This window comes from Saimiri boliviensis, chromosome 12 (assembly GCF_048565385.1).
Source record: "Saimiri boliviensis isolate mSaiBol1 chromosome 12, mSaiBol1.pri, whole genome shotgun sequence".
Lineage (NCBI taxonomy): Eukaryota > Metazoa > Chordata > Mammalia > Primates > Cebidae > Saimiri > Saimiri boliviensis.
In genome coordinates, this window is record NC_133460.1 from 17,436,497 (window position 1) to 17,508,585 (window position 72,089).

Consider the following 72,089-nt stretch of genomic DNA (forward strand, 5'->3'; position numbering starts at 1 on the left):
TGATCATGGCTTAGCTGGGTCCCTTACTTCAGAGTTTCACAAGGCTGCAATCAAGATGCCAGCCAGCTCTGTGAGCTCATTTGATGGCTTGACTGGGGAAGAAGCTGCTTCCAATTCATATGGTTGTGGCCAAGATTCAGGTCCTTGTGGGCTGTTGGACTGAGAGGCTCAGTTTCTTGCTGGCTGTTATTGTTGTTCCCTCTCAGTCCAGCTGTTTGTTGGCCAGGAGCTTCTCTCAGATCCTTGCTCATGGGACTCTGCAACATACTCACTAGCTTTATCAAAGCCAAAAAGACAAGACAGTCTGCTAGCAAGACAGGCACTATGATTTTCTGTCATACAATCATGAGAGTGTCATCCTGTCACCATTGTCATTATATGGCTTAGAAGGAAGTCACAGGTCCTGCCTATCCTGCAAGGGGAAGATTCTACAAAGACACCAGAAGGCAGAAATCATTTGAAACAATCCTAGAGTCTGTTTGTGACAGGGTAAAGGAGAGAAGCATTAGTTCACTGAAGCTGAGTCATTGGGGAAGCCAAATCAAAGGTGTGGGTTGGAATGGAGAATTCTCCAAACTGAGTTCAGTAGCATTTTCTTGGCCTCAATATTCACAAAATCATCCCCAGATCTGCAAAATGGTCCATCCCATAAGTTCTCCTAAGCATGAGTATGGTTTATCTGGGGTGGGAAGCTCAGACTCAAATATCCACAAGGGATGTGCAGGTGATGTAATCCATACAGCTTTCCTCTTAAAGGAAAGGCGAAGACTGTGGCAAACTGGACCACACATGGCCCATCATAAAGGGACTGCTGCCGGGCAGCTCAAGGAGATTGTTGTCCACACAGGAATGCAGTCCTATTCCTACCAGAATTTCTTACTTTGCAAAGAAGCCCCTTAAACCACATTTGTCCATGAAATTTTCCAAAATTTTAAATTATTTGTGGGCTAAACAAAACATATCTGCAAGCCAGATCCAGCTCTCAGGACCTCAATTTCAGACCCCAACCTAGCAACCTATCATGAATTTGCAAGGATACCGAGCAAGGCCATTTGCTGAATTTCAAGCTAGTATTTTCCATTCTGCTAGCTCATGGCTGTTACTAACATGTTCTCTTCTCTTTCGAGTTTCTAATTGTGTGAACTCCTCACATTCAAAGCAGACTGGTCTGCTGATTAGTTTTAAATTTCAGGGGCTTTAAAGTCTCCAAATTTGGAGGTAAGCGGACTCTCATTAAGAAGTCATTTGATAAAAATTAATCCCTCCAGGAATATCTTGGACTCAGAAGAAAGCCCCAGCTCTCTCATTAGCTGGTTTTAAATATCCAGTCCACCTTGGAGGCCCCAATCCTCCCTGGGTTTGACTCTGAGGCTCCAAACAGCTGCCACTGTGTCTGGGGACCAGATGCCAGTGATTCTGAAATCACAGGAAAGGATGCAGCAGAACTTCGAACTCAAAGGCTCCAGCAAGCCCCCTGCCCTTGAGCCCGACTCCTCGGATTTAATTACTTCCACTTGAGCCTGAGAATGAAGGGACAGATTTTCGTCTTACTGAGTAGATTTCAGAGCTTACTCCACCTAATCCTTGCAGATTTGTCACTAACCTAGCAAACAGAATAACTAAATGAGTGTTTGGGTGTCACCGCAGGGGGGCTCCTAGGAGAAGAAATATCCCTCTAGGCTCATCCTGGACAATGCCTGGAGCCCAAGCCCTAGAGGGCTGTCAGCAGCATGGGTGGTGGTGACGTGCTTCCAGCAGCCTGTGGACCTGTCCAGAACTGACCTCAACTTTAATCTCTAACTAACCCAGTTATTAAAGCTTTTATGTAAGTCAGGGGTTGTTTGGGAAGCAAGAAAGCTTTCTTCTTTTCTTCCTAAATGTTTCTATTTTTATTTTTTGAAAAGATAACACATGCACACGTTTAAAAAAATTTTTTTTAAAACAACAAAAAAGAAGACCAGGAAAAGTAAATCCCCCCATCCCTATTTTTGTATCCCAATTCCCCACCCTAGGGCAATTGCTGTTATAAGTTTCTCTACGAAGAAAGATGGATGTTTTTAAATTTTCTAATCTGGCCTCAAAAATAGCCAAAGGCTGAACAGAGCCCACAATAATGTAATTAAAATGAGTGATGGAGCTATACACATGACATGTCACAGGAAGAGAAAAATCACAAACACAAACTCACATTTACAGAGCACACAGAATCAGTAGGTGTGTGTGCAATGTCTCTGTGTGTAAAGAGTGGGTGGGTGTGAAGGATTTGTAGGTATAGTGTATGTGTGCACTTGTACATGTACTTTGTGTGTGCCAGCGTGTGTGTGTGTGTGTGTGTGTGCGCGTGTGTGTGTGTGTCCCTCATCTCTCTGAAAACTTCAGTCAATTCCATAAACATTTATTGTGTGCTGTGCGCCAGGCCCTGTTCCCAGTGCTGTGGGTTATACCAAGATAAATCATACAAGGTCCCTGGCTTTGGGGAGCTTACAATAAGAATAACTCACATTGGATTGGCCCCTTTCCCTTGACAGAGGAATTTTCAGGCAAGTTATATCATAACTCAGGCTGGCTACAGCCCGAGGCATGCTGGGGCTTAAGCAGCCAGGGCTGACGCTGGCAGGAGGGAGAAGCCCCAATGGGGGATGGGTACGTGGAACCAGCAGCACAGACTGGGTCTCTGCAGACTTTGCTAAGCACCAGGGACGTGGCCCACAGGCGCCAACCCCTCGAGAAGGTTCAGAGAGGCACCTATGTCAAAGAAGCCAGATGCATGCTGCCTTGGCCTGGCGATTCTGTTCCTACAGCAACGCCGCTTCTAAGCCCAACTCTGCCACTAATTACAAGTGTGATCCTGGGCAAATCGCTTAACCTCTGTTCATCTTTTCAACAGAGACAGATGATAGTTTCCTCCTCCGAGAGCTGATATGAGGATTAGTGAGGTAAGGCAAGCAAATACATAGTATGGCGTTACTCAGTAAATGCTCAGTACAGGGCAGCGTGGCTGCTGTTATTATATTGCTATTATTTAACAACACAAAACTGTGAATTTCCACAATTTAATACAAGAAGGGGGATCCCCTGGTTTAGAAAGATGCCTGATCAAGAGCCCTTGAATTTTTCCTCCTAAATGTCAGTTTCCATTTGAGGACCCTCACTCTGATTCTGGCTGTTGCTGCCTCTGCTGGTCAGCACAAGCCCCCAAAAAAGCATATTGAAAATGGCAGAATTTTCAAAAAGTTTTGCTAATTTTAAGGGAAATCAGCATACTACATACAAAGAATCTAGGCTTGGCGTGGTGGCTCACGCCTGTAATTCCAACACTTTGGAAAGCTGAGGCGGGCAGATCACCTGAGGCTAGGAGTTTGAGACTAGGATGATCAACATGGAGAAACCCTGCCTCTACTAAAAATACAAAATTAGCCAGGCTAATGTTGGCACATGCCTGTAGTCACAGCTACTTGGGAGGCTGAGGCAGGAGAATCACTTGAACCGAGGTGGCAGAGTTTGTGGTGAGCGGAGGTCATGCCACTGCACTCCAGCCTGGGCAATGAGACTGAAACTCCATCTGGATAAAGAAAATGTGGCATATGGATAAAAAACTAAAACCCATCAGTATGCTGCATCCAGACCCATCTCACATTCAAGGATACACAAAAACTCAAAACAAGGGATGGAAAAAGATTTACCTACCAGAGAGCTAAAATAAATAAATAAAAAGCAGAAGTTACAATTTTTGCCTCTGATAAAATAGTCGTTAAAGCAAGAAAGATCAAAAGAAGCAAAGAAGGACATTATATAATGATAAAAGGATCAATGAAACAAGAAGAGCTAAAGGTCCTAAATATATATGCACCCAATACAGGAATACCCAGACATACAAGACTAATAAAGAGACTTAGACTCCCACACAATAATAGTGGGAGACTTCAACATTAATATTAGACAGATCAATGCGACAGAAAATGAACAACGGTATCCAGGACTTGAACTCAGATCTGGAACTAGTAAATGTAATTAACATTTATAGAACTCTCCACTTTACACAAAATATACACTCTTATCAGTACCACATCATATCAACTTAGAAGTTTAAACGAAATGTTGGTTGGCTCCTTGTTTGTTATTCTCTTCCCTAATTTTCTTTTATGTCTCCATTATTAAGGACAATTATAGGCATACCCATATTTAGACTGCATTCTAGCCGGGGCAATAAAGCAATCCCCCCATTCTCTCTCCCTCTTCCACTTTCTCTTTCTTTCTCTCTTTGTTCTTTTTTTCTTCCTCAAAAAAAAAAAAAAAAAAAAGTAGGGACTCTTGATTCTTGCTCCCAGAGAGATTTGGTGCTTTAGAAATATTTTGTTTAAATTATTATCAGCACTTATGTCTTTGAGAGGAAATGAGACTCATGAAAGAGATGTGAACAATAAGACCTGAATCATCCATTTAAAAAAAAAAAGAAGAAGAAAATGTGGCATATATATACCATGGAATACTATGCAGCCATAAAAAGGATGAGTTCATGTCCTTTGCAGGGACATGGATGAAGCTGGAAACCATCATTTTCAGCAAACTAACACAAGAACAGAAAACCAAACACCGCATATTCTCATTCATAAGTAGGAGTTGAGCAATGAGAACACATGGACACAGGGAGGCAAATATCACACACCGGGTCCTGTCAGGGGATGGGGGGCTAGGGGAGGGACAGCATTAGGAGAAATACCTCATGTAGATGACGGTGTCATGGATGCAGCAAACCACCATGGCACATGTGTAACTATGTAACAAACCTGCACATACTGCACATGTGCCTCAAAACTTAAAGTATCATAAAAAATATAAAAAGAATCTAACTCTACCCCGCCTTGCCAGCTCTCCATGGCTTTCAGGCCCATCTCTCTCCACATGGAACTCCAAGGAAAGAGGCAGCTTTGCATGAGTCCCTCAATTCCCAGCTCAAGTCCGGTAGGTTCCTAAGCTTCCCAAGTATATACCAGGCATCCTACCCAGGTGGAGGGTCGGGTAAGTTCCTCAGAGAAAGCAACCCTGGAGCAGACAGCTGCAAAGGGATTTTGCATATCTGCATGAGAAGTGAGGAGGGCAGAAATGCAGAGGCCATTCCAAGCAGGAAGGGAGCACATGCAAAGGTCCTGGAGCAGAAAGGCACATGGTGAATTTGAGAGATAGAAGGAAAAACAACGTGCCTGAAGAGGAGAAAATAAGGGGGAAAATAGCAACACATGAAACTAGAGAGGTAGGCAACTTCCAGATTGCAAAGAACGTTGTGGCCGTCTGTGGTGAACTGTGCTACGACTCAGACCCCGTTCCAAGGAAGAACTTGCTGCTCCAGATGCTAGGCACGTTATGGTGGCCAGCTGTCTGTGGTCAGGACTTTCAGGGATTGTCGTGACTGCAGACGGCTGCCTCATCCATTGTCACACCCTTTATGGGGCAACTCATATCACGTGGGGCTGTAAAGGTATAACCATCTTGACTCAACTCAAGACAACAGTGATGGACCAATCCAACTCCAGAGCTCCCCATGGGACCAGCTGAGGCTGTCACTGGGTCCATATCATGGCTTGACTCTTTCTGCCCATTTGGGTTTCTACCTCCTGCATCCACGAGTGTTGATCCCAAGGCATTAAGAATGAGCTTGCTTCATGCCCAAATCCATCTGTTTTCTGGGAAACCCAGTGTATACCACCATGTCCAGAATTTTAGATTTTATTCTAAGAGCCATTGGGGAAACTATTGAAGGGCTTATGCAAGGGAGTGGCATGATTGGAGTTGTGTTGTAGAACTTTTAATTGGCTCCTCTGGAGATAATGGGTTGGAAGTTGATGCTTTTAAATGAGTTGGGTATGGAGGCAGTTCTTCTGGCCATCTAAGTGTCCCCACCCCATTCTAAGACATGTGACCCTCCCCAGATAATCATGGCAAGGTCTTACCCTTTAGGGAACACCTTGTCACTCACCCTATATACAGTGTAATGCAACACCACAAGCACAGAGGTCATGCATCGGGGGTTACACACTCACAATAATGAGGACAACATTGGAACTGCAGGGGGATGTGTAAGAAGTTAGCTCAATAAAGTCAGACTGAAGACACAGCCCTAGGGGTTTAATAAGATGCTTTAGTAGTGACTCACAGCAGTGATAGGTGCACAGAGAGTTTTGAATACCCCTTGCTGTCACTTCTCAGGGGTCTTCAGATCACAACTTGGAGAGAGAGCATGCTGAAGGTCTATGCTAGGGAATAATCCCTCCAAGACAGGAATTTTTAATTTTTATGAATGCCATAAAAATTTATGTCTAAAATTGTTATGAATGCCATAGCTCAGTGTTTCTCAAAGTATGGTCCTTGGGGCACATCAAGGAACCTGCTAAATGCAAACTCTCAGGCGCATATCAACTAACTCAGAAACTCTGGAGCTGAGGCCCAGCAAGTTCTCCAGGTGGCTCTGATGCTTAAGTCTGAGAACCACTTCTATTAAAACACGACGATACACTTATATCAGTAAAGATCAATTCTATCTGCATGTATTTAAACAGGTGAGCTCTCACCTGAAAAGTAGGATTGGTCATTAAAAAAGAATAGTTGCCTGGAGAATGGCTGTTTAGTCTTGCTCTGCATCAGAATTGACTACGAAATTTGACTTATTTTTCTTTCTTTCTTTTTTTTTTTTTTTTTTTTTTTCAGAGTCAAGGTCTCACAGGTCTCACTCTGTGGCCCAGACTGGAGTGCAGTGGCTCAATTAATAGCTCACTGCAGCCTCAACCTCCTGGGCTCAAGCCATCCTCCCACCTCAGCCTCCTGAGTAGCTGGAACCATGCCACCATGCCCAACAAATTTTTTAACTTTTTGTAGGGATGGGGTCTCGCTATGTTGCCCAGTCTGGTCTGAAACTCCTGGCCTAAAGCTATCCTCCCACCTCAGCTTCCCAAAGTGCCAGGATTACAAGTGTCAGCCACCACACCCAGCTGTATATATTTTTAATGCTGATGGTCAATATTTAATGTATACATTCAGCTCAGTCTGTTTTTTAAGAACCACAGACAGTTCTGAGATCCCTACTGATTCACAGGTAGAGTTCTTTCTGTGCAGTAGAGTGAAGATTTAGTCGTCAGGACTGAGAAGGAGTTTCTAAACCAGTGATTACCAGCCCTGACTGCACATTTGAATCACTGAGGAAGCTTTCAAAAAACCCCAAAGTGTGAGCTAAATCCTCAAGACCAATTGCATGAGAGCACCCCAGCTGGCCCCGAGAGGGCGAGAGAGCGTCTTGCACTTGGAAACAGGGTAGAAGTGGGAGAAGAGGGGAATTCTGACACAGGACTCTGAAATTATAATAATCTTCTGAAGCCAAAGCTGTGGGTTTGTTTTTTGTGTGTGGTTTTGTTTTGGTTTTTTTGTTTGTTTGTTTGTTTTTTTGCCTTCTTATTTATTTAACTTTTATTTTAAGTCGAGGGTACATGTGCAGGATAAACTTGTGTCATGGGTTTGTGGTACAGAGTATTTCATCACCCAGGCATTAAGCCTAATACTCATTAGTTTTTTTTCCCGATCGTCTTCCTCTTCCTACCCATCACCCTTAAATAGGCCCCAGAGTGTGTTGTTCCCCTCTAGGTGTCCATGCGTGCTCATATGGGAGCTGTGCTTCTTAAGCTAGGGGCCTCCCCATCAACTAGGGAGTCCTTTATATATAATGCATATATTATGTATATAGGCATGTGTTATTTATTTTTGAAAGATGCCCAGCCCCCACACCAGGCCCAATGATTCAGCTGGTCATGGTGGTGAGCGCCTGTAATCCCGGCCACTCAAGAGGCTGAGGCAGGAGAATCGCTTGAACCCGGGAGGCAGAGGTTGCAGTGAGCCAAAACCATGCCATTGCACTCCAGCCTGGGTAACAGAACAAGACTCTGTCTCAAAAAAAAAAAAAAAAAAGGCCAGGCATAGTGGCTCACGCCTGTAATCCAAGCACTTTGGAGGCCAAGGGGGGCGGATCACCTGAGGTACCAACATGGTGAAACTCCGTCTTTATAAAAATAATAATTAAAAAAAAGCACATAGGATGTGAAAATGCAATTAATAATAGAAAAATTATAAGCCGGCTGGTACAGATTAAGTGCATATGTCACATTACTAGAAATCAAAGAAATACAAAATAAAGTAATAATAAAATATCATCTTCCTCAAATGAAATTGTTTTTTAAAAAAAGTAAATTAGAATGATCCAGTGTTGGCTAGAATACGGGCAGGGGAGCTATCATTTATGGCAGGCAGGAGTACAAATCCACCCACTGATCCAGCAGTTCCAGCCATTCTCAAGACTTTATCCTGAAGGAGTGGTGGATGTACACAAAGGTTGCACGCCTTTGTATTGTGTAAGGGTGCAATAATTATATTCTTCAGAGTGCCTTTACATGGAGAAAAATAAATAAAGACTCGCTGGTAGGAGACTTTAGCTACCTATGTAACATTTTTCCTTTGAAAAATGACTGAAAGTGAATATAATAAAATATTAACAGCTTTTAACTGTCCAGCGTGGGAATATAGATGTCTATTATGTTGCTCTCTGCATTTCCTAGAACTTTAAATTCCTTCTGGACTGTGGTCAAATATGTTGTTATGGGAGAGCAATTGCTGGCATGGAAAATAGTAAAAGTATATTTTCAGTGAATATAAATACCAATTTAAATACAGATTTATTGAGTATGTTCTAAATTTTATTTTAAAAACATGGATGCAAAGAAAAAACTTGGTGTGCCAAGTTATTTAGGGGGTGGTTGGATACATAATTTTTATTTTCTTCTTTGTGCTTTTCTGTATTCTGTATTGATCATGTACTACTTTTGAAATATACTGAAATCATACCTAAACATACTTAGAAGGCATGTCTAATTCCTATGCATCATGATTCTGAACATAAATGAAACTTCTTATTAAAGGTACCTGTGAAGCGCTAGTTGATATCATATTAGGGGTCACATTGAACTTCTTAATGTGAGAAATAGGAACAAAGTGAACAGAGTTCCAGTTTCTTAAAATTCCTTCCAGCAATGTTCTGATGTTATCCATTCAATAAGTGTTCATGGAACACCATGTTCATCAGAATTCTTGGGACACTTTTCAAAAGAAGACATACATGCAGCCAACAATCATTTGAATAAGAGCCCAACATCCCTGATCATTAGAGAAATCCAAATCAAAACCGCAATGAGACACCATCTAATACAGGTCAGAATGACTAGTAATAAAGAGTCAAAAAATAAGATGCTGGTGAGGTGGTGGAGAGAAAGGACACTTACACACTGTTGGTGAGAGTATAAGTTAGTTCAGCCACTGTAGGAGACAAGACAGAAATACCATTTGGCCCAGCAATCCCATTGCTAGGTATATACCCAAAGGAATACAAAACATTCTGTTAAAAAGACATATGCATACATATGTTCATTGCAGCACTATTCACAATAGCAAAGACATGAAATCAACCTAAATACCCATCAATGATAAACTGGATAAAGAAAATATGGTACATATACACTATGGAAAACTATGCAGCCATAAAAAAGAACAAGATCACGTCCTTTGCAGGGAGATGGGTCAAGCTGGAGGCTATTACCCTTAGCAAACTAACACAAGAATGGAAAACCAAATACTGCATATTTTCACTTACAAGTGGGAACTAAATGATGAGAACATATGGACACATAGAAGGGAATGACATGCACTGGGGTTTTTGGAAGGTGGAGAGTGGGAGGAGGGAGAGGATCAGGAAAAATAACAAATGGGTACTAGGCTTAATAGCCGGTTAATGAAATCATCTGTACCACAATCCCCATGACACAAGTTTACCTATGTTAATAAACCTGCACTTATACCCCCGAACTTAAAAGTTAAAAACAAAAATGACTTAAGTTTATGGAAAAAAATGATCAGCTCACAAAGCTGATGGTCTAGGGATAGGTAGACCAGTCTCAGATAGATCCAGGATTTAATCTCTTTCCATCTCCCAGGTCACCTTTGTGGTGGCTTCATTCTCAGGTAGCCTCTTCCCTAGGTGCAAAGTTGGCCACTGGCAATTGCAGATGTTTAAATTACATCTCATTTCATTATAACATCTTTATAACCATCAAAAAAGAGAGATCCTTCTCTTCACTGGTTCCAACCAAAATCCAGGGGAATTCTCATTAGATGTACGTGGTCAGGTAATGCCTGAAACCATCCACGTGATCAGGATAAATAAACCTACTGATAGGCCAATCCTGGGTCACAGGTTCACTAAAGTTTGGGAGGGAGATCAGCCCCCTCTAAACCAAGGGCCATGAGAAAAGGAGCGGATTGGCTCCCCAAAAGAAAAACCAGGGTGCAGTTACAGGAATTAGGATTGTTCCTAGACAGACAAAAATTTCAGATGTCCTCTTCAAGTATGCGTGCACAAGCTAAACGACTCAGTGCATGGGCAATCACCTGCTGTTGAGCTGCCTCCATTTCCATAATGTAATAAGCCTTAGGAGGTTACTAAGTTAATACCACATGTTCTTAAAAGTCTCTTGATAGGGAAGAACTGCTAGAATCTGTGGCCATGGTTTTTTCCTCCCAATTTTTTTGTTTTTCGAGACGGAATCTTGCTCTGTCACCAGGCTGGAGTGCAGTGGCTCCATCTTGGTTCGCTGCAACCTCCATCTCCAGGGTTTAAATGATTCTCCTGCCTCAGCCTCCTGAGTAGCTGGGACTACAGGTGTGTGCCACCATACCTGGCTAATTTTTATATTTTTAGCAGAGATGGGGTTTCACCATGTTGGCCAAGACGGTCTCGATCTCTTGACTTCATTAGCCGCTCACCATGGTCTCCCAAAGTGCTGGGATTACAGACGTGAGCCACCACACCGAGCCCCAAATTCCTTCTCTAATTGCTCACCACTCGCACTCCCTATTTTCCCTCTGTAGTTTATAGTTTCCAAAGCACTTGTCACCACCTGGTATACTACATATTGCGTTTGTTTGTCATTTATCTTTTACCGCTAGGAAGTATGCCCCTTGAGAGCAAGTCTCTGTCTTGTTCACTAGGCACTGTATTTCCAATGCCTAGAACAGTGCCTGGGCCACAGCGGGTGGCTAAAATGTATGGGTAGATAAAAGAATGAACAAATGAATGGATGAATGCAATAATTGAATGAATGAATGAATAGGTTATCAAATGGGTAAACGAACAGGGATAGATGGATGGGATAAATGAAATGGGATAGATGGATGGATGAAAGGAAGAATTAAAGAATTTCATCTCTAATTTCTTTTTTAAAATTTATTATACTTTAAGTTCTGGGGGTACATGTGCAGATCTGCAGGTTTGTTACACAGGTATATACGTGCCATGGTGGTGGTTTGCTGCATCCATCACCCTGTCATCTACATCAGGTATTTCTCCTAATGCTATCCCTCCCCAATCCCCCCACCCCCTGCTATCCCTCCCCTAGCCCCTGACCCCTCAGGCCCCAGTGTGTGATGTTCCCCTCTCTGTGTCCGTGTGCTCTCATTGTTCAACACTTTCACTTCTAATTTCAAAAAATATCATGCTGCCTTTTAAAGCTTTGCTCCAACATGGATGTAACCCACCCCAGCTCTGTAGCAGAGCTAAACTAGCTGGGATATTCAAATGGCCAAATGCTAAGAGAGAACAAAAGAGAAGCAAACACAGAGAAACCCCCACCCCCAATCCCTCCCCCAAAAAACTGGAAAAACATTCTGGCTAACCAAGTAAATTGTATCATCCTGCCACAGAAAGCTTGCTCCCAGAAATCTTACACCTTATGTAGCATTTCACACACTGTCTAAACACAAGATAGTCTCTGGACCACAGAGGTTGGTGCAACGCAGCCTCTCCTTCCCTCACCAAGGACCTTCTTGCTAGACACCCTCACTGTACATAACAAGAGAAACTGAGCCCAGCCCTGAATGATCCTTTGGGTTCTTTCCCAGTTTCTTCTTCTTGTCTGCAAGGCCCTGGAAAAACCATGTAACTACATTCCCTGTCCCTTCAGAAAGTCTTCTACCAAAGCTTAGCACTACAGTAATGCCTTAATTCAATATAGAAGCCATATTCATATTGATATTCAGTTAGGGGAAAGTGGGAAATTGCTGCTTTACAAGACCAAAGGAAAAAGGTTGAGACTACAGAACTTAAAAGTCATTCCATGTTTATCGACCTCTGTTCATAAGTATTTTTCTGACTATTCTCTGACAGGCCGAGAACGGTGAGAAGACCTTAAGAGTCTTTGGGACTGTGTTGGGAAAGCAACTCCAGAAGTAAGTTGAGTGTTCACCTCATTTTGGCAAATGACACTAGGGATTGTTGTATGCCAACAAAGGCTACCTGGGGTGATCACTATGTCCCAAGCACTGAGTTACTCACTTTACATACTCAATGTCATTGAATCTCCTTGGCAAACTGAATCCCCATTTGACGGAGGAGGAAGCTCAGTCATGAAGGTTAAGTGATCTGCCCAGTCATCCAGCTAGGTAGTGTCAGGGACAGGATTTGAACCCAGGCCATCTGACTGCAGCTGCCACACTCCTGACCACCATACCTTGTACATAGTTCCTTCTGTAGCCATCAGTCAGACTAGGAAATGCATCCTTATTTTTGTAGTCTCAGGCTGGTGGCTGAGATGAGCACAAGGACATCTGGGCCTTTTTTACAGCTCACATCTCCTTACTGATACGATTCCAACGTCGGTATTTCTCACCTCTTTAGGCCTCTGGATATCACCAAACCGTTGCACTGGGAAGAGCCCACTGCCTCCACCTCTGAGTTTCTGATCTGTAACTTTTCAGCCCCAGAAAAGAGGCAAGCATAGAATTTACAGGAGCGTTGCTCTCTAGGACTGCCATACTCCCTGTTATCAAAGCTGTCTTGCAGGCAACACAGCATTTTGTATTAGGGTGATGGGAATGACACTCTGATGCCTGGTAACTTCACCTCTGAAGTGGCCCCAAGCAATCAGTTCTGGAAAATTAGCAAACATTCTGTATTAATTCAGGCTGCCACTACAAAATACCCTCAACGGGGTGGCTTAAACAATAGAAATATATTTTCTCACAGTTCTGGAGGCTGAAGGTCTGAGGTTAGGGTGCCAGCATGATCAGAAATGAGAGAGAGGACATGAATGCGAATGCTCTGAAGTCTCTTCCTATAAGAACACGGATTCCATCATAAGAGCCCTACCCACAAGACCTCATCTAAATCTAATTGATTCTCAAAGACCGCACCTCCAAATATCATCTCACTGGGGATCAGAGCATCAACATATGAATTTTGGGTAGGCACAATTCAGTTCATAGTGCACTCCTAAACAAAATAGAAAATCATTCCTAAAACCCAAACCAGGATCTGTATGGCAGAATCACGCCAGCTGGTAGGAAAAGAGCTAAGACAGTAACTTCCTGGCTCAGCAAGAAGGCGCTGATAAACGATCCTAACAGCTACCAGGTGCCGGGAAAAATCTGAAATGTTTTACCTGCATCACCTTAAATTAGCATGGTGAGGTTGGTACCATTACATGCCTATTTTACTGAAGAGAAAAGTGGGGTTACAGAAACGTGGGGTGAACATGCCCACACTCATATGGTTAGTGGCACCAGGATTTGATGCAAGGAGTCTGATTCTAGAGCCCCACACTTCACTTTATTTGGCTGTCTTCCCACTAACCTCCCTTGGGGAAAAACTAACCTGATCCTTTCTGAGAACACTGACACATTGCCAGGTGTCCCAAGGCAGTCTCACTCTTCCTGGATTCAAAACCTAGCCCTACTTCTTCCTAACTGTGTATTCTGAGGTAAGTTTCTTAACCCAGCTGTGCCTGAGTTTTCTTACCTGTTAAATGATGATAACCAATAGCTTCTACATAATAGGGTCTTTGTGAAGGTTTAATGAAATAATACATAGAAGCTCTTAGTCCTGCACATAGCAGGTAATAAGTGCTTAAAACAATTAATTTGAAATATTGTGATTATGCCTTCAGGGAGCCTCTCTGCAACCCTTTTAAAAAGTGCCTGGTCATGTGTTCCACCATTCCCAGTCTAATGGCAGGTCATATCAGTAAAGCCACCGGAACTGCAGGGCCACGGGGCTCCGTGCTTGGCACCGTATAGGTGCTCAGTAAACATTTGTTAAATGAATAAACAGATCATCCAAATAACCTCCAGCTCCAGTGATGAAGTCCTCTCTCATCCTCCTGGAATGCACATTGATTTGTTCTGGATTTCTTGATAATTAATCTCTTGATGAAATTTAAGACCTGTTAATTACCCCTGATTAATTAGGGTGAACTTTTTAATTGCTTCCCTAAGCTGAAATACACTGTCAATAGGCTCCATAATTAGTGACCCAGTAATCAGTTTTAAACCAATTATCCCAGGGTAACAAGTGAAACTAGGCAAGAAGTGCCCCAGGGGCTTGGGCCAATTTCAGTGGAACTCAGAATAATACAAATTGGCACTTATGTGGGTGAAGAATGCATGTTCAGTGTAATTGGAAATACGGATACTTGGATTCTCTTGGGCATTTCATTTATCTGGGTTTTCATTTCTGCGTTATTTGAAAACAATAATGTAAGTGTGATTTCCACATACCCAGTGAAAAGCCTGGAGCATATTTTTGGGGTTTCCTGACTGCCTTTGGGTACAATAAGGGCCAAAACGTTAGGCTGTGCAGGTTGTGTTCTGCATAATTCCAGGGACACCGGTCACAGTGTAGTCTTTGTGAATGGCACCACTGAAGATTGTGCTGTTCACAGCCTGGATGCAATAACCTGTTGTTCATGTGATGCAAAGAATAGGGACCCAGTCATCAAGAATTCCTCCAAAGACAATGATGGGGTTGGAGGCACACTGGACTTTCCCAAGATGGGAAAAGGAAAGTAACAGGCACTTTTCAGGGTCTATCTAGAACTGTGGAGTTGTATCACATGCACATTTAATTTCTGCAAATCCAACCACTTGGATTTGGGGGGAAAAAATAAGAAAAAGAAATAATGACTTAAATAATACAGGCAATTCTGCCTGCTGCTTCATTCAATATGTGCACACCCCATAGTGAGCCTAAAATGGGTCTCCAAATCTGCTATTCCTTGTGTGCCTCTTATAAAGAGAATACCACACCATATGGAGTATTTAAAAATTGGTGCTCTTTTTTTCAGCTTTATTAACTTTTTGAAACAGCAGGACCTCTAATCTAGCCATTCATTTGGTGTCCAACTAAAGAAACAGATTTCTTTCTACAGTGGAGAAAAAATGGCTGGGCTGATCTTTTTAAAAGTTGATATAACAGCCTCCAACATGGCACCTTCTTAAGTGATTTTCAAGAGTAATTTTGACAATGTCAGGGTTTTTTTTATTTCTTCTTCTTCCTACTTGAGATGTTTCTTCTTTTCTGCTTACTTGAGTCCCTAAGGTGAAGCAGAATTCCATTTGGGGGAGCTGGGTATTAATTGTCTGGCCAGGGAACTCTCTCAATGTGTAAGGTTCCTGGTAGACCAGTTGGTTCTCAAGATATGGCTGGGACCAATTGCATTAGGAGGGCTCAGGATGTCTGTCTTTTAAAATGCAGGTTCTTGATACCTGCCCCAGATTTATGTCAGGATAGTTAGTAATGAGGCCCTGGACTCTGCATGTGATTATAAGTTGCATGTGATTCTGACATATATTCTCAACTATAAGCTCAGGTAAGGGTGGGAAGAGTGCCAGTGTTATTCATGTCCCTGTCTTCAGGCTCTGGAACAAGCTTGGTACGTGGTATACGTTTAACAGATATCAATTGACTGAAGTAAACCAAGCCTCTGATCCTTTGTTTAGATTTAGCAATCCATAAAGCAAGGGTTAAGGTATCAGCCTAGCTAGGCCTTACGAAGGAGGAATAGATCCGGCTTCTCCTCCTTCTCGAAGTTTCTCCAGGATGAATGCCTGACGCCCGCTTTGGGAAACTCTGCAGCTCAGCTTGTGCCCTGTTACCTGCTTTATGTCCTCTCTGCAGAGTCCCACAGAAGCCATTAGCCATTCATTTAGTGCCCAATCCTCTAATCCAACTGTCTGGTGATTTGCCAAGTGAGGAATATGCAGATACAAGCCACTTGTTTCCAGACTTATTTCCAGCTGGTGAGTGGGAGGCAGCTGGAGAAGAGGCTTTAGACTTTGTTTAGGTTTGGTTTCTTGAACCAGGAAATCCCAGAGTGATACTTGGATGTAGCTGCTCCATCCGGGCCCTTCTGATGTTGGGGTATCCCCAAGAGTAGTTCCTAAAAAGACCAGGACACCACAACAGTCCCCAGTGGTCTATCTGTCAGAAATGCAGCAAGACGGTTCTACATTGAGAATATAATCAGAAAGCCACATTTTACCCAAACATCTCACTAATTCAGGGAGCACTTACTGAGCAACTGCTTATGCCAGACTCTGCTTGAGGAACAAAGGAACAAGGCAAATCCTGATCTCTGTTTCGTGGAGCCGCCAGCAACCTCATGCACTCCCAATCCTGTGTCCCTCCAGCAGAGGACGGATCCTCTCAGTGGGCCTGAACTGCCCACCCCCAGCCAAGTTCCCTTGCAGCTGTCCTCTGGGCTGCCCCCAGTGATGCCTTCTTCCCAGGGTCTCCTCCTCCTTAGTTAAAATGTGGGAAGGGATGGTGACTTGACTGTGACTTGATTTGCCTCTGAGAATTGGGACCTGACTCACAAGAAGCCTTAATAATCCTCAAGCATCTGTTGGTTGCATTCCCTATGCCAGATGTCTCCATTGTCCCTCCAGATCTCCTCTGCATTTCCTTGCACCCTCCTCTATGTCCCAGGGGCTAAGATGGATGCATTACCTCCATGGGCCACCATGTCCTTGTGTTCCAGTTGGAGTTGGCCAATGGGAACACCAGGAGCTGGAAGGAAGGTGGTGAGGATATTTATTTCTCTGGTTTCTTCTCTGAGAGGCAAGCTTGGGCAGGCTCTGCCCCTGAAAGGAAAGTCACTGTACCTCTCAAAGGGGCTTGCTCTACACAACTCCTGCGCCCCTCATCCCTCTGATGTGCGGGAGGTGGCAACTCCACCACCGCTGTCCCCAGGTCTTGCACCTTGCCTCAGATCCCCCATCACCCTACCACTCTTGTGCTCATGCTCTTTCTTAATAAATCCTTCTCAAATTATACTAACTTGGGCGTGCCATCTGTTTTCTGAGTGCCATCTCACTAATAAACCCCCTCTTGTCACTCTTGTCTCTGATACTCTCTGTGAAGAAGCAAAAACCAAAGTTGCAAGCTCAGTCCCTCAGGCCACATCTGGTCAACAGATATGTCTGCTTGGGCCTTCCATGTTAGGATCTCATATACTTTTATATTTGAGAGAATAATTGTCTTAACAAAAAAAAAAAATCAAGATGTTTGACATAAAACAAATTTCCAACTTCTCTTGAAGAGTAGAAATGCTGGTAGGACTAGGCCTATGGTTCTTCATGGCATCACTGGGCTAGAGCTGAGTGTCAGCTGCCCACCCTAAGACAGGATGTACTGCTTCCTGCTTGCTACAGTCTCCACCACTCCCTATAGTCTCCTCAATATTGAGACTTCACTTCAGTTCCCATTTATCATTGTACTTGTGTTGTTTTTCTTAGAGTTAGGAAAGAAAGGAAACATATTCTGTTCCTATATCTAGTTTTAAAAAAAGGAAAGTAAAAACTAGATTGGGGTAGGCAGAGGACAGAAAATGCACAGATTTCTTTTTAGAAATAGACTTCCTAGTTTTTAATATTGAATTTCCTGCCTGCTTCACTCAATTTTTGTTACCTTTCAAACTCAGGCAAGCATTTGGATTTTCGGCCTTGAAATACAGCTTTAGCTAAATCCCTGTCTTAAAGGCTTCAAATGAGAGCTCAGAATGACAGAAAATAAATGAATTAGGACTGAATCAGGCTACGGTGGGCTATGCGGGTCTTAGAATAAGTCCAACTACACCCCATATATTCTCATTCCCCCACCCCTGAGCTGTAGCCTCCCTGAAACCCAGACTCCAAAGGAAAAAAAAAGGCCAATTCCAGAAAACTTTGTCATAGTTTATAGCAGATAACTACGATTGATAAGTGTATTAGGTTGTTCTTGCATTGCTATAAAGAAACGCCTGAGACTGGGTAATTTATAAAGAAAAGAGGCTTAATTGGCTCACAGTTCTGCAGGCTTTACAGGAAGCATAATGCTGGCATATGCTCAGCTTTTACGGAGAAGGAAGCTTCCAATCATGACAGAAGGTGAAGGGAGAGCAAGCACGTCACATAGTGAAAGCAGGAGCAAGTAACAGAGAGTGTGTGGAATGGATGGTGCCACACGCTTTTAAACAACCAGATCTCATGTAAACTCAGAGCAAGAGCTCACTTAAGGTATGGGGGGTGTGGGATGGCCTAAACCATTCATGAGGGATTTGCTCTCATGCTCAAACAGCTCCTACTAGGTCAGCGTTGGGAATTACAATTCAACATGACATTTGGGCATGGGTCAATATCCAAACTATATCAATAAGGAACTGATCTACTCTTATTGTATATACAGATGTTCATGTATATCACCTTAATTTTTGCTTTTAAGGGAATAGGAGTTAACATTTGATGAGCATTACTTATGACAAGGGTTTTATACATGATCTCTTTTAAATATTGTCAGAATTCTGTGAAGCAGCTGTTACAACTCCCACTTTACATATAAAGAAATTGAGATCCAAAGAAGTTAAGTAACTTGGCCCAAATCACACAGCTCATAAGTGATGGAAATGAGATTTAAACCTTTGCTTTTATAGCTTTATTTCTTATAACCTCAAAACAAATGTTTTAAAGAAGTTATAAGCAAGCTGGGTATTCCTCACTGCTTAATTAGTAGAAGGTTTCCTTTCTTTAGTGAATGGCATAGTTGTCTTTCTACATCCACCTGTGGATCCACCATACTCACATTGACAGCTGCAGAGTATCTGAATGTACCATAGATTATTTAACTGGACATTTAGGTTGCTTCTCAATGTTTTCCTATTATAAAAAGTGCTGCAGTAAATTGTCCATCTATTTTTCAGTGTATCTTTGCATACTTTTGTGAATAGCTCTATAAAGCAAATTACTATACCCAGAATTGCTTTCTCAATAATATGTATATTTTAAATTTTGATAGCTACTGCCAGATTTTCCTCCAAAGTTGTTGGATCAACTCAGAGTTCCCACCAATGAGAATTGCCTTTTTCACAGCAACCTCATCAACAATGCATACTATTATTAATCTTTAATATTTGCCAGATCAAGTGAAAATTCAATAGATTATTGTCCTTTCTTTGCACTTATCATTATGTCTTGTTTATTGGTCACTTATAATTTGTCTCCTGTAATTTGTTTATGTCCTTTGCCCATTTGTGAGAAGGGAATAGCCCTTATCTATCAAATATACTGATAAGTTTAATTCAGATACGGTCAAGAGTTGAGAATGACCCCCAAAAGAATTTCAAGTCAAATCTCTGGTTCAGAGAGAGAATGGAGATCTCCAGAGATGGCTGATTTGGCTGATGGGAATGGGTTAATCCAGAGTCCTTACATGCTGGTGTCAAAAAAGGATTGACATAAGCCAGGAGGGCCATTCAAAAGTGTCTTGGGATCCTCCTTGTAAGTGACAGTAGTTACTCCATGTCACGTTGCTTTCCTAACCTCCACACTGGTGGATCTACAGACAGGGAGTATCAATACCACATCAGCTCCAGGGAATGTAGCCCTGGCATGTAGCTCCAGGGAATGTAGCCCCTAAGGACAATGGACAAAGCAATCGCTGCATAAAAAGGCACATCTCTAAAGACTAAAATGGCTTATTACTCAGTCATAAACACTGGAAAACAAACTACTAAAAACATGCCCAAAAATGCACCTGTTTGAGTGAGGAGTGTTTCCCAGAGTTAGATAAGGCAAGAAAGAGAAGAGAACAGTGAAAGGGATTCCTTTTCATATTGGTAGAAGACGATTATTTTTATCTCACTATTGCAGGCAAGATCAAGCATTGTACTGGTTAAAATTACAAATTTCTAGGCTTCAAACCAGATGCATGGGTATCAGAATCTCCACAGAGTCTTGGGAAGCTGTATGTTTAACGTTCTTGCATTGCTGGAGAGGCCAAGATCAAAGTGCCATCAGATCCAGTGTCTGATGAGGATCCTCTTCCTGGTTTGCAGAGGCTCATTCTCTTGTATTCTCACATGTCAGGAAGAGAGCTAGCTAGTTCTTGTGTCTCTTGTTATTAGGGCATTAATCCCTTTCATGAGGGCTCTACTCTTACCAGCTAGTTACCTCCCAAAGGCTCTACTTGCAGATACCATTATTGAAGGTCGGAATTTCAACATATGAATTTTAGGGGAAACAAAAACATTCAGTCCATTGCAGTTCCTTTGGGTGCAAGTAACAGAAAACCCACTAAGGAAACCATCAGAAAAACGACTGGGATATCAGGCAATTCATGAATGTTTCAGACATCTAATCCCTGGAAAGAACAGAAGTCAGAAAAACGTGTGGGCTCTCCATAGTGGGTTTGTATATCTTCCCTCTGGAGCAGTGACCCCCGCCAAGTGTTGTGCACACGTCTTTAGGAATGACAAGATGACTCACTGAGATGTAGGAAGGAAACATGCAGATTTCTATTTCTACTTAGGGTGATCTCATTTTAATTTTTCCTACTTTTGTATGCTTTATAATATACATATTTTATCTGTATTTAAAAATAAATAAACATATGCCTATTGTGGCATGTGATCAAAACATTATTTGAAAAAGAATTATGCAAAATGTTTTCTAAGAACCAGCAGAATGGGCATCTTCTGAGGACTTATTGGAAATGCATAACCCCAGGTGCCACCCAGACCTATCTCATTTCCACAGCTCTATGACTTCCCAAATCCAACTCCTAACTTTAGAATGGGGGACTTCTGTTTCCTCCACCCTCTTCCTTCTTTATGACCTCTTTCCCCTATAAATACCTTCCCTCTCCTCCAGTTTAAAACAAAAATGTTTTTTTACTGGGTATATATCCAAAAGAAAATAAATTGCTCTGCCAAAAAGACACATGCACTCATATGTTCATGGCAGCACTCTTCACAATAGCAAAGAAATGGACTCAACCTAGGTGCCCCTCAACGGATTGGATAAAGAAAAGGTGGTATATATACACCATGGAATACTACACAGCCATAAAAAAGAATGAGATCATGTCCTTTGCAGCAACATAGATGCAGCTGGAGGCCATTATCCTAAGTAAATTAACGCAGGTATGCAAAACCAAATACTGCGTCTCCTCACTTATAAGTGGGAGCTAAACATTGAATGCACTTGGACATAAATATGACAATAAATACTGGGGACTACTAGAGGAGGGTGTGCAGAGGAGGGCAAGGGGTGAAAAACTACCTTTTGGGTACTGTGCTCACTACCTGGGTGATGGGATTAATTGTACCCCAAACCTCAGCATCGTGCAATATACCCATGTAACAAACAGCATATGTACCCTCTGAATCTAAATTAAAAGTTGAAATTATAAAAAAACAAAAACAAGCTTGTATGGATGTGAGTGAATATAGACAGATGGGGATAGAGTGGTGAGAGAGGATGGTTAAAGAGAGATCGAGTGTTTTCTTTACCAGTATTAGCTAGCAAAAATGCCCTATTACAAATATAACCTTATTATTTTCTTATCACTCACTAGCCCAGGTAATAGGGTCTGGCTTTGTGTCCCAACCCCAATCTCGTCTTGAATGTAAGTCCCATGTGTTGGGGGAGGGACCTCATGGGAGGTGATTAGATCATGGGGGTGGTTTACCCATGCTGTACTCATGACAATGAGTGAGTACTCATGAGATCTGGTGGTTTTATAAGGAGCTTTCCCACCTTTGCTCTGCACTTCTTCCTCCCACCATGTGAAGGAGGACATACTTGCTTCCCCTTCCACCATGATTATAAGTTTCCTGAGACCTTCCCAGCCCTGCAGAACTGTGAGTCAATTAAACCTCTTTCCTTATAAATTACCCAGTCTCAGGTATGTCTTCATAGCAGCATAAGAATGGACTAATATCCTATGTAATTTGGTTTTCTTACCATTATCAGTGTTCCTTATAAAGTGCCACAACTACTCCCATAGTCTGGTACCTGACCTGGTAGAAACAAACAGCACATTGTATAGGTTTGATCTGTGCCATGCCAGGACATGGGTGAATTCTCACGGGGGCCATTTGTGATCAGGAGCCCCAAAGCCAGCCCAAAGAGCCAATTCACACAGGCACAAATTTGAGAAGCCGTTGATGCCCTATCATCAAACTGCTTACATCTTTGGTTGTGTTTTGTTGGTGTCAAACATAATTGCTTCATCTGTTCTAAGCAAATACTCAACAATGCCCAGTTCAATAGTTTCTGCAACAGAAATGCCCTCCCTTGTGACTCAGAGTGCATCTCCTAAAAAGACTGAAATACCAGCACATTCGTATTTTCAAGGTTAGGCAAATGGCATGACTAAGATTGGCTGAGAGCAAAAGTTTCATCTTCCGGGAGCAAGAGTGGGTTATCAGGCTCCTGTTAGCCTTAGAATACAGTTGGCTCTGCCTACATTCCTTTGTGTGGCTCCTGAAGGGGCAGGGACTATTATTAATATCTGAGGAAGATGTGAGTCCTTACATCATGGGCTAAATAATATCTAAACAGATTTAGGCCTTCGTGCCAATTCCACAGCCTAATGATATGCTACCCAATTAAGCCACCCTTCATCTGCCTGTGGAATTTACCCAACTATCCTCCCCTAACAGATCATATTCCTGCTTCTTTCATTTTGCAGTTAGGATACCTTGCAAATTTCCCCTCTGCCAAAGGCTTGGCCCCTGAGGCTGTTCCTTACCATTTATTCCTTCTGCCTCAGGCCTACTATACATTCTTTTTCCTTGGCTTCACATTGAGCCTTCTCGTTATGCAGGTGGCCAGGTCCAAAAAAGCCTGCAGATTTTCTCACACAAAGACTTAGTTGACCATGTGGAATTAACTTAATTCAGAAGAATGAGCCTTACCCAATTCCCGTGGTGTCCTTTAGGCAGCAATGACAGCTCTATAATTCTAAACCTCCTTCCAGACATTTTAACTTCCTAGATATTACCTCCCAATGGCCCACAAGCCTCTCTCCTAATATATAAGGTGGACGAGGTTTTACAAACAGACTTCCATCTGTCAGGTTTGTCTGCAAAAGGCTAGATTTTAGGAAATAAATCGTCTGTCAAGATTCTTCTTTGACAGTAAGGAAAAAAAATTTTGAAAAATGGGCCAACCAAAGGAATCCCAGTTAATGTTAAGGTATCCAATTCTGAACTCCTAGATTTACACACTATGCTGGGAAACTGATTCCTAGTAGGGTCAATACCTCAATAGTATGGATTGTATAACCTCTATACTTCAACATGTGTTCCTTCTCCTATCAAAGCTACCAAATAGAGACTTTCTAGCTACTATCAACTGAGAATTTCTGCCCCTTTATTGTCTGTGTGCTTATAACTCTCACAATTACACCTGAGGTCCAACATTCCAGGATTGGCTAAGCTGAACCTGGAGGGTTGTTATATCTCCAAGAATCACTCCTGTAGGGGAAAGTAATATTGATCCATCAATTAATAGTAATTTTTCCTACAGATTCATTTAATATAGTTGAAACAAATGTTGGATAACTTAGGGATAAGTTTTGTATATTGGTTCATTCTTAACCTCTCAGAGCTTTTCTCTCTTCTATGAGAGGTGAACTAGTAAAAAACACCTTCCTCTTTCCAACTTTCATGCCATGATAAGCTTCCCCAACAGCTGCCTCTAAACCACCTTTTACCGGTGAAGGGACTAGTAATCTATTTTCACCTGATTTCACTAAATTGGATAAAGTAAATCTCAAAAAACAAAAAAGACCTTTTCCCACCATCAATATTTACATCAATTAACTAAGAAATTTAGCTCGGCCCACCATTTAACTGCTCAGTACTTCCTGAAAACAGTGATCTGTTACAGGATCATTTCAGAATAATTTCTCAAACATTTTTACTTTTATTATTTAATTATTTATTTATTTATTTATTTTGAGACAGAGTCTGACTCTGTCGCCAGGCACCAGGCACCAGGCTGGAATGCAGTGGCGCAATCTCAGTTCACTTCAACCTCTGCCTCTTGGGTTCAAGCAATTCTCTTGCCTCAGCCTCCCAAGTAGCTGGGACTACAGACGTGCCACCACACCCAGCTAATTTTTGTATTTTTTAGTAGAGACGGAGTTTCACCATGTTGGCCAGGATGGTCTCGATCTTTTGACCTCGTGATCTGCCCGCCTCGGCCTCCCAAAGTGCTGGGATTACAGGTGTAATGCTGACCTACACTTATCTTTAATAAACTCAGGCTTGGGTCTTTTGGTCCAGCATATTATCTTAGAAGCAAGCAGAATTTAGTGCATCTTCTATTCTACTGACCACCAATACACATGCTTTCACTAAGAGAAAACCAAATCATTTGCAGTTCTTTTGGGTTCTCAATTTCATGGGGAGGAAATAGCTGCAGAGTAGTGCAACTGTAACATGTATCTACTCACTCAATAAGCATTCATGTTGAAGACTACACAGTGCGACAGTCCTGGAAACAAAGACAGAAAAACTTGGTCCCTGCCTGCAGGTTTGAGAAGTGACTTCTCAAACAAAACTATGCCTCAGAGTCCTCCAGAGCATTTATTAAAAATACAGATTCAGCCAGGCATGGTGGCTCACGCCTGTAATCCCAGCACTTTAGGAGGCCAAGGTGGGCGGATCATGAAGTCAGGAGATTGCGACCATCCTGGCCAACAAGGTGAAACCCTGTCTCTACTGAAATACAAAATATTAGCTGGGCATTGTGACGCATGCCGGTAGTCCCAGCTACTCCAGAGGCTGAGGCAGGGGAATCGCTTGAACCTGGGAGGCAGAGGTTGCAGTGAGCCGAGATTGTGCCACTGCGCTCAAGCCTGGTGACACAGTGAGACTCTGTCTCAAAAAAAAAAAAAAAAAAAAAAAAAAAAACAGAGTCTAGGCTGGGCACAGTGGCTCATGCCTGTAATCTCAGCATTTTGGGAGGCCAAGGTGGGAAGATCATCTGAGGTCAGGAGTTCAAGACTAGTCTGGTCAACATGGTGAAACCTGTTTTTATTGAAAATACAAAAATTAGTCAGGTATGACGGTATGTGCCTGTAGTCCCAGCTACTCAGGAGGCTGAGGCAGGAGAATCACCTGAACCTGGGAGACGGAGGCTGCAGTGAGCCAAGATGGTGCCACTGCACTCCAGCCTGGGTTCGAAGTCAGGCCCCATCTCAAAAAGTAAATAAATAAATAAAAATAGAGATTTCAGATTCTCACCTGATTCTCTAGAGGTACTATCCCCAAAAATGTTTTAACAGAAATCCCAATGGATTCTGACACAACGAAATTTAGTGCTCACTATAAGACAAAAATCTGTATCAATGGATATATGAGGAAAGAAACCTTCAGGACAGTGGAAGGGATCCTCTGATAGCACTTTGTATGAGGTTCTGTGAAAGGGAAAATGGGATTCTCAGTCAGGGTCCAGTCAGGAGACAAGAGTCACACTAGTCATTGAAACAGGAGGAATTTAGCATAAAAATTTTTTTATGCTATATTCTCTTTTATACGGACATATAATAAATGTCTATGTTTATGTGGTACATGGTTTATGCTATATTTTCTTTTATATTGATATATAATAACTGTACATGTTTATGGGGTACATGGTGATGTATTTTTAGCAGGATATAAAGGTGATAACTAGGTAACTGCAAGAAGATAAACAAAACTCCAAGGTATCACAGAGGTAGCCCTTGCAGGAAGCAGCTGCCACCAGAGACTGGGACACCAAGAGAAGAGATTGGAATTATTAAAACGCAGAAACTCAAAGGAGAGTTCCTCTGGGTGTGGGACCCAAATTCCTGAGGAGAGGGAGCAGCTAGCCAGCTGGTGCCAATGTTGGAGTCTCTGAGGAGACTGGTTTTGTGAGCTTAGGAAAAACTGTAGGCTGGACCTAGCATAAAGAAGCTTGTTAAGAACATGCTTGCAGTATCAGGAAGCCAACAAAAAGAAGCAGGTCTCTACTCCCTCTTCCCACCTATGGCCTCCCACTAGTGCCCCTTATGGACTGAGCCTCACAGGGAGCAGCTGGCACCGCAGAAATGTGGTTGACAGAATCTCAGTCCCAACCTCACAAAGCTGAATATAGAAGGTTAGGTTTGGAGCCAAGAGACAGGAATTTAGTAGCTGCACAGTGGATGAAAAAAGAGAGGGCAATTTACTAGGCAAGCATCATGCTTTACAAATCCTTTATGAGTGGAATTTTATTCAAGTCTCATAATCCTTTGAGGATGAAGCTCAGAGAGGTCAATTCACCCATGAAAGGTCACATAGAAGTAACTGGTGGAGCTGGATGACCCTGTTACATGAGTTGGCTCCAGCTGTCACAGAGGACTCAAATTAGGATGTTGTTCTCCCTTCCCTAGTTCTTTTCCCTGGAACATTCCACTCTGCCCTCCAGAGGGAACGCTCCCCAGATGCTAATTGAGTTACATTAGAGGTAGTTTTTCTTTTTTGATTTTCTAAGTTTACCAGGTGTATTAGGCAGGATTCTCCAGAGAGACAGAACCAATGAGATAGATGACTAAATGGGCAGATGACAGATTAGAGATGATGATAGATAATATTATGAATATAGATATACAGATAGATGATAGATATAGCTGTCATAGATAGATGATGACAGATGTAATAGATAATAGATAGATAGATAGATAGATAGATAGATAGATAGATAGATAGAAAAAGAGGGGGCTTATTAGGGAAACTGGCTCACATGATTATAGAGGCTGAGAAGTTCCACAACAAGCCACCTGCAAGCTGGAGACCTGTGATGCGGGTAGCGTGGTTCAGTCCAAGTCCAAGAACCCCAGAACCAGGGAAGCCAAAGGTGTTGACATGGCTTCTATTTTGAAACATTCTCTTCTTTTGGCTTCTAAGACTAGGATGTGGATCTAGGTCCATTTTACCTTTCAGTCCTTCATCAGTGAGGGCTCTTTAGTTGCAAGCATCAAAAACAAACGCTGGGTGTAAAATAAATTTTTCAGGTTTTGAAGTAGCTCAGGGCACGTGGCTGATCCAAAAATAGCTTTGACTCCCAGCCCCTCCCTATATCCACAGTTTTTGTGACTTTGTGGATTCTCTCACTTGGCTTTGGTCAATGACATGTTAGCAGTGGTGATACAAGCAGGAGCTTGGAAAGACCCTGGCACTCCCTACTCTTTCTCTTGCTCCTCTACCTGCATCCTGAGAACATGCCCTGCTAACTTGCTGGAGGATGCCTAAATTGGGTGATGGTTTGTCACACAGCATTCTCGTGCCAGTAAATAATTGATATATGATATCAAGGCAAAGGTGAAGAAGTTGGCCCCCAAAAGAACAGGGAAAAGGCAGCACGAAGGATCCACAGGAACTAGTCAACAAGTTCCTGTCCACTGTCTACTGTCCTCAGAATAAACCAGCTCTACCTTTTTCTGTTTTCTCTTCTTTTTCCCTTGGGATCGAGAGGGTTCCTTCTGTCATTCTTCCCAACAGTTAAACCCCAGAGAAATACTCTTATTGGCCCAGCTTGGGACCTGAACCTTCCTTCAGAACCTTGACTGACAGCCCCACCAAAACCACATGCCATGGGAAAGGGATGGTTTCCTAAAGAAATACTGAAGTGCAGTTACCAAAAAATGAGCATGAATTCTGGGCAAGCAGGAGCAATAGAAGTCCACTACAAGCCTGGTTCTTCCTCCAGGTTTTATATCATCCACTTTTTTGTGTAAGCCAGGACACTAGAAGTGCTGGCCAGTGTTTGGTGGCAGACAGAGCATCCAAAAGCGTCTTCAACAATTGGAATCATAGCACAAAGCTAGCAAGATTAAATTCAATACAGATTAATGGGAAGGTCTATATTTGAGCCCAAAGGAAATAACAGGTGGTAGAGGATAAGGTAGGAGTGTTGACACTTAGTGATGGCTTGTGTGGAAAGACTATAAGCTTGAAACAAGTCGATAGTGGGAGAAGATGGCCAAGGAGGGCAGATTGATGCTGCAATGGCTGAGGAGGGTGGATCGATGCCGGACTAAAGAAAGGGTGAGGGAACTCCTGTAGTTTGGATTTTGAACTCTCCAAATCTCAGAGTGAAGTTTTATTTCCAATGTTGGAGTTAAGAGGTGTTTGGGTGATGGGCCCTCATGAATAGATGAATGGCCTCGATGCAGGGGAGGAGGGGGAGTGAATTCTTGCTTTATTAGTTCCCATGAGAGCTAATTATTTGAAAAGAGCCTGGCCCCTCCCTCCCCTCTCTCTTGCCTCCTCTCTCACTATGTAGCCTCTGCACACACCAGTTCCGTTTCCCTTCCGCTATGAGTGGAAGCAGTCTGAGGCTCTTGCCAGAAGCAAATGCTGGAGTCATGCTTCTTGTACATGCTTCTTGTATCATAAGCCAAATAAACTTCTTTTCTTTATCAATTACCCCGTCTCTGGCATTCCTGTACAGTAACTCAAATGGACTAAGGCAGAAATGGTGCTCTCCTCTTGAGCACTACCTTTAGTTCTGTGTGGCTCACTTGGAGTAATAATCACTCAAGATGGATTGAGAACCTGCTATACACTAGGCGCTGTGTAACTGACACTGTGCTACGTGCTTTGCTTGGAGCGTCTCAGCGAATCAACACAATCACACAGTGTTATTATTCCCAACTTACAAGTGAGGTATGTGAAGCAAAGAGAGGTTACATAACTTGCCCAAGGTCAGACAGCTTTGATGAAGCCAACTTTGGACACAGGCAAACTCACCCCATTCATAGCCACTAGGGAGGCTGGCTCTTGGGAAATGGGACAATGACACTCTGTTTTCACGTGGGAGGCAGAAGGAAAGTGTACTTATTTGGGGCTACAAACTTGCTAGGAGCTTTAATGTGCACTAACTTAGGCACTCCTAGAAGATAGGTATTTGATTCCCCATTTTAAACATGAGGCTTCCTAGGGAAAGAATCAGGGTGTCTTTGGATCAGGAGGTGAATAAATTGGTGCACTTTCACCTAAATGAAACAGAATTTAGGACACATTTGGGAATGGGGCAAATATTTGAAGGTTAGGATTAAATTTGTTTTGTTTAGCTTCAGGAGGATGGGGTTATGTCAACGGGTAGAATTTATAGCAACATAACCTTGTCTCAAAGTTATAAGGGTCTTCCCAATATAGATTACCAATTCTTATAATCATACTAAATATAATAATAGAAATACTACACCATTTACTGAGCATTCATTGTGCTAACAACATCACATCATGATATATAAAGCCATGTTAGTAATAAAATCACAAAAACAGTTGCAATTAAGTACTTAACAGCCATCACTGTGTAACAACTTTAAATAGTAGATGTTATTATTATCCTTATTTTATAAATAATAAAACAAAGCACGGAGAAGTTGAGTAAAGATACCCAAGGTCACGCAGCTAGGAAGACGTCGAATTTGTACGTGTGAATTCAAACAGCCTGACTCTAGGCCAGAGTTCCTAACAAACATGCTTCACTGTTCCCCAGGGAAAGCAGTGAGGAATGATGAACGAATTGTTGGGAAACACTAGAATTCCAGCAGCATCCAGTGTGGGATTGTCCTGGCCGGAATCTAAGGCTCCTCCCACCCTGGGAATCTAAAGACCAGGAGCACAGACCTGAGCGAATGAGAACAGATGAACTTACAGCAGTGGGCTGTGCAGGGAGGGACTCCTCTCCCAGCCCCCTGGGTCCAGGCTCCGATGCTCCCTGCACGAAACCTCCAGCCCCGCTGAGACCAGTGTGCATGTGTTTTATTAAAAGGAAGTGTTTACCCGGCCTACTCCTGGCAGGGCTGCAGCAGCAGTTTATTAGGACTTCATTTGGAGTGTAAATTGATGCCGGTTTATAAAAAGGCTCTGCAGAGCAGCTCCTTCGGGATGGCCCCAATCCGCAGCACGGGGCAGGCGAGGCTTTAACTAAATCATTGATTTCCCTCCGGAAAGAGCAGCCCAGAGACGAGCCACTCGTTTTGCTGTTTAGCTGCTGTCTCCTCGACACCTGAGGGGCAAAGGTGGCAGGATTCCCCCTTCCCTCCTGTCTCCATCTCTGCACACACACACACACACACACACAAACACACACCCCTTCTCTGAACGCCTATACCATTCTGGTGCATTGGCTATAGAAAGCCAGTAAGGTCTGAAGATGACCCGGCTTCAAGGGGCATTTGAAAGTAGGCTGCCTGTTGGTTGTGTGGGTGTTTTAGGAACAGTGTGTGATGATGGGAATTGCAAGCCTCATCTCCAGCGTCAAACAGCTTTGAGTCCAAAGGTGACCTTGGGTATGGGTTGCCAGATTTAGCAACTAAAAATACAGAATACACAGTTAAATTTGAAATTCAGATGAACAATGAATAATTTTTCGGTATAAGTATGGGACATGTTTAATTGAAATTTGAATTTCATCTGGCAGCACTACCGTGGGCAGCGGATGGTTCTCGAAGCCTTAGTTTCCTCATCTGGAAAATCTCATGATTCTTAGGAGGATCATGCAAGATAATGTCTGTAAAGTACTTAACACGATGTCTAGCACATTGTCAGTGCTTGATAAATGTTATCTGCTATGTTATTATTACTGTTAAATTTTTACATAATCCGATCTGCAGCCTGTTGCGGTCATTTGTTTACAACTTTATTTATGGACTGTGAACTTCTAGACTCATGAGAAAAAAAAATCCATCCTTTTTTTTTTTGAGACAAAGTCTCGCTCTCTCGCCCAGGCTGGAGTGCAGTGGCATGATCTCAGCTCACTGCAACCTCTGCCTCCTGGGTTCAAGCACTTCTCTTCCTCAGCCTCCTGAGTAACTGGGATTACCAGCACCCTCCACCACGCCCGGCTAGTTTTTGTATTTTTAGTACAGACAGGTTTCACCATCTTGGCCAGGCTGGTCTTGAACTCCTGACCTAGTGATCCACCTGCCTCAGCCTCCCAAAATGCTGGGATTACAGGCATGAGCCACTACACCAAGCCCATCCTAATTTTTATATCCCCTAAACTATAGAGAGCTCCTGGAACAGATTAGGTTTCTATGCTAATTAATTTAATTGATTATGAGTTTAACCATTGCAAAAAATCAAAGTCAGTGAGTGAAAAATCAGTGATCTTAGGAATACTTACTCCAAAAGCCAAAATATCCAACTTTTTCAAAGAAAAATGTGTGTCTCTTGACACACTTCTATAGTGTCACAGTTAAGATATTATGGATTCCTGAGATCATCTGCCATGGTTCAAATTCTGATTCTCCTCTTTTCTGTGATTCTCAGTTTCCTCATCTGTAAAATGGAGATGATAATGGTAGCTGTCTGATAAAAGTTCATGCACATTCACACATGTAGAATGCTTATCACAGTGCCAGGCACATAGGACTTGGTGCTCAATGAATGGTGTCTATTCATGCCAGCTCTTGCCCTGTGTTGCCAGTAAGAAATTGGCAGGACCACAGGGAGCACAGGAAGGAGAGGGCACAGTGGAAACAGGAAATAATAAGGACTGTTTGTCCACAACCTGGAAACAATAGCAGGGATGGCCCAACTATGTCAGAGGGAAACCAGAGACTGCCTTAAGGAAGCCTGAATAATGAACACGTTGTGCATACAGCAGAGGCCCATGACACCTATCACCATCTGACATATTTTCTTAGTGACTCTCTCCCCCTACAAGAAAATAAACTCAACTGAGGAAGAAAGTTTTTTTACTTATTTTTGTTTACTGGAATACTGTAAAAGAACAATGGGCACAGAGCAGGTGTATTAGTCAGTTACTGCCATAGTCACCATGCTGCATAACAAACTACCCCAACACTCAGTGATTTACTCAAGAAACATTTGTTCTCAAGCTCGTAAATCTGCAGGCCAACAGAGGATTCAGGTTACCCAGGAAGCTCTGCTTCAGGCTGCAGCTCAGCCTTGCTTGGCTCCAGGCTGTGCATGAGGTCAGGTCTGACCAAGTGTACTTGTACTGGGGCCCAGGAAAAAGGGCCAGCAGCTGTGTGGGAGAAAGCTCTTGTCATGTTAAATCACTGGACACAGTCAAATGCAGTCACATCAATGGTGCAACCGAGTACAGAGCCTGAGTTTACACCAGATCTGCTACTTCCTCATGGGCAAGTCACATGGTCAAGTTCAACCTCAATGGGGTGGGAAAGTAAACTCCCCTGCAACAGAGGGAGGTAAATGATAATCCTTAATATCACGTAGATGCGCAAGAAGTATTTATTAGATGAATGAGCTAACTTTAGAGGTAAGAGAAAATTCCATTCCCTCCTTCCCTACCCAGAGGACTTCTCTCTTCATTATTTGCTAACTCTATTTCTCCCTCCACTCTTACCCTACATCCTCTGTAGACATTCTCATCTTAGGGGGAAGAAGGAAAAGGAGATGAGACAGGAAAGAATGGAAAATTAAAATACAAAATCTCTCACAACCTTACTTTATTGTCCCTCCCTTCACAATGATTTTTTAAAGATATGCAATCTAAAACATTGACAAGCTGTACATTTCACCCACCAGATTGACAAAAACAAAGACTTTGATAGAACATGATATCCCAAGGGTGTGAAGTCATAGGCATACACATTCCTCGTAATGAGGCAGCCTCTTTGGAAAGAAGTCTGAAAATACCTGTCAGAATTTAAAATACACTTACCCACAGACAGCAATTCTACTTCTAGGAATTTATCCAACAGAAACCGTCACATGAGTATTTTTTTAAGATTGTAGAATAATAGTCATTACATCAATATTTGTAAGACTAAAAAGTTATCTTTAGTATGATATGGCTATATAGTAATATACTACTTAGGCAATAAAAGAAGAAAGTTGATCTATACGTTGTGATTTAGAATGTTCTCCAAGATATATTAAGTTGGAAGTGGGTGTTGAACTGTGTCAAGACTGTGCTGTTGTGTGTGTTTATATGTTACATTGACCATTTCCACAAGGATGGATGACAAACCACTTATAGTGGTTGCCTCTTGGGGAGAGAATTGGAGAAGAAGGAAGTTTCTGGAATGAGTGGCAACTTTTCATTGTATGCCATTTTGTTTTATTGACTATTGTGCCTTATGCATTAATCACTGTTTTAACTTTTAAGTAGTGTTTAAAATATTTGGGGACCAACCAAAAATATTTTAAATGCTTTTTTCTAAGTACAAAATAATACATTCTGAGTGAGTGTTATTAAAAAGTCAAAAAATACAACAGACGTCGGCAAGGATGCAGAGAAAGGGAAATGCTTATACACTATTGGTGGGAATGTAAATTAATGCAACCTCTATGGAAAACTGTATATAGATTTCTCAAAGAGCTAAAAATAGAGCTACCATGCAACCCAGCAATCCCACTACTGGGTATCTACCCAAAGGAAAAGAAATCATTACATTAAAAAAGATATTTGCACACATATGTTTATCACAGCATTATTCACAATAGCAAATATAGAGAATAAACCTGAGTGTCCATCAATGGATGATTGGATAAAAAAAAGTGTGATACATATGTAGCCATAAAAAAGAATGAAATCATGTATTTTGCAGTGACAAAGATGAAATTGGAAGCCATTATACTAGCTGAAATAACTCAGAAACAGAAAGTCAAATACCACAGGTTCTCACTCATAAGTGGGGGCTAAACAGTGGGTCCACATGGTCATATAGAGTGAAATCATAGATAATGGAGACTCAAAAAGGGGTAGTGGGGAGGCAGGTGAGGAATGAGAAATTACCTATTGGGTACAATATACACTATTCCGGTGATGGTTACACCAAAAAGCCACACTTCACCGCTACACAGTATATCCATGTAACAAAACTGCATTTGTACCACCTACATCTATAAACTCTAATAATCACAACACATTCTGACAAAGAAAAAGAACACAAAACAATTTTTTTAAAAAAGAAAAGGCACCAGCTACAACCATTGGGGTCAGGCACAGTGGTTCATGCCTATAATCCCAGCACTTTGGGAGTTGAGGCAGACAGATCACTTGAGGTCAGAAATTCAAGACCAGATATAACCATTGGTAATGTTTTGGTTGATACTTTACTATTTATGTGTGTGTGTGTGTGTGTGTGTGTGTGTGTGTACATATATATATATATATATATATATATATATATATTTTTTTTTTTTTTTTTTGAGACAGGGTCTTGCTATGTTGCCCAGGCTGGCCTTGAACTCCTGAACTCAAGTGACCCTTCTTCAACCTCCAGAGTAGCTGGGACTACAGGCACATGCCACTGTACCTGGCTTCTACTATTTTTCAATGCACATCAGCTTTTTTCTCTACAAAATGCTAACAGTTGTATTGTTAAAAAAAATTACGTATTGGCCACAGTTTCTCACGTCATTAAAATAAACTTCTAAATCAGTTGTCCCCAGCCATTTTGGCAGCAGGGACCAGTTTCATGGAAGACAATTTTTCCATGGACTGGGGCAAGGTTGGGGGAGGATTCTGGGATGAAACTGACCTCAGATTATCAGGCATTGGATATTCATAAGGAGTGTGCAACCTAGATCCCTCGCATGCACAGTTTACAACAGGGTTTGCCCTCCTATGAGAATCTAATGCTCTGCTCATCTGACAGAGACAGAGCTCAGGTGGTAATGCTCATTCACCCACTACTCACCTCTTGCCATGCAGCCTGGTACCGGTCCTGAGGACTGGGGACCCTGTTCTAAACCATGATGGTCACAGTAGGGATATCCCATAATGTAATTTAATTAGACCCTTACTGCTGAACATTTGGTTGTTCCAAATTTTTTAAGTGTGATAAATAATGCAGCAGTTGTAGTAGTAGCTATTATTTTGTCTTGCTTTTTTCTTATTTCTGTGTTAATGTAGATTAAAACAGATACTTCTAGTTCTTGACCCAGAATTTCACAGCAAAGAATTTCCACTAGGGAAATAATCCAAGATGCACATACAGGATGCTTGTGTCGTGGTTTGGCTAACCTGGAAAGTGAACTCTAAGAGAGGGATTTGCATACAGTTTATTAACTGGTCCCTTTCCCTAATCCCAGTTCCCGAGTTTTCCCAGGATCAGCTGAAGCCTCTGTTGCAACTACATCACAGCCCAGTTTCTCCCTCTGCTGGGCCTGCTTTCCTCCCTCCCTGAGGGGTGTGATACCAAGGGTACTCCCCAGTAAACCGTATGCAGAGCCCTCTCTTAGAGTCCACTTCCTAGGTTAGCCAAACCACGACACAAACATCCTGTATGTGCATCTCAGATAATTTTCCCTAGTGAAAATTCTTTGCTGTGAAATTCCGGGTCAAGAACTAGATGTATCAGTTTTAATCTGCATTAACACAGAAAAAATGTTTATGTTAAGAAAAAAGCAAGAAAAAATAACACGATTCATTTTTGCATATGTCTAAAGAAAATACAGAAATACAATTTATATATGTATTATATATCTGTATATATACATATCTATACCTTTATATATGATACAAAAGATTTAGAAGATACTCACAGAAAAGTTAATAATCCTCTTCTCAACGTGGTGGAATCTGGAGTCATCTTTATTTTCTTCCTCTTGCTTCTATTTTCTAAAATGTTTATTGTAGTGGATGCTGTGGTGTGCCACCCAGATCCCCACTCCAGGCCTGAGGAACTCCTTCTTCAGCTGCTGGGAACATTACCCACTAACAGCTCTCAGCTGAAACACTTTCCAAGAATTGTCCTCAGCTGAGAGCAGCCTCACCCAGGGTCACACACCCTTCCCAGGGATATCTACATCCAATAATTGGTCCCTTTCCCTAATCCCAGTTCCTGAGTTTTCCCAGGATCAGCTGAAGCGTCTGTTGCAACTTCATCACAGCCTAATATCTCCCTCTGCTTTCCTCCCTCCCTGAGGGGTGTGATTCCAAGGATACGCCCCAATAAACTGTATGCAAATCCCTCCCTTAGAGTCCACTTTCCAGGTTAGCCAACCTACCACATGTAAAAGAGACCCTTCCTAATTTTGGAATGAGTAAAACTTTTAATTAAAAAATTGTTTTTCTTTAAAAATACTCTCCTGGTTTAGGTCTAGATGACCTTCCATATGAAAAATTGTCCACTCTACAAAGTGACCAATGATATCTGTTCCCCAGGTCACACTGGGAAAAGTGCTGAAGGCAATTCATCAGTTAGTCTCTTCATCTTCCAATAAATCCCCTCCCAGTGGTGCCTGACCCTGACCAGCTGACATTTCCCTAACCCACTTGCCATCTTAATGTGTGTTAAATGAATTCTTGTTGTCCTAAACTTGGAGATTTTAATCTCGTATATTAAGCCAGAAGGGCCCAGTAATTCCCTGAATGCATTTTTATTGACTTTGTAAATCAGACTTCCCCACATCAGGGACTGTGACCAGGAAAGAGGTGTTTGTCTGTGAAATTGGCTGGACACAGACCATTGACTGTGATGATAAGCAGTGATTTGTGAGGCCAGATAGACAAGCCACATGCACTAAGCAGATTAAAATATAACAAAACAAAAAGATTCCATTACCAGGAATACTGTCAAAGGGTAGCAGGATGTTTGTGATAAAAGACAGAAAACAAACTAATTCCAAGTCTGGAAGGAAGCCCATAACAGCACTTTGCTGTCTCTTCAGTCCGCCAAAGTGTGGGAATGCTAAACACAGCTAAGTAAACCAATTTCTGAAAGCTCTTTAGCAAAAGTCAGAGAAAGCTTGGCTCTCTCCGTACCTGAGCTCTTATTCACAAGGTTGTTCACACCTCCTTGCCTTCTGTGACAGGAATTGTTTACAAAAAGGTGCAGTAACAATTTTAAACAAGTTCAAAGAAGGACACTCTTGTGCAGGTCTCCCTCTCACTGAGGATAAAAACCAAATACAACCTAAGTAGTCTGTCACCGGTTCTGACTTCATCTTTTGTTATTCGCACTCTTAACCCACTCCTTGCCAGCCACATTGGCCTCTTGGCTATTACTCCACTAACACTAGCACATTCTGGCCTCAGGGTCTTTGAACCTGCTGTTCTTCTTGCCTGTCATGATCTTCCCACAGACATCTCCAACTCTACCTTACTCACTTCACTCTGATAAATGTTTCATCATTGTGCAAACATCATTGAGTGTACTTATGCAAACCTAGACGATAGAGCCCACCACACATCTGTGCTACATGGTATATAGCCGATTGCTCCTAGGCTAAAAACCTGCACACCATGTTGTGGTACTGAATACTGTAGGCAATTATAACACAATGGCAAGCATTTGTGTATCTAACCAAAGAAAATGGGTGGTAAAAATACAGTATTATAATCTTATGGGACTATCATCGTATGCATACAGTCTGTCATTGACCAAGACGTTGTTATGCAGCACATGGCTCTATTTATTGTGAACTGATATCATATTATATATTTGTATGTTTGCTTGTTTATTTTAAGCCTTGTTCCTCCAGAGAAGAGAATTCTTTGTCTCTTTTGTTCACTGCTATATCCCCAGTGGGTAGCACAGTAAATGCTCAAATATTTGTTGAATAAATGAATTATGTATTTTTTACCTTCTCTTCTTTTATCTCCATCTAAATGGCCTAATTCATTCATATATTTGTTCAACAAATGTTTGTTGAGGACCTACAATAAGCCAGGTATTGTACTGAGTGCTGGCTCTTATAAGGATCGTATGATGATATGTATAAAATTATAATGCTCTGTCAAAATTCAAGGTGCAACTTAGTAATTATGTGAAGACAGCTGTTGAAAAGGATTATATTTGTGTCTTTTTGCTAAACAGGAAGATAAGTATCTTGCATTAAATGACAAAATGATTATCCACAATTGCTTAACCTCCTCCTCCGGATTAACTATTCACACTCTATTACATCCTGGATCTTGTCATCCCTGTACCATCTCCGGTCATAACTTCCAGTCTTTCCAAAGCAGAGGCTGCTGACTGTCCATCACTGCTAATTCTCTGCAGATACTTGGCTGCTCAGCTGAGATGACATCTACACTTCCCAGCATCCTTTGCAGGTTGGTGTCTACCTGTGACTAATTCCTGCTTGATGGATGTGAGCTCAAGTGGTACGTACATTTTCCAGTTGTCTAGACTAGCACTGTCCAACAGAAATATAACGTGAGCCACATATGTAATTTTGAATTTTCCAGTAGCTGTTTTAAAAGTAAAAAGAACAAGGGAAATTAACTTTAATAATATATTTTTAACCCAAAATGTTATCATTTCAATACGTAAGCAATATAAGAAAGTATTAAACAGATATCTTACATTCTTTTCTTCCACACTCAGTCTTCAAAATCCAGTGGATATTTTACATTCACAGCTCATTTCAATGAAGATGCTACATTTTCACCAGAAATAGTTGATCTGGGCTGGGCACAGTGGCTCACATCTGTAATCCCAGCACTTTGGCAGGTGGATCATCTGAGCCCAGGAGTTCAAGACCAGCCTGGGAAACATGAGGAAGCATTGTTTCTAAAAAAAAAAAAAATACAAAAATTAGCTGGGCATGGTGGTGCACACCTGTGGTCCCAGCTCCTAGGGAGGCTAAGGTAGGAGAATCACCTGAGCCCAGGAGGTCAGAGCTGCAGTGTTCTGCGATTGTGCCACTGCACTGCAGCCTAGGTGACAGAGCAAGTCTCTGTCTCAAAAAGGAGGGAAGGAAAAAGAAGAAAGGAGGGAGGGAGGGAGGAAGGAATAGAGGGAAGAAAAGGAAAGGAAGGAGAGTTTATCTATATTTCAGTTTTATAAAATTTGTCGTTGAAAAAGCACATTCAATATATCCAAGTTATTCCAACATACTTGAAAGCCTTACAATAACTGAACAGAGTATTATTTTTTAAAATTTAAATTTAAACTAATTAGAATGAAATTGAATACAAAATTCACTTCCTCAATCTCACTTGCTGTATTTCAAGTGTGCAGTAGCCACAGATACCCACCATGGCAGACAGCTGAGGTGTAGATCCTAGAAAAATGGACATGCACTGCTCTGTGCAATCCGTCTTCCCACTGGCTGGGAGATGCTAACAACTGGAAGAGCCGGACTAGAGATGGAAACCAGGCATTGGGGTTGGCAAAGCCATCTCACCCGCCTCTGAACCGTTTGGGAAAGAAAGAAACTTCCATTCTGTTTGAACCTCTGTATTTTCTGGTCCCTTTTTTGCAGCAGCTTCTCCTATACCTTCCCTAGTACACCTTTCAACACGTTTGTTTCAACTGTTCCCTAAGCCCCCTGGAGACTTCCAGTAACTCTCACTCCCAAACCTTTATCTTGGCTTGATCTCTAAAAGCAATAATTATTATGAATAATACCATCAGCAATAGTATTTCCCAGGCTACACTTTCTTTGGAGCAGTACTTCAATCACTCCACAATATTTCAGCCACTATCTCAAAAAATGTTCAGCCTCAGACTCCGGTGGGTAGACACTGCCTGGGTTTGAATTGAGGCTCCACCACCGTGATGGTTAATTTCATGCATCTACTTGGCTGGTTTATGGTGTGCTTAGACATTCATCAAGCATTGTTCTACAAGTGTCTATGAGGGTGTTTCTGATGAGACTGACATTTGAATAGGTAGACTGAATAAAGCAGATTTTCCTCCCTAATATGGGTGGGACTTGTCTAATTAGTTAAAGGCAGGAATAGAATAGAAATTTCCACAAGTGAGAGGGAATTCCTTCTGCTTAATAGATTATCAACTGGGACATTGGTTCTTTCCACACTGAAACCGCAGCATGGGCTCTTTCTGGCTATCATGGCTCTCAGAGTTCAGACTGTAACTACACCATCAGCTCTCCTAGGTCTCCAGCTTGCTGACGGCAGATCTTGGGCCTTGTCAGCCTCCATAATCACATGACTCAATTATGAATGGATGAATGAATGAATGAATGAATATCCTATTAGTTCTGTTGTTTCTCTAGAGAACCCTGATTAACACTGACTATGTAACCTCTCTGTGCCTCAGTTTTCTTCATTTTTTAAATAGGGAAAATAATCCTCTACTAAATGTTAGTTATTATTGTTTTCTTTTTTTATTACAACATACTGCCAAGCATTGCTAGGGAAAAAACACACATCATACAAGCATTAATGTGAAGACTTCAAATTCAACTCCAGTTTTGCTGGGTTCCTCAGCATTCAGAGAAATCAGATACATAGATAGATGATAGATAGATAGATGATAGAAACAGAGAGAATTTAACTTACGAAGTTGTTTATACAGATGTTAGAAGATCTGACAAGCCTCAGACAAGAGATGTTTTTGCCATCCTTTCACTGGAGGGTGGAAAAGGAGAAGGCAGAGTTACTGGACAGGAATAAACAAGGGCAAGCTGGAACTGCATGGAGGGACCTGGAATCATCGAAGAGAAGTAGCTACTGGTGGAAACCACACTTAAAGCACAGAAAAAAAAAAAGAAGAAAAACTCGCCTTTTTGCCTTCCTTTGCTTTCCAAGCTCCAGCCAGTTTTTAATAGGAGCCACAGGCTGCCAAAAGTTAGCTGACAAGGTAGCCTGGGAAACACTACCTGCAGGGGCGAAGACCCGCCATACACATAGAGCAAGGGAATCATGAAGAATGGATCAGGAAGCACAAGGCCATGTACTATGTAAGCATACGATAGTTGTCTCACATTGAGCACATGCAAAACCTAACTGCTGGTGTTTACCCATGATCCTACTTTGCTCACAATTAGTGCTGTCTCAGTGGAAACTTCATTTTTTTTTTCACTTTTTTTTTTAATGAAGTTCTGGGACACATGTGCAGAACGTGCAGGTTTGTTACATAGGTATACATGTGACATGCTGCACCCATCAACCCGTCATCTACGTTAGGTATTTCTCCTCATGCTATCCCCGCCCAGGAAATCCTTTTATACTCCCCTTCGTCATCTACCTCTCCGGTACCCCTCAGCAGCTGATGTGCTTGAAACCCACATGATCATGTCTCTGTCCCCTAAGTTGGCCCCAGTCCCCTTGGACTGGACCCTGCCTTCTATTTCATGAAGTACGGCTCTCAGACACGAACCTGTCAATTATTTTTGTTTCATGCCCTCCTCCTTTCCATCTTGTGCCCTCTCCCTCCTTAAGGACATTCTTCCCACATTAACTTTTCTTTCTTTTTTTTTTTTTTTTTTTTTTTAAGACAGAGTCTTGTTCTGTCACCCAGGCTGAGTGTAGTGGCGCCATCTTGGCTCACTGCAACCTCTGCCTCCCAGGTTCAAACAATTCTTATGCCTCAGCCTCCAGAGTAGCTGGGACTACAGGTGTGCACCACCACACCCAGGTAATTTTTGTATTTTTAGTAGAGACAGGGTTTCACCATGTTGGCCAGGCTGGTCTTGAACTCCTAGTTTCAAGTGATCCACCTGTCTTGGCCTCCCAAGTGCTGAGATTACAGGTGTGAGCCACCTCACCCAGCCCACTTACCTTTCTTAGGTTATAGCCTCTCACTTTCCCATTGCTTCTTCTACTTTAACCAAAAATCAGGCCTGAGGCCATTTTACTGTTAGAGGCATTGCTGGGTCCTGCCTCTTCCTGGTGCCCAATTATCCTTCTACCCCCACAACCTCACTGTCAAGCTCCCTCAAACCCCCGGACTGAACCTGCCATTTCATGAACTTACTGCCACTCCCTCCAGAGCTCATGAAAGGAAATGAGCCATGCAGATTGCTGGGGGAGAAATATTCTAGACAGAGGGATCAAAGTGCACAGGCTCAGAGGTGGGAGTGTGCTTGGATTGGTTGAAGAACAAACATCCAGGCCAGTGTGGAACAGAGTGAGAAAGGAAGAGAGTGTTGGCAGTGAAACTTGGGCAGCAGCTGTGGTCCAGATGTGACAGCAGAGAGTTGGCTTTGACTCTAAACGGAGTGAAGAGAGATGATGGGATTAGAAGAGAAGTGGTGTGCTCTGACTGACATTTTAAACGTCTCCTTTTGCAGAGAGGCAATAGCAGAAACAGGGAGATCCATCAGAAGGCAATTACAACAATGCAGGCAAGAGAAGACAGGGCTCAGACCAGATTGAAAGCATTAGTCATCGAGAGACGCAATCCAACTGGATATATTTTGAAGGCAGAGCCAAGAGAATCCGCTGGTTCTATGGACATGGACTGTCCAAGAAAGAAAAACATGAAGGATGCCCCCAAGGCTTTGTCCTTCGTTACCTGCCATCCACCCATCCTACGGCCACATGGCCCCCTTCCCCAGGACTGTCATAAGCATTGCATTTATAATAGCCTAAAATTCAAAACTCTAGCCTAAATTTGTCCCTAAAATTGTAAAGGTAAGTATATATAATAAGATAATCATAGCAGGAAGATGGGGAAGAGAAAAAGGAATGTGGACCGATGTGGTGCCTCGTGCCTGTAATCCCAGCACTTTGGGAGGCCAGGGCATGCAGATCACCTGAGGTCAGGAGTTCAAGACCAGCCTGGTCAACATGGTGAAACCCCATCTCTACTAAAAATACAAAATTAGCAGGGCGTGGTGGTGCATGCCCATAATCCCAGCTACTCAGGAGGCTGAGGCAGGAGAATCACTTGAAACCTGGAGGCAGAGGTTGCAGTGAGCCAAGATCCCGCCACCACACTCCAGCCTGGGTAACATTAGAGCAAAACTCCATCTCAAAATAAATAAATAAATAAATAAGAAAGAGAAGAGAAAAGAAAAAGGAATGTAGTGAAAAAATCAGTTAAATCCTCATCCATCATGGCTGGTAGTCAATACATAATGTCCACAATTGCTAAATCAAGAAACAATAGTTTTTGCATGTTATGTAGCGATACGGAGGAAACAACTAGAAAAAATATTTGGGCCGGGTGCAGTGGCTCACACCTGCAATCCCAGCACTTTGAGGGGCCAAGAAGGGCAGAGCACATGAGGTCAAGAATTCCAGACCAGCCTGGCCAACATGGTGACATCCCGTCTCTACTAAAAATACAAAAATTAGCCGGGCATGGTGGCGTGTGCCTGTAATTCCAGCAACTCAAGAAGGTAAGGTGGGAGGATCACTTGAACCTGGGAGGCGGAGGTTGCAATGAGCCAAGATCATGCCTCCACACTCTAACCTGGGTGACAGAGCAAGGCTCCATCTCAAAATAATAAATAAAAAAATAAAACCTATTTTGTACTGTTTCGTTTCTTTTCCTTTTTTTGTTTTTTTTTACAATGAACATATATTATTTTTATTTAAAAGTTTTTAAAAGCTCTTCTAGTCTAACAATTCTTCAGCACAGGTCTTGTTCCAGCCTCCCATGTTTAACTGGTGGTTGCATTTCTTTATTTGTTCAGGCTTTTAAAAATTCCCTTTATTGGCATTATAATGTTGATCTTGCCATAAATATTTTAAAGAGCTTCAGCAAAACAGAAATGCTTTAGTTCCCAAATGACACTGCCTGTAAACACCGTTTATAAGCTTGTTTCCTGTAACATTTTCTGAATAAAAGAGCTTAGAGTTTCAGATTGAATGAGCTGTTTGCGTGTTTTGGGTTTTCCTTGACATAGATCATGGCATGTCTGTGCGTGCTGAATTTGCAAATGCGACATGGAGACGATGACAGAGAGCTAATTGGCATTGTTTCCAATGATTAAGCTGCTTGTTAAATATTCACACACAACAAAACCAATCTTGGATAGCTCTGTGTGTCCTAAAGCCGGAAGTGACGGTTTAAACGGCTTTTGCAATCTGGACCTGCAGTCTTGTCGTAAGTCACTTTAACAGTCATAACCTTCTCCTCCATTTCTGTTCACTCTAAGCCCTTGTCACTCTGGGCAGTAAGCACTTTCCACCCTGTAAGTTTTACCTGAGCAAGTTCCTCTGCCAGGCGATGTCTTCATTCAAGGCCAAACTAAAACATCACCTTGTCAGGGACCACCCTTTCCAGTGCAAAGCCTAGTGCCACTGTTCCCAGCCCAGGCTGGTTCCCTGGACTTTTATTCTATTAGGTTTTAGATCCTTGGGTCTCTTTGAAACTGTCACCACCTATTCCGTCCCCAAAGGCTGACTGAAGAATGGGACCCTTGAGCTCTCCCTTTCTGTACTGCCCCTGCATATATGCATTCGTTCATTCATTCATTCATTCATTCTACAAATCTTATGGAGCATCTATGGTGTTGCAGGCACCATGCTAAGCATTAGCACTACCATAGTGAGCAAGTTGCCAAAAATACAATCTAATGAGCAAGGTGGATGCTAAAGGAAAATGACAACAGTGTCATGGGAACTTAAATAGAAGATGTATCATGTGTTGAGAAGAATATATAAATCAGAATAACTAAACAGAGAAGAAGAGAGAGTTGAAAGGAAGTGACATTTTAGCTGGTATCTCAACTTTGTGTAAGAGTTTGGAAGGTCACTGGGGGAGGGAGGAAAAAGACTATCCCAGAAGAGCAGAGCATGTGCAGAAGTCCAGCATGGCTGGAGACAGAGTGGATGCATGATCAGAGTGATGCAGGGGTGAGGATGCAGGGGACAGGAGATGGCAGAGACGGGCAAAGCCAGGTCATCAAAGGGCTTGTAATAAGTTGGTACAAAGTAATCGCGGTTTTTGCCATTACTTTTCAAAGCAGTGGCATTGATTCTGTTTATGTGAGGGATTACATTTATTGATTTGCATATGTTGAACCAGCCTTGCATCCCAGGAAGAAGGCTGACTTGATCACGGTGAATAAGCTTTTTGGTGTGCTTCTGGATTTGGACCCATCAAAAATAGACTGCAAAAAGAAAATGTGGCACATATACACCATGGAATACTATGCAGCCATAAAAAAGGATGAAATCATGTCCTTTGCAAGGACATGGATAAAGCTGGAAGCCGTCATTCTCAGCAAGGTAACACAAGAACAGGAGCCCTAACACCACATGTTCTCACTCATAAGTGGAAGTTGAATGGTGAGAACACATGGACACAGGGAGGGAAACATCACACACTGGGGTCTTCATATATTCTTCTCAACACATGGGAGGTAAGGGCAAGGGGAGGGAGAGCATTAGGACAAATACCTAATGCATGCGGGGCTTAAAACCTAGATGATGTGTTGATAGGTACAGCAAACCACCGTGGCACAGTATACCTATGTAACAGACCTGCACGTTCTGCACATATATCCCAGAACTTAAGGTAAAATTTAAAAAAAGAAAGAAAGAAAGAACATAGGCGGGTGTTGAACAATGAGAACACATGGACACAGGGAGGGGAGCACTACACAAGGGGTCCGTTGGGGGTTAATGGGGGAGGGATGGGGGTGGGGAGGTGGGAAGAGATAGCATGGGGAGAAATGACAGATACAGGTGAGGGGAAGGAAGGCAGCAAACCACACTGCCATGAGTGTACCTATGCAACAATCTTGCATGTTCTTCACATGTACCCCAAAACCTAAAATGCAATAAAAAAAAGAAAGAAGGAAATCTATAGCAGGACAGAGCATTTCTTATTTAGTGAAGATAGATAGATATAGATAGATAGATAGATAGATAGATAGATAGATAGATAGATAGATAGAATATAAATAAATGAGTTTTTAAAAAGCAATGGCAAAAACCATGATTACTTTTGCCTAATAAATCTGCCTAAGGACTTTATTCCAAAGCAATGGAAAGCTATGGAGGAATTTAAAGCTGGGAAGTGACATGATCAAAGTAGTCCTTACTCATTACTATGCTTTTTTGTTTATGGTAATTACCACATAAAAATAGTCAGGAATAGGTCAGGCATGGGAGCTCATGCCTGTAATCCCAGAATTTAGGGATGCTGAAGCAGGAGGATCACTTGAAGCCAGGAGTTCAAGACTAACCTGCTCAACAAAGTGAGACCCTGTTTCTACAAAAATTAAAATAAAAAATTTGCTGGGCATGGGGGCATGCGCCTAGAGTCCCACCTATTCAGAAGGCTGAGGCAGGAGGGTTATTTGAGCCCAGGAGTTCAAGACCAGCCTGGACAACACAGACCAGTTTGTCTCTGCAAAAATAATAATAATAATAATAATAATAATAATAATAATAAATTAAATAGCTGGGCATGATGGCATGCACCTGTAGTCTCAGCTACTTGAGAGGCTGAAGTGAGAGAATTGCTTGAACCTAGAAGTTTGAGGCTGCAATGAGCCATAATCACACTACTACACTCCAGCCTGAGTGACAGAGCAAGATCCTGTCTCTACAAAAAAAATAATAAATAGTCAGAAAACACAAAAAAGCTAACAAATATGAATTTTTAGAGCTGTAACATCTTACAGGATATTTGCAGATCTATTTTCTGATCTCTGCGTTCCCTGACATCCTAGTGGGTATTTATGTTTATTAGTCATTTTAGTTTCAAAGTAACACACCAATATTATAACACAAATTTTTATTAATTTAGAGAATTTTTACTACAGCAATAATTACACCTGTTATAACAAAAAATGCAGAAAAGAAGAATATAACAATCACCCCTAGGCTTCCCAAATAGAAGTAACCACTATCTTTTCCTGTGCACAGATGTGCAGACCCATAAATTGCTATAACCACGGCATCATTTCACATGTAACAAATTCTGCAACCTGCATTTTTCACTTAGCAAATATGATCATCATTTTCCATGTTATTAAGCACGGCATTCAAAGACTTCATTGAATACATTTATTATGGTTTTTTCCCCAAGTAATAATTCTTAACACAGAGCCCCCAGAAAAAGAGAAAAGTACAAAGCACCAAAAGCCAACTGTAGCCAGGTAAACATTTTAGTGAATTTGCAATCTTTTATTTTCTACACATCTGTTTATTGCGAAGAAATACTCATTTTTTCAGAAAGGAAAAGAAAAATGTGCTTTAAATAAAAAAGACAAACATAGTACATATCATTTTGCAGCCTGCTGTTTATTTAGCAATATAGTTTGAACACTTTTTCATGTTTGATAAATATTTGTATGCTGGCCAGAAGCCCTGTTGAATTCTAACCTCCAGTTTTATTTTACTGAAGTTCAGATTTACCAAACCTCCCTAATTGCTCTTACTTACCTCAGAAGCTCTTATTGCTAAGAAAGGTTTTCGTTTGTTTGTTTTTGAGACAGAGTTTTACTCTGTCGCCCAGGCTGGAGTGCAATGGCCCGATCTCGGCTCACTGCAACCTCCAGGTCCCAGGTTCAAGTGATTCTCCTGCCTCAGCCTCCTGAGTAGGTGGGATTACAGGGACACACCACATCTGGCTAATTTTTGTATTTTTAGTAGAGACCAGGTTTCACCACGTTGGTCAGGCTGGTCTCGAACCCCTGACTTCGTGATCTGCCCACCTCAGCCTCCCAAAGTTATGGGATTACAGGCATGAGCCACCACACCTGGCCTATTCGCCCCATTTCTTAGGCCTGAAAAGGGTAGAAAAACATCACCCTGTGTTTTACATGGCATTTTAAGTCCAAAATGGATACTTTCTTCTCTCAGCTCTTCCTGCTGTTAAGGGTCTCTGTGAATCTCCTCGTGAAACCTTAACACTATCCCTACCAGGAATAGTCAACTTCTCCTTTCACTCTACATTCATTTAGGTTTTCGTGCTTCTCAATCCTACATTTATTGTATGGTATGCCGGTTACTTTTGTCTGTTTTCTTAGTTATCGCTATTCAAAAAATACGTACGAACGCCTTCACTATATGCCATTACTGAAACCACGAGGGTTGGTGTAAAAGGAATCAGGTTTGAGTCTCAGTGCTCACACAGCTTACAGACTCATGAAGACCACAGAGAAGTGCCAACAAATGTAATACTGAGGAATAAGCATTTCATTAGGTGTTGAATACAGTGTTACAGGAACATCAACTTAATCAGGAGGTCATGGGGCATCTGAGGCAGTCATACACAGCTCTCTGGAAGACAAGATAGCTAAGCTCATTTTTTTAAGCCACTCAAGTCAAAGTTCTGCTCCCATCACTCTCCTGAGACTGCTACTGCTCTTCTCAAAGTCACCCACAACTCTATAAATGACTCTCTTTAACCCAATGAACTTGCATCAATCTGCATTCTACATGATTTCTCTGCAGGACTTGGCAATACCCACTGTCCACACTATTTTGTTCATTTATTTATCTGCCAGATATCATTGAGAATATGACGTGCTGATGATGAGGATGTAATAATGCGGGGGCTTTTTTTTGTGATAACATAGCTCCTGATTGCACACCTCAGACCCTTCCCCCTCAATCTCCTTCGTAAATAATCTTCTCTTCCTCCATCACCCCAGGTTTCTGTATCCCATGTTCTCCCACCAATGCCAGTTACTCCAATATCAAAAGAAGTCACTGATGACTCACGAATCTCTACCTCCAAATCTAACTTTTTTCCCAATCTCCAAAAGCATACTTTCAGTTGTTTGCTGGAGATTTTATGCAGAAAAAAATTTGCTGGATCTGCTGTGTGCCAAACACTGTGTTAATTGCTAGTAACAGAAGGATGAATGAGGCAAATTTCCTCCTCCCAAGAAGCTCATGATAAAGTGAAAAGGTTAAATCTAAATATTTTCAGATGTACTAAGCATACATCCAAACGTATACATCACTGTCCATTCTTGAATATGGGACATCTAGTGTCTGACGAGGTTTGTGTGATTCCATTGCACAACCCCACAGGTTATCATTTACATTGTCTGCAGTAAAAATTAGACTCCCTACGGCTGAACAGTACATAACCTACACAACCTTACATGGCAGCTTCCACTGGACCCCATGTGCAGCTAAGAAAATGATAGGCTGGAGCTGTCACCCCCGATGGCTCACATGGTGGTTTTTCCAGCGGTCACTCTCTGTTAGGTTGATACGTTAGACGTGGATTGTGTTTCCACACTTTACTCAATGAGCCCTTCAGGAACAGAGCTCCGAAAATACCAGTCTTCTCCCAATAAGAAAAGAAAAATAGGCCGGGCACAGTGGCTCACACCTGTAATCTCAGCACTATGAGAGTCCGAGGTGGGTGGATAACCTAAGGTCGGGAGTTCAAGACCAGCCTGGCCAAAATGGTGAAACCCTGTCTCTAGTAAAAATACAAAACTTAGCCGGGCTTGGTGGCAGCTGCCTATAATCCCAGCTGTTCAGGAGGCTGAGGCAGGAGAATCACTTGAACCTGGAGGCAGAGGTTGCAGTGAGCCGAGATCGTGCCATTGTACTCCAGCCTGGGTGACAAGAGCAAGACTTTATCTCAAAAAAAAAAAAAAAAAAAAAGGAAAGAAAAGAAAATGGGAAAACAAAGCCATGAGCTTGAGGGGCCTAATATTTAATCTTCCCTCCTTTGGTGAGGGTCCCAAGTAGATGTAAATCACAGAGATAAAATAATTTCTTGGCCTGGCACGGTAGCTCACGCCTGTAATCCCAGCACTTTGAGAGGCTGAGGTGGCTGGATCACCTGAGGTAAAGAGTTTGAGACCAGCCTGGCCAACATGGTGAAATCCCGCCTCTACTAAAAATACAAAAATTAGCCAGGCATGGTGGCAGGTGCATGTAGTCTCAGCTACTCAGGAGAGGAGAGAATCACTTGAATTCTGGAGGCGGAGGTTGCAGTGAGCCGAGATCATGATACTGCACTTTAGCCTGGGTGGTAGAGTGAGACCCTGTCTCCAAAAAATAAAATAATAATAATAATTTCTTCACTCTCCAATCTAGACTGCTACAAACTGATGAGCTAAGATGCATGTGTTTTGTTTGGCCTACATACGTATTTTGAATTTAGCTGCCAACTAATTTCACATAAATATCCGGAATTTCAGCTTCGTTGGAAAAAATACTGGAAGACAAGACAACACTAGTCCCGCATTCCAACATGGCTAGAGTCAGCTGCAGCTGACAGGAAATATGTTTTCTGTTTAAAAAAACAAAAAACTTAACTTTAGGTTCCGGGTTACATGCACGGGTTGTTGTTGTTGTTTTGAGACGGAGTTTTACTCTTGTCACCCAGTTTGGAGTGCAATGGCACAATCTTGGCTCACTGCAACCTCTGCCTCCCAGGTTCACAAGCGATTCTCCAACCTCAGCTTCCTTAGTACCTGGGATAACAGGCGCCTGCCACCACACCCAGCTAATTTTTGTACTTTTAGTAGAGACGGGGTTTCGCCATGTTGGCCAGGCTGGTCTCGAACTCCTGACCTCAGGTGATCTGCCCACCTCAGCCTCCCAAAGTGCTGGAATTACAGGTGTGAGCCACCGTGCCAAGCCCACGGGTTTTTTATATAGGTAAACAGTGTGTCACAGGTATTTGGTATACAGATTATTTCAAGATCTGGATAATAAGCATAGTACCACATAAAGTTTTTCCATTCTAATCCTCATCCTACCCTCCACCCACAAGTAGGCCCCAGTTGTTCTCTTCTTTGTGTCCACATGTTCTCAACATTTAGATCCCACTTATAAGTGAGAAGATGTGATATTCAGTTTTCTGTTCCTGTGTTAGTTTGCTATGGATTATAGCCTCCAGCTCCAACCATGTTGCTGCAGAGGACATGAACTCATTCTTTTTGATGGCTGTATAATATTCCATGGTGTATCTGTGCCACATTCTCTTTATCCAGCCCACCACTGATGGCCATTTAGGTTGATTCCTTGTCTTTGCTACTGTGACTAGTGCTGCAAAGAATATACCCATGCATGTGTCTTTCTGGTAGAATGATTTATGTTCCTAAGCATATGAAAAACTATTCAACATCACTAATTGTTAGAGAAATGCAAATCAAAACCACAATGAGATATCATCTCGCATCAGTCAGAATGGTTATTAAAAAGTCAAAAAATAACAGATGCTGTCAAGGTTGTGGAGAAAAGGGAATGCTTCTACACTGCTAATGGGAATGTAAATTAGCTCAGCTGTTGTGAAGAGTAATGTGACGATTTCTCAAAGAACTTAAAATACAATTACTATTGGACCCAGCAATCCCATTATCAGAAAATCCACTTTCTGATTCTCCTCAGTCACACCCTGACTATTGCCTCCCGCAACCTGGCTGGCCTCACTCTGTCACCTGCTTAACCCCTGTCCTCAGTCATATTCACTTCAAATTTAAAAATATTCTTTTCCCCAGAAATGTCCTACTAATTATTTTATTGATTCGCAGAGTCCATTAATTTACTGAATTTTCTAGTGGTAACAAGTCTCTCGGCTATAGAAGAAAAAATAAAAACCGACAACAGAACAGATTCCAAGAGCTACTTTTTGCATTGTCCATGACCAACCAATTAGTCCTGGAGAAGAGTGGGTCCCTCCCTCATTTCTCCTGCAAAAGCCACCCAGCGATGAATACATTTTCAGGAGTCATCTCTGATCTACCTTGAAATGAGCTCAGAGATCTCCCAGAGCCAGTGTAATTAGTTGTTATCTCAAAGGCAGGGCTCCCTGCAGGGAGACCGGCCATTTTAAATTAACCCTTTGCAGCCTGAACAGACATTGATGAAAGAGAAAATAGGATTCATAGCAAGCTCACAGAAGGAAGTGCAAATCCAAGGAAGATGTTACAATATTTTTATCTCAAAAAGTAGCAGACATCCCAAAAATACCCGGCAAAGGAACAGAGCAGGCATTCTTGTTTATTGTTTTGAGCAATAAACTGGTTTATTTTTTGGAAAGTTTTTTTGTTGTTGTTGTTATTTTTCATGGTGGTGGGGTTGGTTTGTTTGAGTTTTGCTCTACTGCCCAAGCTGAAATGCAGTGGCACAATCACGGCTCCCTGCAGCCTTGAACTCCTGGGCTCAAGCAATTCTCCTGCCTCAGCCTCCTGAGTAGCTGGGACTACAGCCACAAGGCACCATGCCTGGCTAATTTTTAAAAATATTTTGTAGAGACAGAGTCTTGCTATGTTGCCCAGACTGGTCTGGGAAAGGCTATTTAGAGGTTCCTTTCAAAAGATCATTTTGTGTGCAAGCACAGCCTTCTAGCTCCTCCACTCACTAGTGGTTAATAGAAGACACAGATGGGCTGCAAGTGACAAAGCAGGAGTTTCAAGGAATTTCTGCACAGTGCAATGTGGACAAAAACCAGACTAAAAGAGTTCTTTGAAGTCTGACATGCCAACCCTTCTGGAAAAGGTGGTATACTGAGGGCTTAATAGGGAGAACCTGCTAGAAATATCCACCCACCCCAGACCCTGAAATATCTTCTAAGTTGGAGGGGGTTGGGCTGCAGATAAGGGCAGGATGAGAGGCTTGGCTCCTGTGGAATCGCCTTTACAAAAACTTTAACAGTGAGAAAATTATGACAGTGAGAAAGATCTGACCTGACTGACTCCATCTTGCTTCTAACCTCCAAGCTGTCCTTGTTCACTCCTGGGCTTAGGCCAAATTAACTTGGGTTGTACTTAGTTTATAGTTTAACTTTGAAACAAAGAGTTTAGCAGCCCTTTCCTGAAAAAAAAAAAATACCCTTCTTGCTTGGAGACCAAACTATCTTTGTAGGGCAACAATTTAGCCACAAGATTACAAATTATGGTTTAGGTGTCACACAGCTAGAAGCCACAAGATTTTGACATTCCCCAATTGCTCCTAGGGGTAACATCACTACTGTAAAACCTAAGATGAGTACTCAAGATATTTCTCAGACCCTGCACTCAGTGAATTAGCTGGTGCCCTCCAGATCCATGAAATGGCTTATCTGGTCTGTGGCCTCCACCCAGGAACCAACTAAGTGCAAGAAGACAGCTTCAACTCAACTGATTTCATCTGACCAGATGAATCAGCATCAGCACTCCCAACTCCCTGGACCGCTACCAACCAAATCATCCTATAAAATCTCGTCAGTCTCCAAATTTTCAGGGAGACTTATTTAAGTAATAATAAAACTCCAGTCTCCTATTCAGCTGACTCTGCATAAATTAAACTCTTTCTCTATTGCAATTCACCTGTCTTGATAAATTGACCCTATCTGGGCAGTGGGCAAAATGAACCCACTGGGTGGTTACACTTGTAGCACAGACTTCCTTGGGCTGTGACCAGCCCCATGGATTCAACTCCATGGATTCAGCCACGGGAGGTTGTCCTCCCCCACCCTTTGAAGAAGGGGTGGATAAGAAGTCCAAATAAGTGACCGATTTCCCCAACCCATCTTGACCCATGTTTGGACAAACCACCTGGTTTTCACAAATGAAATTTTAAAAAAATACACCACTCTCTTCTACAAGGGCACAGCTGATGCTCATGTGCTGACAGGTCTTTCTCAATCTACTCCTCCTCCTGCTCATTACCTGCTCCCCCAGCCAGGAGAATCTCTGATTCTAGAGTTAACCATCCCAAAGGGCAGAATCTGAACGAGTCATTCCTCCCTTCCAGCTCTACCCTTCAAAGAAGCCTTTCCGCCCCACCCCCTTGCTCTCAAGAGAGAGCCTGGGCCCAAAACTCTGACACAGCATCTGGACCTCTGCCTCCCCCCACCTACCCTGCAGTCTTCCTCCCGAACCTGCACTCCAATCACAGAAGCTATTTATTCAGATTCCTCAAGTAGTCCCCACTTCCTCCCACCGGAAATATTTAGCACACAAACATCCTCTGCCTTCCGTGCCCTTCCCTCCCCATCCCCACCCACTTACCTTGCTTAATTCCTACCCACCCTTCAGATCACAGCTCAAATATCACCTCCTCCAGGAAGCATCCTGGAGCTCCCTGCACATTCTCAGTTACACACTCTCAATTTGTAATTAGCCTTTATTTGCATTTATTAGTATTATTCTTGTATTAACATCCAATTACTACCACACAAATTGCAATCCCCTTGAGAGAAGACTCACCACTATAGCCCTGGCACTTACAGCAGTGTCAATGAACATATTTTTGGAGTATACCTAAAAGGGCTGAAGACTAAGCTTAGAATATAGCTTCCCTAGTTGAGGCAGGTATGGGAGAGCGGATTTCCAAACTCAAACTGAGGGCTTCTTGGTCAAACCAACTCTCCACTGGTGATTGATGGAGTAAAACCTTTCCTTTGCAGATCCATGTTTAGCGAGATCTTTTTATATTGTTGGGGAAAACCTCTGCCATCTTTTATACCTTGTGTTACACACATGACACCTCTGGGTCCAAGGTGTGGCATAAAGAGACCTGGGTTTTGTTTATAGTGTCTGTGACAAAGCCCCATATAGGGGTCTCCCAAAGGCTCTGTTCCTTCCATTAATCTAAGTCTTCTCTCCCCACCCAATTCCACACCTACTAAGCTCCTGAATTCCTTTGGGTTTTGTTTTGCCTTTCTCCTTAAGTGTGGACTGGAAGGTTTCTCTTATAACAATCTGGGCAAATAAGAAATATGAGGCATAGAAAAACATTCTGTAGTTCAAAGAAAGGAAACCTGTCTGTAGTGTCAAGGAAAACTAACTTACTGCTCCCCCCCAAAAAAAAATGAGAAGAAAAGGATGAAGAAGAAGAAGAGGAAGATAAAGGTAAGAGAATGTGGAAGGGAATGAGAAAAGCACCTTTTCAATATTTGAGCTGTGATCTCAACAAGATCCAATAAGTCTTATTAATCTATGAAACTGGAGCATGTAGTCATAATGAGAAATTAATTGTAGGTCAGGAAGGATTATCTAAAGATGAAAAGCACAATAATCTAATTAGAAGCCACTTTGGAGGTAGCACATAGGAGAGAAGGCCACATGGAAGACAGAATCAGTGAAGATACACTTGAGAAAACTCACTCTCCTCTCCCACTAAACTCAGAAAATAGCAAAGTGACAAAAGGCGTGAGCAAACCCAAAAACAAATAACAGAAATCTAAAAAGGAGCAAACACACTACCAAATAAAAGAAGAGGAATTCTGGATCTAAAGGAAGACAATAGCTTGACATGAAGGCTGAACTTTTGCTTAGGCAAATAAGATCCACATGTAGAAATATTGGGAAAAAGTTAATGTCAACAAGTATTTAGGGAGAAATATCATGTTGGCTTCAGACATGCATTCTACGACACTAAACAGCAAAATGAAAAAGTAATGAAGCACTATTTACAAAACACCAAAGAGTTATGACCAAAGATTTCTATGTCCAGCCAAGTTGTCATTTGGCGAGAAGTCACCAAAGAGTTTTATCAAATATTGGCATGCAAAGATTCAACCTGAATAAAGTTCTTGAAGACCCATGCCAGAAAAAAATGAAACAGCAATCAAAGATAAATAATAAGAATGAGGAAAGAGTGGCCAACAAGAACATGTTGTGAGTACTGAAGCCAAGTTTAATAGAATAGACATAATAACTCCAAAATACTGTTTCAGTGTGGATACATTGGAAAAGACGCAATAACTCTAAAATATTGTTTTAGTATGGATACAAGGTTGATTTTCCTCCAAATGGTTTTTTTAATAATTAAAAAAAGTGATAGAATTAAATTCACGGAGACCGGGAAAGGGAAACGTCTCAAAATGAATTTCTTATCTTCCACAGAAAGGAGACCCCCTAAATTGTGGTTGTGAAATGGATTTGGATTGTTTTATAGGTTTCATTTTTTATTGTAAAATTTTAAAGGTATCAACTGATGGGATTACAATCAAAGTGCATGCCTCCCAAGTTTTTTCGAAAGGTAACAGAAACAAAAGGTAAGAAAAAGTTAATTGAGGAAAACAATAAAATGAGAAAGAAAACATTGGCCAGATGCAGTGGCTCATGCCTGTAATCCTAGCACTTTGGGAGGCTGAGGCCAGAGGACTGCTTGAGGCCAGGAGTTTAAGACAAGGCTGGGCAACATAGTGAGATGCACCATCTCTAAAATATTAAGAAAACAATTAGCCAGGCATGGTGGCAGCACTTGTAGTCTCAGCTATTTGGGAGGCTGAGGAAGGAGGATTGCTTGAGCTCAGAAGTTGGAGGCTGCAGTGAGTTGTGATCACACCACTGCACTCTAGTCTGAGTTACAGAGTGAGACCCTGTTTCAAAAAAAAAAAAAAAAGAAGCAGCAGCAGCATTAAAAACAAAATGACAAAACACAGGTAGGATCACCAGTTAGAACATGACTGTTGGAATTGTCATGAGTCTGAAAGGGCCAAAATGGGATGGAGGCAGTAGGTATGGATCGAAAGCCCTGTCTGAGGGCTATTTAAGAACTAGCACCCAATGACTTGACGGCCAACTGGACACAGGTGTGGAGACTAAAAGAGGGGGGAGGCATCAAGGGTCCCAGGCTCATGTCCTGAGTGACCAGAAGAAGGTGCCACCGATTGAAAGAGAAGCCTCAGAACATGTTTCAGTCCAGCCTTGGACATATTAATCTGATGTGTCCAAGACACCTTGATGGATCTGTGAAGTAGGCTGTTTAGATATATTGCTTGGGCAACAGAATTTTCACTACAATAGGAGAATAAATAGGGTCCACCCTGCCAAGATTTCCACCGATTACTATACCTGGAGGCGTTTTTCAGTGCAAGACTGTACGAAGACCACAAAAAGATTTATTTAGAATTATATAGTCTCCACCAAGGAATGAGAACTGTATACATTTTACTCCAAATGGAGGCATAACCAAAAACAACAAAGTATGAGTGATTTACACCTGCAGTTCTGATTTTTGTTTCTGAAAAAGAAATAGTAAAGGATAAGACGGTGGTGTACTCAGCCCCCAGCCTTTTTTTTTTTTTTTTTTTTTTTTTTTTTTTTTTTTTTTTTTTTCAATTCTGGCTGTACCACTTGGCAGCTGTTGTGCCTTGGTTCCCTCACTGATATGCTGGGGACAAGTCCCATGTCATTGGGATGTTATGAGGATCAATACATGTAAAAGGCTTATCCTGTGCACGGGACTCTACAAACATTACCTAGTGCTGGTTTTATCAAGGTCCAATCTGGATTCTGTTTGTTTTGCCACCCAAGTTCTCTTCATCCTCAACTTCACTGTTTTTAATTTAGGCCTTATTACTTTGTTTTGTTTTTTGAGACTGCGTCTCACTCTGTCACCCAGGCTGGAGTCATATGGCATGATCTTGGCATACTGCAACCTCTGCCTCCCAGGTTCAAGCAATTCTGCTTTGGCCTCCCAAGTAGCCAGGACTACAGGCATACACCATCACACCTGGCTAATTTTTGGATTTTTAGTAGAGACGGAGTTGCACCATGTTGGCCAGGCTGGTCTCGAACTCCTGACCTCAGGTGATCCACTAGCCTCAGCCTCCCAAAGTGCTGGGATTGCAGGCATAAGCCACCTTACTGTTCTTTGAACAAATTATTGTCTATTATCCATGTACTTGCTTAAATTTCTGATTAAGTACCAAGACTTTATTAATGGTTTTACCTCTCTCCAACAGGATTCCAGAAGCTTCAAAAAAATACTAAATATACTGGATTTAAAAAGTATGTTGATCAGCCAGGACACAGTGCCTCATACCTGTAATCCAAGTACTTGGGGAAGCTGAGGCTGCTGGGTCACTTAAGGCTAGGAGTTTGAGAACAGCCTGGCCAACATAACCAGACCCTGTCTCTACTAAAAAATTTAAAAAAAAAAAAAAAAAAAAAAGAAAAGAAAAAAACTTACCCAGGTGTGGTGCCATGAACCTGTAGTCCCAGCTACTCAGGATGTTGAGGTGGGAGGCTAGCTTGAGCCCTGGAGGTCGAGGCTGCAGTGAGCTATGATTGCACCATTGCACTCCAGCCTGGGCAACAGAGCAAGACCCTGTCTCAGAAAAAAAAAAAAAAAAAAAAAAAAAAAAAAAAAAAAAAAGTGTGTTGATCAAAATATCTAATTACATGTTTGTCTGTGTGTGTGTATGCATGCACACACATGTGTGGGTTTTTCTATTAATTTTCCCCAAATTGCTATACTATTGGGTTCAGAATGACACCAGTTAAACCTGCCCTCTAAGAGCCTCTGAAGAACGCTGCTGCCCATTCCATATCCATTATGCTCGGTGCTAGCCTTCCCCGTAGGATCTCACCTTCTCTGTGAGCCTGTCCCAAACTACCCTGCAGACCTTCTCTCATGGTGGAGCAGACAAGTCCACATGTTGTCTTGCCCGTAGTTAACATTTTCTTCATTAGCTTGTGACATGCGTCGGCATAATTTCATTAATGGGAAGCAGGGCTTTGTAATTCAGGAGCGGCGTCCACACAACTTGATAAGACCGAGGCCTTCTGTTCCATATGGGTGAACTTCAGCTATGTCCTTGGCTTACCTCATTCTTACGATTATAGAAAGAAATTCTCCAGAGCGTCCCCTTCATCTCATGGTAGTCTTCAACTCTCCTTCTAATCACAACTTGTCCTCTTGAACCCACTAATATTAGTATGCTTCCAAGGCAGAAACCCAGAAAATATGCAGAACATTCCTAAAGTGGCACCATCAAATCATCAAACCTTGTATCAATTACTTTTTACAAACGTATTCTTTTCCCTACTGCACTTCCCTTTTTCAGTATTACAGATTTTCCTTCTGATCAGTGGTATGCATAGGGTTGTCATGATACTTCATATAAGACAAGGTTATCAATTCTCCTAGGCTACTGCCGGCAGAAGCTCATGGGACTTACTTGTCCATATCATCTAGCTGTTCGTACCAATTCTCTTCATCTTCATGGGTTGAAAAAATAAGATCCTATGTTCTGTTTATTGGTTTTCTTTTTTAGCTAAAGTTCACTGAGCACTAACACAGTACCAGACACTTGCATTCCTGACTGATCTAATCTTTATGAAGTTAGATACCATTATTCATCTCAACATTTTAAAGCTGGCAGGGAAACTGAAGCACAGAGAGGTTGAGCAGTAACTTGTCCAAGGTCATACAGCTGGTAATTAAGGGAGCTGGATTCAAAGCCAATTTGTCTTCTCTATCTTGTATATCAATACACTTGCCCTTCAGCCCTACCTGCCATCATATCTGTAAACCCACCCCTACCTTTCAAGAGGTCCTCTTCCACCTTATTCAACAAAACACACATTGCACCCCTTACACAATAATACTTAAGGAACCCAAATATACCATCTGAGCTACACTGGCTTCTGCTGACGTCCTGATTTGATGCTGTCAGGCATTCTTCAGTTTGTGTGGGTTTGTTTTATGTACCTTTGGAACAGTGGGGACTTTCCATTTAGAGCTCCTCTGATTCTAAACCCCAGGTTCTTAATAATTTCCATAACATTGGAGGTGAGTTCCAGACAAGGCTTGATGTGAAACTTGGGTTAGCGATAATCTGGCAGGAGGCTGAGTGTGGGTGGGGCTGTGGGTACAGATGTACAACTATTGGGAACACTTGTGGGCACTGAGCTATGTGGCATGCCAAGGATTATGGGATTATTTCAATCAGAGTAGATCCAGAGACATTGCAGACAATACAGTGTGTATCTCTTAGTGCTTGTCATGAGCTCCACTCAGAACATCACTATTTTACTAACCACTGTAACTCAGCTGTACCCTTCAGCTGCAAGCAGCTATCAGAAGTGGGGTATCTGCCAAGCAGCAGTGTCCATCCCACAGTCCCCTCACCTGGGACAGGAATCGTTAGGCATCAGAATTGAATCAGCATTATTTGTTTTAATGCATTCCCGCCTCTAACTGGGCATTGCATGACAGGGGCCCAGAGTGGCATCTTTAACAGATGACTCAAGTGCTCTATTTCAATCTGTTCCAAGTGCTACAGTGACAGTCGATTTTTTAAGCCTTGTCATCTTTCGGAGCCATTAAGTCAGCAGGCACAGTTGTCTGGCACTGAGACATAGCTCCAGCTTCACGAGGCTTAACAGACGATCCATAAAAGGCATTTTTTCCTCCGCTTGGTACCCACCCACCTCCCACCTCCAGCACTTCACATTTAAAAAAAAAAGAAAAAAGGGATATTGGTGCCCAAAACATAAGTAAATAAACAATAAAGAGTATGCCTTCGGTGCTCCGAATATGGTACTGCACGAAGAATCTGCAAAGACATGCAAGTTATTCTTAGGGTTTTAAGTCAAAGGATGCAATAGATGGTAATGTTTCAGCATGCGCGCTCTGGTGTCAAATTGCCTGGGTCCAACCCCAACCCTGACTCTTACAAACAATATGTTTTCAGGATGTTATTTGGCTCCTGTGAGCCTCAGTTTCTGCATCTGTGACATTGGTGGTTATCAACAAAACTTACCTCCGTTAATTTTCAATTAAATGAGATGATGCACGCAGAGTGTGTGGCTTAGGGCAAGAGCACCATCAGCTTTAGCTGTTATTAGGAAAAGGCAGGGAGAGAGATTAACTGGATGAAAATCATCAGCAAAAATCCAAATTCTTGAAAGGAATGAAATGGAGTCAGGAACAAGGATCTGGGATACTTGAAGAGTGGAGCTTCCGAGAGCTGGATTTCCCTGGGTTACTGGGAAACCTTTTATGTAATTTTTTTTACGAGTTTTGAAAGTAAAAATTTAAAGGTAGTAAGTTTCCTGCCTATTTCACAGCAAGCTGAGAAGATCAGTTTCCTTGCTGTTGAACTCTGTGAGCTCCCTAGAGAAAGGTATTACCTAAACAAAAATTATTTCGTAATGTCTTTATAGGCAGTGAAGGTAAAAGACTTTCTTTGAAATTAATTACAGAGTCAAAACTGGCCCTGTTGTCAAGTCCGTTTTTGGCCTTATAAAAATGGAAGTGAGATTTCCCTCAAAGGCAGGAGAAAGAAATGTTTTCTTCAGCAGGGAACAGCATGCCGTTTCTCATTTGGTCTCCTAAGGGTGAGAATCCCAGGTATTCAGACCTCCATTTAGAAAACCTCAATGGGGAAATAATCATGATGTATCTCTGTTCCTCCGAGATTATCAAGTGTCGCGCAGATATTAGCTAATTAATTCTCCTACGTCAGCAGAGAAAATAGCTTCCAAAGATTTCTGAGCACTCTCAAAATGGAGATGAAGTCTCAACCTAGACTGCCCCTTCCATGCTAAAAGCATTCCAATGGCGATCAGGACACCTGGAACAAAAGCAAAATTCTACTTAGGAGACGTGAAGGATCTGGTTTCTACTCACTCCCATCTCACTAAACAGGCTTCCAGTTTATTCTGCCCTGGGGTTTTAGCACCTGCTGTTCCCTCTGCGTGGAATCCTCTTCCCCTAACTTTATGTGTAACTCTCCTCACTGTCCAGGTCTCAGCTCGGATGTTACCTTCTCAGAAAGGCCTCCCTGACCACTCCTTCCCAAGCACACATTCCTTTTCTCTATTTCATTTTCTGCATAACACTTTTGGTCAAGCTAAATTGTGTTGTGTTGATTTGTTCATTGCTGCTCCTCCTAGACTATAAGATACAGAAGGACTCCTGTTTGCTGCTGCAGCTGTGGCCTCTTTTGCTATGCATGGCACATAATAGGTCCTCGATCATTTTTCCATGAGAAAATAAATGAAGGCAAAAGTAATTTGATTTATTCACCCATGCCCAAATTAACAGAGGAAGAATAGGACATTTTATAAACAGAACGTTCTTCTCAAAGATGCTTAAAACTCCTACAGATGTGGCCGGGAGCAGTGGCTGATGCCTGTAATCCCAGCACTTTGGGAGGCCCAGGCAGGTGGATCACCTGAGGTCAGGAGTTTGAAACCAGCCTGGCCAACATGGTGAAACCCCGTCTCTACTAAAAATACAAAAATTATCTGGGAGTGGTTGTATGTGCCTGTAATCCCAGCTACTCGGGAGGCTGAGGCAGGAGAATTGCTTGAACCCAGGAGGTAGAGGTTGCAGTGAGACAAGATAACGCCATGGCACTCCAGCCTGGGCAACACAGCAAGACCCCATCTCAAAAAAATAAAAATAAGTAAAAAAAAAAAAAAAAAAAAAAAAAACTCTTACAGATGTTATACCTGAACTGATCCTGCCCCAAGCCTTCTTCCTTTACTTTGAGTAGATTCAGAATGCTCTCATGATGTCAGATCCATACCCTCAGAAGACAAATCGCTGTCCCCAAAGACCATGTGTTTTCTACCTGGTCCCCAACACTTAGCCTGCTTTGGAGGTGGACGTTATAGTCCCATCTGACAGCATGCAAAGTTGGGGACATAAAATCACAGATTACTTACTGGGTTTCCAGAGCTGGAGCCTTGGAGATCCACCCAACTCCTTTGATGATGAGGAACCAAGATCAAGTGTAAGAGGAACTGTAACCAGGTCGCCGGACAGGATGGGGCTCAGCTCCCCACCACTATTTGATATGCCCCAGGTTCGGGTGCTCCCTGGCCCCAGGAATGGGGAAGAGGCCCTGGTGGCATGGAGAGCTTACTGGTCAAGTAAATATTGGACCCAGAGTTTTGCAGAGAGCAATTTATTAGGCAGAGAAAGAGAAAGAAGCAGAGAGAGCTCCCACATCGTTGTGGGAGTGGATCCCAGAGAGGGAAATCTGCACAGGTAAGGTGCAGTGGAGTATTAACTTTGAAGTTATTCCTGCCCCATTCATGTTTTTGTCCAATGAGAGGGGTTCTTTCAAACTTCCTCTGGAGTGATTGATTTTTGACTTGATTCCGGATTGGTTGCTTGGGCCCCCAACAGAGCCCCTCCTTCCAGGGCTTTTGTTGGGCTTTCTGAACAAAGGAAGCTTACCTGGAATTTTACCTAGCCCGCAAGGGAAAGTTAGACAAAGAACTCTAGGTTCCCTGATGGGGAGGTAGATGGAGGCATGGCCATGGCGCTGGGAAGTCCTTGCCTTTGAAACCACACCCCTTACAGACCCGGGAAGAGAAGTTAACATAGTCCCTCAGGACCCACCAAAGACAAGTCCCTAATGAGGCTGTATTAGACCCCATATTCCCTTGCTCCATTAAACCAGGAGATTCCCCGGAAAAGGAGACCTTTACATTGCTGCCCACCTACCATGTACTATGAACCAAGCTAGGCACTGCACCTACTTAACCTTGTTAAATCCTCCTAACACCCAAGCGATGTGTTATTGTACCCTCTTTACCAATAAACAAACCAAGGCTCAAAGAGTTCAAGTCAACTTGTCCGGGTCACCAAGATGTCAAGAAAGGTGACCATATTTCAATTCAAGTCTATCAAACTTTAAATATTCCATTACTTCCATCCTCACACCATCTCCCTCTCTCAATGTATGTTAACATGATCTTAAATATAATAACTATCTTAATGTCAAGTTGTGTGGGCTAAAAAAATCTCATAAACACTAATGTATTCCAATAATAATATTAAAACAAAAGCAAGTGGCTGGGTGTGGTGGCTTACACCTGTAATCCTAGCACTTTGGGAGGCCAAGGCAGTAGGATCGTTTGAGGCCAGGAGTTCAAGACCAGCCTGGGCAACACAGCGAGGTCCCACATCTAAAAAATAAAATAAAATAAATAACTTCAAAATTTAGCTGGGCACAGTGGCGTGTGCCTGTAGTCTGAGCTACTTGGAAGGCTGAGGTGGAAGAATTGTTTGAGCTCCAGAATTCAAGACTGCAGTGAGCTATAATCATAGCCACTGCACTACTCCAGCCTGGGTGACAGAGTGAGACCCTGTCTCAAAACAAAACAAAACAAAAAAACAAGTGATTGCGTCAGACTTTCTTCTATATCATCTCAATTAATTCTCACAACAGCACTAGGAGGTGGAGGCAGGCCGAATCCAGGCTGCTTGGGTTTAAATCGTCACCCTTACAAGTTAGGTAAGCACAGTCAGGCATCACCATTCCTTTGTGTCTCAATTGCCCCATGAGTAAAATGGGGGAGCAATATTATCAACCTGATAAGGGCATTATAAAGATGAGTTATTACACATGAAGTGCTTAGAGCCATGCCTGGCACATAATAAGCATTAATTAATGTTATCTATTATTACTCATCATCATTAAGCAGAGGTCTGAAGGGGAGCACAAGGGCTTCCTCTCCATGCGGGCGACCTGTAGGAACCTCAAACTTAGAACATTGAAATGGAATTCTTTATTTATCATTCCTCCCACTCTGCACCTGGATTCTGCACAGCTGCCCAAACATGAAACATCCAACATCTGCTCTCCTTCCTCCCTCTCCCTCTCTACATTCCGGTGGTCACCGAGACCTAGGCAGGTCTTTTCAATCCACCCCTCCTCTTCATCGCCACTGCTTTTGCCCAAGTTCACAGCAGAGCTCATGCCCTATTCTTGTTGCGGATCCTTCAGAATCAATTAGACTTCTTGATACCAGCCAGTCCTTCCCACACACAGTCACCACCGGCATATTCCTAGAAAACAGACCTGGTCCTGTGGGCCAGTCACATCCTGCTGCTTACAGACCCATGCTTGCCCTTCTCATGCAAGCTGGTTTCTCGGGCTTCCTGGTCTCTGACTTATGACCAGATTTGGCCAGTGGGAGGCATGAGTGGGAGAGTCAGGGTGAGAAAGGGAGAAGTCAGGGCATTTACGAAGAAGTCCCAGCCTCATGGCACCAGGCAGTGACTCTGGAACCTGCTGCATCTTTTCCATGGTTCGAGCCCAATTGGACAGTCCCAACTGTAGTTCTAGTTCCTAATAATGCCTACCAGATAGCCCCCACTATAGATCTAGTGTCTAATGGTTCCTTCTGGACAGCCCCCAAGTGAATCGAATCCCACTGAAGAGCCCCAGCTCCTGAATTCTAGTAACACCACCTCCTCCCTCATTATCCCCTCAGCCCAAACAGTGGTACTGGCTTGAGCAAACCCAACGTGGTTCCTCATATAGTCAATGGCACCTTCTGTCCTCTCTGCCTGGAGGCTCTTCCTCAAGCCCCACCCATGGCTCCTTCCTTCTTGCCACTCAGGTCTCAGCCCAAATATCCTCTCCTCAAAGCAGCCTTCCCTGACCACACAGTCCAGCATTTCAGATTGAATATCCATCTGAAATGCTTAGGACCAGAACTGTTTCCAATTCTGGATATATTCAAATTTTGAAATATTTGCATGTACATACTAGTAAGATATTCTGGAAATGGGACCCAAATCTCTACATGAAATTCATCTGTTTCAGAGACACCTAATATAATTTTATATGAGATAAACTATATAATATTTACATTTTATAAAGTATTTTTATTGTAATTTTATGCAATTTTTTAGTAATTTTGCGCACCCATTCCGTGAGGCCAGATGTAGAATCTTCCACTTGTGGCATCACGTTAGTGCTCCAAACGTTTTGGATTTTGGGGCATTTCTAATTTCAGATTTTTGGATTAGGGATGCTGGGCATACATTTGTGACTAAATCATCCCAGACCCAACCCAAAGTTGACTCAGATTGTTTCTTCCTCACAGAAGCACAGAACTCTATGTATTTGCCATCACCATCATAATTACTAAGATTGGCTGAGCTTTACACTTCCTGCACATGACACACTTTCTAAGACCCTCTCATGCATTATTTCATTGAATTCTCACAACTCTGTGACCAGTATTGTTATTATCACTTTCACAGAAGGGGAAACTGAGGCACAGAGAAGCAGGTAAAGTATCTACAGCCACTCAGGTGGTGACAAGCAAACCCATGGGATGGGGGACATCCCAAGGGTAGGGAACATGGCCTCATTCCCTCCCCGTCAAACATTTATCGAGCATCAATCATCTGCCCTGTGCTAAGCACTGGAGATACAGTAGCAAAAAAGACATCATGGCCTCTGCTCGCATGAGACTTGGGTTCAGGAGGGAACAGATAATAAACCAAAATTATTTACATTGTTAATTACATTTGATTTACTGGAAGGAGAAGCACAGGGTGCCCAGTGAGTGAGGTGTACCAGTACTGGAGGCTCAGGAAAGTCTTTCCTAAGAAAGGAGCCTGGATGGCAGGAGAAAGGAAGAGGCTTTCCGAGAAAATAGAACCTCTCCATGCCTTGCGTAACAGGGATCTAGGTGCTTCGAGGAACTCAGAAGAGATCAATGTATAATCGCTCCAGAGGAAAGCAGTGGGCGAGACAAAGGTGGAGTGGGAAGTCGTACATGATTGCAGGCATATCAAGGCCTTCAGGCTTCATCATCTCTGTAACCTCAGCACATGGAACACAGTGGGCACTCCATTACGGTGTGCAGTGGTTGTTACTGTTTTAATAAACCAAGCAACCACTGAAAGAATGAAGAAGTAATTTTGAGTGTTTGGGCTGTCAGCAGCTGCTTTACCTACCTGTTTTCCAAGTCAGAAATATTTAAAAGAGAAGAGAATGTCAGATTATTTTTTTTAATCCCACCAGGGAGAAATTGGCTTTTGAAACAAAAACACTAGTGTTTTTGAATTGGGAAGGGTTTATACTTACATTTTTGGTATTTTGGACAGTGGTTATTAACCATAGAGAAAAAGGCTAACACAAATCTATAGCTATGGATCTTTTTCCGTTTTTACTTTTTACTGAATCTGAGCTCAACTGATGTTCATTGCCAGCAAGAATTTGTAGTTTGGGGGGAATCTTCTATTTGTAATTACTTGGTCTCTGAAGTAGGTCATGTGATTTATGGGATAAGGTGATCAAGGAAATAACTGCATGAGCCCTGAATAGAAGACCCAGTTTGTATCGTTTGCCCTAGAAAGTAATGTAGATTAAGAGAGAGGCCAGGCGTGGTGGCTCACGCCTGTAATCCCAACACTTTGGGAGGCCGAGGCAGGTCAATCACTTGAGGTCAAGAGTTCAAGACCAGCCTGGGAAACATGGCAAAACCCCATCTCTACTAAAAATACCAAAATTAGCCAGGCATGGTAGTGAGTGCCTGTAATTCTAGCTACTCAGGAGGCTGAGGTAGGAGAATTCACCTTGAATCCAGGAAGTGGAGGAGATTGCAGTGAGCCGAGATCATGCCACTGCCTGGGTGACAGAACAAGACCCTTTCTCAAAAGCGAAAGAGAGAGAGAGAGAGAGCCTCCCTGTCTATAAAGCCCTATTTCTGGGCTGGAGATGCACCACCTCTACAGATGACCAAGGCAAAGAAACGTATTCTCCTTAAAACCCCAGAAGGAATGCAGTCCTACCCACCCATCAGTTTCAGCCCAGTGAGACTAACTTCAGACTTCTGCACGCTTATTCATTTGTGTTGCTTCAAGTCACTAAATTTGTGGTAATTTTCTACAGCGTCAACATGAAACCAATATAGGAGATCAGGTGCAGTGGTTCGTGCCTGTAATCCCAGCATTTCGGAAGGCCAAGGTGGGTGGATCACTTGAGGCCTGGAGTTCAAGACCTACCTAGCCAACATGGCAAAACCCCATCTCTACCAAAAGTACAAAAATTAGGCCAGGCAAGTGGCTCACTCCTGCAATCCCAGCACTTTGGGATGCCGAGGCAGGAGGATCACTTGAGGTCAGGAGTTAAGACCAGCTTTGCCAACATGATAAAACCCCATCTCTACTAAAAATGCAAAAATTAGCTGGGCATCATGGTGGGCACCTGTAATCTGAGCTATTCGGAAGGCTGAGGCAGGAGAATAGCTTGAACCCAGGAGGCGGAGGTTGCAATGAACCAGAATCACTGCGCTCCAGCCTGGGCAACAGAGTGAGACTCCACCAAAAAAACACATATACAAAACACAAAAATTACCCAGGCATGGTGGCACATGCCTATAATCCCAGCTACTCAGGAGGTTGAGGTAAGAGAATCGCTTGAACCCAGGATGTGGAGGTTGCAGTGAGCTGAGGTCGCACCACTGTACTGCAGCCTGGGCAACAGAGCGAAACTCTGACTAAAAAAAAAAAAGAAAGAAAAGAAAAAGAAAGAAACAAAGAAAGTATAAGGGAGACGATAAACTGATTGGCATTACATTTCTAATTAGAAAAAAATATTAACTGGAAAACAATAGAGCAATATCTTCAAATCTGTGCAAGGCCATGGCAACAGATTTAAACATCTAAGGGGAATGAAAGAATGTCTAACAAAATTAAAACTTAAGTAATTGACCAAAGAAGAAGAAAACCTAAGCAGATCAATAACATACACGATTGGAAAGGTCAAGATCTACCAGTTTAAAAATCTCTGCACTTGCATGGACTTACATCCAAGTTTATCAAGACTTTAAAAAAGACAATCATGTCTATATTCTTAAACTGCCTTAGACTACAGAAAAAGATGAAACTCCCCAGGTTGACTATGACTTCAAAGAAGTTAGCAAAGCACTTTGCACAAAGCCCTTAGAACCGTTCTGCCTTGTTTAAGTCACATCTATAATATTTACTGGCTGTGTGATCTCGGACAAATTATTCATTCTTTCCCTTTCTCCACTCCCTTCTCTGTTAAATGATGAGGAAACTGTACTTCACACAGATTGTTGGGAAGATTGAGTTTATGCCTACAAACTGCTTAGAACAGTGTCGGTGCATACTAAGGCCCACATACATACATGTTTGATACTACTACTTTCATGGAATTAGAATCACCTTATTAGCTAAACCTGATGAAAAAAGTACGAAAACAGAAAGCAACAGACAAATTCGCTTATGAATACAGATACATGGTTGTAAATAAATATTAGAAAATTAAAGCCATCAGTTTATCAAAAGAATGATACACCTATATTAGGAACACAAGAATGGCTTAACATCACAATATCCATCACTATGATCCATTATATTTATCACTCAAAGTAGAAATTTCAGATGTTGCATGGTTGTAAAATAAACCTATTAAATGAAGAGCTTTTCTTCCAGTAATTATCACATGGCACTTTTTTTTAAAATAGAAGGTCTTGCCTGGGTTGTAGTGGTGGGGTAATCACAGCTCACTGCAGCCTCCACTTCCTAGGCTCTAATGATTCTCCCACCTCAGCCTCCTAAGTAGCTGGGACTACAGGTGCACCACCACACCCAGCTATTTTTTGCCTTTTTTTTTTTTTTTTAATAGAGATGAGTTTTCACCATGTTGCTCAGGCTGGTCTCAAACTCCTGGCTCAAGTGATCCTCCAGCCTCAGCCTTCCAGAGTGCTGGGATTATAGGAGTAAGCCACTATGCCCACCCCCACACAGTATTTTTAGTAATTAAATAAACTTAGCAAAGTCAGTTTGGGAAATAGGAGAAGGTCATGGAATGCTAGTCCAATAAATCTGGTATTTATGAAATTTGCAGCGGGGAAAAATTCAAGATGCCAAATAACATCAATAGGTCTGTCTTTGGAGGTGGGTAGCAGTGAAGACTCTGAAGACAGAGAGACCCTTAGGAAATTATTGCAATAATCCAGTAATTATTCCTCTGGAAGGACCTCTGAGCTGAGACAGAATTAACAGAATTCTGTTAATTCTGTCAATTCTGTCTCAGCTCAGAGGTCCTTCCAGAGGAATAATTACTGGCACTGTTTTGGAGAAATAAACAGAATTTGTTCACTAAAGTCCAGACTGGGTAGATGGTTTTACTACCAGGCTCAGGAACGTGGGCGAAGGGAGTTATTTCAGGAAAGATGAATTGAGTTGAGTCAAGCTGATTTTGAAGCATCCCCAGAACATCCACCGGTTAGAAATGCAGATCAGAAGCTACAGATAGAGGCAGGGACAAAAAAACTAAGAGAGAGATTGTTTATGAAGCAACGATTCTGGAGCTACAAGAGGACATGAGGTCACCCAGGAAGAATGTGCAGCCCGTGAGGAAGACTGAGACAGAACCCCAGAAAATGCTGACATTTAAGGGATGGAATGAAAACGGCCAGTCAGTAAGAAGTTCAAGTGGTTGTTGGAGAGCCAGGAGCATGCACAGCCCCGTAAACTAGCAAAGAGAGCCAAAAAGGATCACAAAGCCAACAGTCTGGAATGCCAAAGCAGGCTCAAGGAGGAGGAGGAGGAGCATTCAGTAACGCAGCCTGCAGGTCCTTAGGAGAAATAAGTTCAGTGAAACAGACATCTTGCAGTCTTCTGGTTAAGCAGAGATAGAAAGTAGGCGGACTAAAGAATCTAAACAGCTTTCCTGTAAATGTGAATAAGAGCTTAAACTTGAGGATCAGGTTAACACGGATTCATATCTCAGCTCTACTGTTGGACATCTGTCAATCATTCCACATCTCTGAGCCTAACTTTCCTTATATGTAAAATAGGATAATACCAGTACTATCTTCATAGGAGTTATTGTGACAATGAAAATAATCCATTAAAGGGGCTTAGATTGGCATCTAACATAGTTAAGAGGCCAATAAACTTGGGGTTATTGGCTGGGCACGGTGGCTTATGCCTGCAATTCCAGTACTTTGGGAGGCCAAGGAGGGCAGATCACTAAAGGTCAGGAGTTGGAGACCAGCCTGGGCAACGTGCTGAAATCCAGTCTCTACTAAAAATACAAAAATTTAGGCCGGGCGCGGTGGCTCAAGCCTGTAATCCCAGCACTTTGGGAGGCCGAGGCGGGTGAATCACAAGGTCAAGAGATCGAGACCAACCTGGTCAACATGGTGAAACACCGTCTCTACTAAAAATACAAAAAATTAGCTGGGCATGGTGGTGCGTGCCTGTAATCCCAGCTACTCAGGAGGCTGAGGCAGGAGAATTGCCTGAACCCAGAAGGCAGAGGTTGCGGTGAGCCGAGATCACGCCATTGCACTCCAGCCTGGGTAACAAGAGCAAAACTCCGTCTCAAAAAAAAAAAAAAAAAAAGATGAAAAATACAAAAATTAGCCAGGCATGGCAGCAGGCATCTGTAATCCCAGCTACTTAGGAGGCTGAGCCTAGAGAATTGCTTGAACCTGGGAAGCAGAGGTTGCAGTGAGCCGAGACTGTGCCACTGCACTCCAGCCTGGGCATCGAATGAGACTCCATCTCAAAAAAAAAAAAAAAAAAAAAAACTTGGGGGTATTACTGTTATTTCAATAAAATAGTTGATGAGCCCATCTGCTGAGAAAGGGTTGAAGGCAGGAAGAAAGGCAGGAGCAGCTCCTTATGTGTGTTTAAACAGACTACTTCCCAAAGCTCTTTCTTTCTTTCTTTTTTTTTTTTTTTTTGAGTGACCAGATGGCAGTGGCAGGGCAGGGGGCAGTTGAAACAGGCTGAGATGAACTTGAAATAGATGCAGCCATCCAACCCATCCAGGCCACTCTTCCCAGAAACACTCAATGACTGAGCACTGGGCTGGTGGAAGCAGAAGAAATCAATTGTTGGGAGAATTGTTGGCTTAAAGAATGGCAAGGGTTAAAACAATCTGGTGTGGGGAAAGGACAGGATTGAGCACAATAGGGAGAGCTCACTTAGACTTGGAAGCCAAGGCAGAGTTGTAGAAGTCATACGAGGGAAGGATCAAGCTAATTTGTAGCAAGGGAAGAAAAAAATCTAGGAATGAGAAACTTGAGTTAGTGGGAAGAAAGGGGATGGGGGAGGTGATTCAGAGAACAGAGCATCTAACCAGCCATGCTTCTTCCATTTCTTGTATGGTCACTCTCTTACCTAGATAGCTATAATACATTCAACAATCATTTCTTTGGCCAGACACAGGGCTCACACCTGAAATCCCAACTCTTAGAGAGGCCAAGACGGTAGGATTGCTCGAGCCCAGGAGTTCAAGTCCAGCCTGAGCAACATGGTGACACCCTGTGTTTACAAAAATTTTTTAAATTACCAGAGCATGGTGGCATGTACGTGTGGTGTCAACTACTCAGGAGGCCACTTAAGTCCAGGAGGTTGAGGCTGCAGTGAGCCATGTTCATGGCACTGCACTCCAGCCTGGGTGACAGAGAGAGAACCTATCTCAAAAAAATAATCATCATGATCATTTCTTAAAATAACATTAATTATAGCTCGCCTTTTTAGAGGCAGGCAAGCATTCTGTTAAACACAGTCCCCATATCAATTCTATGGGTCAAGAAACCTTTGATGACCATGACAGGTAAGTAAACATTTACAGAGTAAGTGGCAAGACTAAGATGTGAACCTGGGCAATCTGAATGCCAAGGCTGAGTAACCATGGCACATAACTGCATGGAGGGCATTTCAGTAGGCAGCTTCTTGGATGGCCTCAATGTTCCCTGCCTCCTGGCAGCTCCACCCTTGAGTAATTTCCTCCCCACTTGTGTGTGGGTTTTATTTAGTGGCTGGCTTCTAGCAAGCAGAATGCAGAAGAGGAGAGATGTCACTTCTGGGATTAGATTACAAAGAGATGGCATCTTCCATCA